Here is a 72,089-nt window from a genome sequence, read left to right as displayed (position 1 = left end):
CCCTGACAGGCCAAATGGCCTCATGCTAGGAGCTGGTTGTCACTTCTTCCTCCTTGTTCCCTTCCTGGCACTTGAGGCTGTAAAAGCTGAAATATAGTCCCCTCTTCCTTATCTCTTCCTGAACTCCCATGCCATCCAAGGACATGAGTTACACCTGAGCCCGGCCTGACACCCTAAGGCTGTCAAGGAGGATCTATGTTTCAGAGATAAGAAGCAGAGTGCCCGCCGCCTGAAGCTTGACTTTGGCCCTCATGTCAGCAGATGCCTACTTCTTTGTTCTTTGTTAATTCCCCCTTGACCCCTCCCTATTCCCTGGGACATATGCTTTAAAACAAGGCACCTCAGCTTAATAGACAGAGACCTTGATAGGTACACTCTACTTGGTCATCAGCTTCTCTTTTCTCTTCCAATCTCATTTCCTTACAGGTTTGCAGTCCCCCTCGCACCCACAAATAACTGAATCCCGCGGGACGGAATATATATATATATATATATATATATATATATATATATATCAAGAAGTTGGACTCCAGAAAACCAAACAACCCTATTAAAAATGGGATACAGAGCTAAACAAAGAATTCTCAACTGAGGAATGCTGAATGGCTGAGAAGCACCTTAAAAAAATGTTGAACATCGTTAATCATCAGAGAAATGCAAATCAAAACAACCCTGAGATTCTACCTCACACCAGTCAGAATGGCTAAGATCAAAAACTCATATGACAGCAGATGCTGGCAAGGATGTGGGAGAAAGAACATTCCTCCATTGCTGGTGGGATTGCAAGCTGGTACAATCACTCTGGAAATCAGCTTGTAGGTTCCTCAGAAAATTGGACACAGTTCTACTGGAAGATCCAGCAATTCTAGTCCTGGGCATATACTCAGAAGATGCTCCAACATGTAATAAGGATACATGCTCTATTATGTTCATAGCAGCCTTATTTATAATAGTCAGAAGCTGGAAAGAACCCAGATGTCCTTCAACAGAGGAATACATACAGAAAATGTTGTACATATACTCAATGGATTACTACTCAGCTATTAAACACAATGAATTTATGAAATTCTTAGGCAAATGGATGGATCTGGAGGATATCATCCTGAGTGAGGTAACCAAATCACAAAGGAACCCAAATGATATGTATTCACTGATAAATAGATATTAGCCCAGAAGTTCAGAATCCTTATTAGAAGGGGAAACAAAATATCCATGTAAGGAGTTACAGAGAAAAGTTTGGAGCAGAGACTGAAGGAATGATCATCCAGAGACTGCCCCACTTGGGGATCCATCCCATAAACAATCACCAAAAGCAGACACTATGTCAGATGCCAATAATAGCTTGTTGTCAGGAGCCTGATATAGCTGTCTCCTGAGAGGTTCTGCCAGTGCCTGGCAAACACAGAAGTAGATGCTCACAAGCATCCACTGGATGGAGCACAGGGTCCCCAGTGAAGGAGCTAGAGAAATTACCTGAGGAGCTGAAGGGGTTTGCAGCCCCATGGGAGGAACATTAATATGAACTAACCAGTACCTCCAGAACTCCTTTGGACTGAACTACCAATCAAAGAAAACACATGGTGGGACTGGTGGCTCTAGCTGCATATGTAGCAGAGGATGGCCTAGTCGGTCATCAATGGGAGGAGAGGCCCTAGGTCCTGTGAATGTTCTATGTCCCAGTTTAGGGAAATGTCACGGCCAGGAATGGGAGTGGGTGGGTTGGGGAACAGGGGGAGTGGGGAAGGGATAAGTGATTTTCTGAGGGGAAACTATGAAAGGGAATAACATTTAAAATATAATAAAAGAAAGTATCTTAAAAAAGCAAAGAAAATACCTATGGTTTGTTCAGATATAATTAAGGCATGTATATGACACCTGTTTTATCTAGTCTTAGAGAGCATCTTGGAAAAGAAGGAAAAGTGACTAGAGCTGGACATTGTGGGAAGAGAGGAACAACAATATTTTCTGGATTGGAGATGACCTCACTAACTCAGAGCACAAATGGATGCCTGATTTCAGTATTTCAGCAGAGGAAAAAAAAAAAAAGATTTGCTCAGGCAATTCCAGAATGTGGTAAGAAGATATTGTTCATTGATGTTTGATTGAGGAAAAATGGTCAATTTCTGTGAAGTGTATGTTCTCTGGTCAGTCCACTATGATCCAGGCAATGACAACATATCCATGAGTAGACAGGATACACAAACAGGACTTGATGTGATATTAAGACTAGAAGGAGACAGAAGTGAAGAGCTGAGTGGAGGGATGGATGTGAAGTCAAGAAAAAAGCTATATGCACATGAGGAATTTGAAAAACTGCAAAGCAAATGTCAAAAAATAGGAAAAGAAATCATAAAATAGCACTTTTATAGGGGAATAATCTTTTGTGAATATTTAACAAATGTGAGAGATGGGAAGGGAGAATTATTTGTGAATCCCACAGAAGTTTTTAGTAATCACTGATGATTGGAAGTAGTAGGAAAAAGTTGAGGGAATGAGTGAAGGAACTGATATTTGATAATTCCAGAATACAGAGTCTTGTGACCAGGGCTGTCTAAAACATGCTTTAAAACATAGACCAAATGCATTTATTTGACCATCTAAGAGAATTAGTAATAAGAGTTTGTATCATATTGCCAAACCTGACTAAGTGGTTTGCTTATGTTGCAATTACTTTGTAGAAGGAATGTGTAAGAGTTTCCAGATTTATTATTTAAACATGCTACTACCAGAACATGAACAGATCTGCTACTGTGAATTTGGAGGAGAAGATCTGTGACAGAAATGTGGACACTGCAGTCATTTAAGTCATTCTTATATTCTGAGGAAGAATTTCCTGTCAGCAATATGCAACACCATGCTAGGAGCTGACTTTTCAAGGATTTAAACACAAGTACAGAGGAAATCTGCTTAGTCCAGATAATAGATAGTAGGGTAGATTCCCTGAATAAATGATCTGAGATGCCTCTCTGTGTAGTTGTGATTGGAAAAAAAAATAAGTTCTATGAAACTTTTCACATCTCGTGATAGGAGATGTGAGCAATACAGAATATCTTCTGAAGAACACGAAAGGCAGTAAATGTATCTAGCCCAAGGAAGAGTCCTTGTCTGATGTAAACATGACAGATATCAGGTCAGGGTACATAAACTTTTTGGAGATGAGACTAGATGCAGGGTATGGGGGTAAAGCATTTGATTTTCTCTTGCTGAGCTTTAAAAAATTTATTCTGTAACCTTTTTATATTTGAAATATATAACCAATTTTGTATTTTACAGATAATAACATCAAAGGGACTTTGGAATTTTGAGGCAGTGGGGCTGTTCACACTAAAGTTCTCTTAGAACATATTTCAAATGCATTTTCACGAGATAGCTGTGAGCACATGCAGAATATGGGATGAGTATTCTGGTAAAATGTCTAGCAAGTCTCACTGAACTAAATAATTGGTTACTAGAGTAACTATTTGCACAACTAAAGGTGTTTTCCAACAGTAATGTGGTGGTGGAATGGGTGTTAAACCATGACTTTGAGGTTAGAAGCAATCCCTAATTAGAATTCTGTTTGTTCCCTGCCTAGTATCACTCAGGAGGTCACTTCTGTAGGTCCATGATCCCATAGACAAAGCAATCTATACCTTCTTTCTTTGTGTTTCATTATTTATGAGAAAAAATAAGTAAATCTCCTCTTTAAGTAATTTCTGTCAGTGGTTTTTGCAACCTCAGTTGGAGAAAAGAAACAAAAGTATAGACAGCTTGTTCAGAAGCAAATTTTATTTCAAACCTATCTCAGAAATTCTGTTCAGTAGTTACTTTCTTAATTCTGTGATTTAATAGATTCAGCCAAGAAACTTTTCCTTGATACATTAGACTTATGACATTTGACCCCAAGTTTTTTCCAGTTGTATTTTCAGACTAATGATGATTCATTTAAGTGTCCCTATAATTAATATTTATCATATCCACTGGACATGTTTTTATCATGCTACTACTACCTGTTTTATAAAGCTTAATAAGAATAAAATAAAATGAAATGGTCTGGAGTATACATATACGTAAACTTATATGTATGCATATATATGTGCATAATATATATATATATATATATATATATATATATATATATATATATATATATATGGATACTTGACTGACATTCACAGGGTTCTGGATTTCATTTCTAGTGCTAAAATACAATAAAATATAAAAATAAATTCATTTTTTCATAATTGAAGTTTCATGAAATTGAGTTTATTTATGTTTTTATTTTTACTGAAAATAGAGTCTTCTCTCATAGAATACAGCCTGACTGCACTTTCCATCCACTCTCTCCAGATCTTTCCATCTCCCCATCCCCCAGATCCATGTAGATTTTATTTCCTTTTCAGAAAACAGCAGGCATTCAATAAACAACAGCCAAATAGGACAAACAAGATACAATAAGAGAAGGCAAAACACCTCATATCTAGGCTGGAGAAGGCAAATCAATATAAGAAAAAGAGTCTCAATACAAGGCAAAAATGTCAGAGATACACCTCTTCCAGAAAAATACCAGACTAACAGCCATAATGTGTATGTAGAGTAAATTCTAGAAAACAGTCCAGTGAAGATAGTGTAGTATGTCATACACATAAGCCAATTATTTTAAACACATTTTACTTCTTATTCTTTGAAGTGCCTCTTTCACATCTTTATTCCTCAAACTATAAATCAGAGGGTTCAGCATGGGGATCACAAGTGTATAAAAAAGGGAAGTCACTTTATCTTGATCTAGGGAGTAGGAAGAACTTGGCCGGAAATACATGAAGAGCATAGTTCCTTGAAAAATTGCAACAGCAGTCAGGTGTGATGTACAGGTAGAGAAAGCTTTTACCCTCCCAGCAGCAGAGTTGATCTTCAAGACTGATGAGATGATGTAACAGTAGGAGATAAGAACTCCTGAGATGGTGCTCAGTTCAATGAAACCAAAAACGGTGAATATGACTAACACATTGACCTGTGTATCTGAACAAGACAGTACTAACACTGGGGGAATATCACAGAAAAAATGATTAATCTCATTAGACCCACAGAAACATAAGTGGAACGTCAATGTTGTATGTATCAAAGCATCTGCTAATGCCACAGAGTAAACACCAGTCAATAATTGGAAGCACACTTTCCTGGACATATCTACTGCATACAAAAGGGGGTTACTAATGGCCTTATATCGATCAAATGCCATCACTGCCAGCAGCACACACTCAGCATCTATAAATATACAGAAAGTGAAGAACTGCATAGCACAGCCAAGAAAAGGAATAGATGTATTCTTAGACAGTAGGTCTACAAGCATCTTAGGACCAACTGCAGTGGAATAGCAAAGATCAGAGAAAGACAGGTGGCTGAGAAAAAAGTACATTGGTGTGTGAAGCTGTGGATCCATTCTGATCAAAATGATCATTCCAATATTTGTCAGCAGATTAGTAAGATAAACAACTAGAAACATAATGAATAAAAACACTTTTACCTCAGGGTTATTGGTAATTCCCAAAAGGAGAAATTCTGTCAATGTGGAGCAGTTCCCCTTATCCATGACTCTTTGGTTTTGGTCTAAAAATTTATAAAAGAAACAATGTAATAATAGTTAAGTGTTCATTTTTACTGGACAAGCATAGAACAGTTTGAATTTAACTAAGCATAACATTATTTAGTCCTTCAATAAATTTTTATAAAGTTTGAAAACATTTTTTTAAAAAATTTTTAAATCAGTACAGTGAAGTTACAAAGGTGAAGTAAATGTTTATATAAAATTTGATCTGTATAACTTTGATTTTCTTTTTCAGTTATTATTAAGAAATATATTTAAATATATAAAACCTGGTTCCATATCTGATAGGCTATAGGTGATATTAAACAATATAATAATATTAATAATAATATTAATGATAATAGAAAATACCATATGCTGAATAAGGTTCTCAGTTGTTATAGGCTATTAGTCACTGCTTTTGCTTCAACAGCATTTGTCCTTAACAGATATCTAAGATTTAATATATAAAAATAATTATGGTATTATGTCATTATAAGTATGAAACATTGTTTACTGAAATGTCTGTCACTAATTACCGATATGTGCCACATCTGAATATCACTTACATGAGCACAAATGACAAAAACCAAATAAATAAGTAAAACTCAGAAGAAGAATTAGTTGTGACAGAAAACAGCAAACATTTCTGCTGTTTATTGATTTCTAAATTGGCCATTTTTAAGTTTTACCTTTTGTCATATTTTCATTATTTAAAACAAACTTTAAATTTAAATGTATTTTTGTCTTATTCTTCTTCTCTCCAAGTTCTTCCAGATACTCTCGCAACCACTATCCAACAAACTTTAATATCTTTCTCAAAAACATACAAAAACTCAACAAAATAAGAAAATTCCCAAATCAAGAAAACAATATAAAATTCCTTGTCCCTGGGTTGGAAAAAAAATGTGAAACCAGGTAAAGGCAAAGCAAGAAGCCTGCAGAGTCTATTACCTGTTGGTCATTACTGAACACGTGGCCAGTCCTGAAGTGGTTGATATACCCTGTGTCACTCTATTCACAAAAACTGATTTTTTTCTTTCCTTATAACAGAAATTAACAATTACAGTCCCCGACTTACTTAGTAGACTTACTTCTGTGTATTTATTGCAGGCAGCTGTTTATCCCTTTGGTTTATATAAGAACTCGAATTGGGCTGTGAAATGTGCATTTTTTACAACTTCAATGTTTTTTTTTTCTTGCATGTGGGTTTGGATAAACAAATATAAGAAACTTCACTGTGGAATGACCAGAATTATTTGACTAATTCTAGAGCAAATTTTAAATTGGCATGTGGCAACCACCTGATAAATAGTATGTCTTCCTATAGGAACAAACAACTTGCATTCTGCATTGATAAAAAACCAAACAAACATGTTTTGCTCTTAAAATTATCCCTACTAATAAAAATATAGAGACATTGAAAGAAGACTATCACTGACCATTAAATAAAACTTGTTTTTTTCTTTTTTTTTTCTGCCTAATAATGCAGGGTTAAACAATTGAGTTTTATTGATTTTAAAGAAAAGGAAATGGAATTTATTTTGTTTGAAAGCACTTCATTCAGAAACTTACCTGCGATGAGTGTCTTCCTCTCCTACCCTCTTGCACCTGAACAATAGCTAGATCCATTTATTTCAACCAGAGACTATTGGGACTTAACTCTCTTAAGGCTCTTCCTCTACTTTTTATCTTAATCATATGTAAGTAATTAGATGTCTGAGCATACCTTCCCTTTTAAATCAGGAAAGCTATACCAAAGTGGTCCATTTTCATCTTTATTACTGATTTCAACTTTTACCTTGATTAATGACAGGCATTGACTGGACTACTTTTACTAATGTGCCTTATGGTTATCATGAGATGATAGGATTCTAGTAAAAGTAGAAATCTAAAAAAGAAAAGAATCCTTTTTGATAGTGTTCATATTAATTTGTGTTTATTCTTTTTAAAAATATTTATTTATTTATTTATTTATTTATTTATTTATTTAATAAATGTGAGAACACTATTGCTGTTTTCAGACACACCAGAAGAGGGCATCTGATTCCATTATATATGGTTGTGAGCCACCATATGATTGCTGGTAATTGAATTCAGGACCTCTGGAAGAACAGTCAGTGCTCTTAACCACTGAACCATTTCTCCAGCCCTTGTGTTTATTCTATTGCTTTAATTTTTACTCTATTTTGTCAGTTTGGACAATATATTTCTGACCAAATAAAAAGTGTGATAATCTTATAAGATTACTATCAAGTCTATGTTTCAATTATTTCCATATCTGCATACATATCTTTGTGTGTCTTTACAATCTCTTTATCAAGTAGTATATTCTTTGATCCCTGTTATCCTAATACATATGTTAATATGCATTCTTATAATCCCTTGAAGAGATACCTGTGTGAGTAATTGTTCATTAAAGTTTATGTAAAATATTTTTATGTAAATTAACTAACAGATGTTCAGAAAAAACACAAATAAATACAGATTAAGTTTATTTTAAGTAATACATGAAAATTTAAAGGTCTCCTCATTTTTTATCTAAGCTCTGGTTGTTATTATTTCAGAACTTTGATAATTCAGATACACTAGAAACAACATGCCTAAATTGTTTCATTTAGTTTTTGAGATTAAGTGGTTAAATCTTCTCTCTCAACTTTTTCCCCCTGAAATATCCCACATATCACTCTCTTTTCTCTATCATATCCATGACCTTTTTTAAAAAATGTAATTTAAATTTTTTTAGTTATTCACTTTTCATCCTGCTCACTGCCCCCCTCTAGGTCAGCTCCTCCTAAAATCATTCCCCCATCCCTCTTCCCTTCTCCTGTGAGCAGGTGGGTGCCCTCCTTGATATCCCCATCATCCTGGCACTTCAAGTCTCTGCAGGTTAGGCATTACCTCTCCCTCTGAGGCCAGACAAGACAGCCCAGCTAGTAGAACATATCCCACACACAGACAACAGCTTTTGAGACAGCCTCCTGTTCCAGGTATTCAGGATCCACACAAACATCAAGCAGCATTATCTGTTACATATGAGTGGAGAGGCCTATGTCCATCCTTTGTATGTTATTTGGATGGTGGTTCATACTCTATGAGAGACTCACTGGTCCAGAATAGTTGACTCTGCTGGTCTTCAGCTGGAGTTTCTATTTCTTTTGGGACCACAATCCTTCCTCCTATTCTTGCATAGAGTCCTCCCAGCTCTATCCTTTGTTTGTCTGTGGGTGTCTATATCCGTCTGGGTCATCTGCTAGGTGGAGCCTCTAAGAGGACAACATACTCCTGTTTGCAGGCATAACAGAGTATCATTAATAGTGTTACAGATTGGTGCTAGCTCATTGTATGTGTCTCAAGTTGGGCCAGTTATTTGTTGGTTATTCCTTCAGTCTTTGCTCCCTCCTTCATGCCTGCATTTGGGTTGTAAGTTTTGTGGGTGGGTTGGTGTTACTATGGCTCCATTGGGATTCCTGTGTGTTAGATTCCATGGACCCAAACAAGCTAAACATGAAGGAAGGCCCAAGTGAGGAAGCTTACTCTCACAAAGAATGGGAAATAAAATAGTTATAAGAGACAGATGGTGAGGCTGGAAAGATGGTGCAGCTGGTAAGAGCACTGACTGCTCTTGCAATGTCCTGAGTTCAATTCCCAGCAACCACATGATGGTTCATGACCATCTCTAATGGGATCTATAGTTCCCTCTTCTGCTGTGTCTGAAGAAAGCAACAGTGTACTCACATACATAAAATAAATAAATAAATCTTTTTTAAAAAGGAGAAAAAGAAAGATGGTGAGGAAAGGAGGGGCATACAAAGAAAAATGGGGGATTTGGAATTTGGTTTGGGGAAGAACAGGAGAGATGGCTAGATAACCATGAAAATGAATGGAATTCTGCAACTGATGGGTGTGAGGAGGTGGGGAGATACTTCCAGGAGGAGACAGAGACCTGGGATATAGGAGGCACCCAAGAATCAATGGGGGTAAACTTAGATGTGACTCACTACATTGCGGGTATGGAACCTGAATGGGTCATTACCTGTAGCCAGACAGGAACCTTCAGTGAAGTGATAAAGATCTTTTTTAAATAACCCTTCCATGCAATTTATTCTGATCATATTTTCCATCTCCCAATTCTTCCCACAACTTCCATGCACTCACTATAGATAAACATAGAACATACTCTTTAATAAAATCAGGCAAACAAACAAACAAAAAATTTGGCAAACACAAAGGAATAAAAAAGGGAAAAATCATAAGAAATATACACAAATATACACAATCAAAAATAAAAATATAAAATTAGCAACCACTATATACAAGTAAAATTCTATTAAAATATTCCCACTAAACAATTTTACAAAAGTATCATTACATTTTATTTTCTGTTGGCACAGTAGGCCACAATAGTGTCTCCATTACCTATGGTGAACACTCAGACTTCACTGAAGAAAATTAATTTTATTCCCTTGAAATCACATATGAATTCCAGATAGCTTCTTAGTTTGAGTATTACTGATCTCTGGGACCTCATCTTGTTTTGAACCTGTGCAGTCCCTAGGTAAAGTGCAAGTTTCTGTGGCAGATTTTCATATATACATCAGACATTTATTCTCTAGAATATCCTGTTTCTAAGAGAAATCTTTCTACTATGGGTAGTAATATACTGCTTTGCTCCCTGAGCCATGAGAAATTTGATTATGATATCCAAGTTTGGGCAGAATGATCCAAATCCTTCAGTGTTACCTAGTAGTGGTTCTCTGTGCAAGTTCCCATCTACAGTATGTGAAAACTTTTCTAATGATGACTGAGTGAGGGATATATCTATGAAATTGGTAGGATGTCACTAGGAAATATTCTATTGCTATGTTCCTATAGTAGAATAATAGTATTTAGTTTTCCTCTAGGCCAACGTCCTATTCAGTCTACATAGTTTTGGACATGAATTACATCCTGTGGAGTGAAGTTAGATCCAATTAGAGTGGATGTCAACCATCACAACCTCTTGACACTGTTGTACCATTGTAGCATATAGAAAGATCAGAATTGAAGGTCTCAGGCTCTTTACTTGGTATAGTGATTATTTTTCTCCTTAAGAGTATGCAGAGTACCTCTTAGTATCATGAAAATTCCAGTACTAGGATCTAGTCAGTAGGGGTGAAGACACTAGTTAGGCACCAGCTCAATATCCTCATGTTCAATTAGATATAAATGTTGTCATAAATAAAAACAGAGGGTATTACCCTTAGTTTATGGCAAGAAACCAATAGCTTTGGCAATAGCCTGAGATTTTAGTCATTTTCAGGGAGGAGGTGTGTCACTGGGACTAGGTTTTGAGGTTTCGATAGTCCAGGTCAGACTATCTTTTTACCATATAATCTTTTTGCCATATGCTCGTAGATGAAATGTAAGCTCCCAGATACTGCTCCAATTCCATGCCTGCTTGCAGACTGCTTCCTGAAATAATGTTCATGAATTATACCTTAGAAATGGAAACAATCTTGCAATTATGTATAAGACATTTTGGTCATGAAATCTTTTGCACAATACTAAAATAGAAACTAAGATAAATCATATTCTCAAAATACTCTATATCCTATTGCAGAAATTCTAGCTCATCCGTAAATGTTGCTTCTGTATTCATAGGAACCAGAATTTGCAAAGAGATTAAATGCCTATCAGCAGAGGAAAGTACTGGTGTTTTAGGTTTACATGATGGAATATTATTTAACAGTTTAAAAATGTTATGAACTTTCTGCCAGGTGTACTGGAGGTCACACCAATTCTACAGATCCAGATAACACCCCATTATGTACCATATGAATACCAACTACCCTTAAAGCAAATTAAACAGCTGTAAACTGCAACCATACTCTGAGATCCATTATGCAACCCACAACTTCACCTGTTTTCCTAGAAGCCATGCCTGTACCAGCCATAAACTGCCCCACCTCACCCCCTGGGCTACATATTCAGGCCCAGAACTTCAGCAGAACACCTTGCATGTGATATAGATTCTTGTAAAACCTTTAATACATTTTTTATTTATACTTATGGCCAAAGTGCTCTGATTTGTGAGAGCAACATTCTACTTTAGCCTTGTCTTTAGAAATTCTAAGTCTTTACTGTTTGCATGTTAATTCCTTTATCCAGAAATGGAAGTCTATCTCATAATGTCATTGAATATGCTTTCTGATTTCATTTATTTAGCTCTTTATTTAAACACATTAACTCATTACTGTATATGTTTAGTTATGATCTAAATTTCTTGCGTGTTTTAGTCCTAAGTATTTTAGTTATTGCTACTGAATAATTTTGGATTTTCTTAGTTGAATCACAGTTGTAGCACTCTGTTGTGTTCTCTTTCTGATATTTTTTTCTTCAATATCTTCAATTCATTCTGTTTCTAATATGATGTGACATATATTTATGTATTTTATATAACACATATTATATGAATATAATGAAAATGGGTTTATATGGTTGGCTTAACTTAGAAAAGCTAGCTGAAAGTCTTCCATCTAAGGCCTAAGCTTTGAAATATTAAAAGTCTCTATTTAATTATTTGGGGAGCAAGTTGGTTAAGGAGTAACTCACACCATATTAATTTTCAACATTAATTAACATATACAGAATATTAATAATTAATTTTTATATCATCTCCTGCATCCAGGTGCTTGTGCTGGTCAACTCCTTTACCGACTTGCTTCCATTATGACCAGTAATGAGGAAACAAAGCCAAATAAATACTTCCCTCCCCTACTATTTTAGGTCATAGGTTTTTATCACAGTATTAGTAACCATAGCTAGAACAGAAATTTGAACCAGGATGGTGTAGTATTGTTGAGACAGACCTGACCTTGCTGTTGTTTTTGCAATGATTGTGGAATGACTTTGAAGACTACTGAAACTTTCGGGGGTGAGGGGAGCCATTGTGTGTTAAGACTTCAGTCAGCTGTGATATATGGGCTTAGACGATGAGAGTGATGAAATCAATGTAGATGATAAAGTACTCACTTCTGAAATTTCAGAAGTAAACAGACTGTACTGGGCCATCTGTGTGAAGAATCTGTGATATCTGGTCAACTGTAGCTGAATAATTGGATGTGACTGTCATGAGACTAGAACCACTAAAGTAAAACCTTTGTATTGCTGGAGCAATGAAAAAAAGTAAGCTAGTGTTGATTAAGAAAAGGCCCTCATTACTGAGATCAAATATTCTGCGAAGGTTTTACTCAGAATCTCTAGAGTAAGTTTAATCCAACAATATGGCCTCTTTACCAAGGGATCACATCCAAAGAAATGATCCAGCCAGAATTCAGACATGCCCTGAATTACAGCATGTTATGTTTGGAAAACAGAAATAAATTTAGTACACATTTTTAATCCCTAACAGTGAAGGTAATGTTAGTTTGTAGAAGCCATAAGCTAAGTTTGAAAGTGATGTCTAGTTGAGCGACAGGCAAAGTGAAAAATCAGAGCAAGATTTGACAGAATGAACATACAACCATCTTGAATGAGAACAGCACATGAAAGACAGGCTATTTAAGAATAACAAGAGGGAGGTAGCGTATGATTTGTATGTATGGCAGTTTTACTGGGATAGTTTTACAAAGACAGGTTACACCGAGCATGCTAGGAATGTCTAATGGCTGAGAAGCACCACTTAAAGAAACAACCATCCTCCAATAGACAGACCCTAAGAAATTGTAATAAGGGTGTTTCAAGGTGGTTGCAAGGATCTCACAAAGAAGTGACAAACAAAGTAGTCATGGTACGTGCACTTGGTGGTGGTGGGGGACTGGGTGAGAAATGAGTAAGGAGGGGAAAAGTTTGAGGATCAGATATTTGTGTGTGTGGGGGGGTCGGGGCATTTTTGGGACTAGCTGGCAGTCTGGAATGTAAGAGGCCGCAGGGATTCTATGGGAGTGACTATAACTGAGATTACTACCAGCATGGTATGTGGGAGAGGTCTTGGAGACAGAATGGAAACCAAAAGGGTAAGTCTGGGACATGGTGGAGTCCTGGCACAAAAGGCTTCTGGAAGTTTGTGTGAATCATGCTAGCTGAGACTCCTAGAAGCTGGGGATACAGAGACTGAAGTGGCCACCTCTTAGCCAGGAGGACTTCCAGTGGAGGGAGGGAGATGTCAACTCTGCCTTTATTTTTAAGTACTGTATGAAACAGTTTTTTTGTTTGTTTTTTGTTTTTGTTTGTTTGTTTTTGTTTTTGTTTTTGGTCAATGTAATAATATACCTGTAAAAAACAAGTACTTTGAAAGTAATGAACCACTTTGCTCACCATTTTTATTGGTTATTTATTTACATTTCAAATGTTATCCCACTTCCTGGTTTTTCCTCTGCAAACTACCTCTTCCATCCCCCTCCCCCTGCTGTATCTAAAAAACAAAGAAAAACAAACAAACAAAAACAAAAAACAAACAAGAAAGAGAGAGAGAGATTTTCCACCCACTTACCCACTCCCCTCTCACCGCCCTAGCATTCTCCTATGCTGGGACATCAAGACTTCACAGGACCAAGGACCTCCCCTCCCTCTGATGACAGATAAGGCAATTCACTTCTACATAAGCAACTGGAGTCATAGGTCCCTCCATGTGTATTATTTGGTTGGTGGTTTAGTCCGGGAACTCTCAGGGATCTGGTTGGTTGATATTGTTGTTCTTCCTATGGAATTGCAAACCCCTTCATCTCCTTCATTCCTTCACTTTACTCCTCTATTAATGTCCCTGTGCTCAGTCTGATGCTTGACTAGGAGAATCCATATCTGTATTGATCAGGCTCTGGCAGAGCCCCAGGAGACAGCCATACCAGGCTCCTGCCAGCAAGCACTTCTTGGCAACACTATTAAGACAGAACTGGCATGGTATTAGAAATATTGGAAGAGCAGGTGCTTTGTAGTAGACAAACAGGATTAAAAAAGCTTTCTCTAACTTTTCACATCAGATTTTTTTCTCATATAATAAAGTTGTTAAAGATGGAAATACAAGGTAATGTCTGGATATCCAGTATACATGGAGATCAGTTAATATGAATGTATATGTTTAAAAATAAGCAAACCCATCATCCTTAATAGCATATCCATAGTAGTGATTTCCAGCAAAATTAAAATGTTTTGTTCAAGAAAGTCCACTGATAAATGAAGAAATTCTTCTGTAACATTTGTAGAAGTGAGAGTATTGAGCAATTTCATGATTAAGAGGATATGAATTCAAAACTAGCTCTTTTTCTTAACGAAATAGATGGAAGTCAAAGAGGATAGCATTTCACCACTATTGAAGAAGAGGTGAATATTACTTATAGAAAATTTTGGTAATTTTTGATTGCCCACAATATTTCATTTTCTAATACATAAAAAGATGCTACAATTAGTAACATTTTAGGATATAGAAAATCTCCTTAAAAAAAACAACAACAGAAAACAAACAAAAAACATATTCCTAATGCACATTTGGAAAATAAGATAATCTCAATGCATCCACAAAGTTAATGCCAGATATTATGCAACAAAACACATTTAAATGATCTTTTCATCATGGAGAACCCCATGGGAGTAATAACAGTTAAGATGATCTGTGCATTAAGATATGAGAAATCAAAAAAAAAATCTATCAAGTGCTCAAGAGTCTGATTAGTCATAAAATAATTAAAATGAGTATGTTTAGAAGGGTGGTGAAGGTACATTCAGACAATTATGAAAAGCTGTGTAGGATTATTTCTCCAAATGTTTGAGATTATTTAAATGATAGGAGAGGTTGAGTGAAGCCTGCATGCTGGGAATGCCATTATGGACAGGGAAATGTCTATTTCATTAAGTGTCACTGTAATTCTCAATAAGTGTTTATCCCTTACCAATGGCAGCAGCATGTGTATAGTGTGAAGATGATAGCCAGGAATGCAGTTGTTGAATATTCCCCAGAAAATATTGATCCCAGAAGCTAATTATGATATAGAAAATTGTAAAGGCTTGGTCTCAAGAGAATTATGTCCCATCGGTAGCAGTTGAAAATAAAAGTGATCATCCAATTTGTTCTGGAATTACAGGTAAAGATGGAAAGACTCATTGGACTCAGGTAGGTGTATGAATGACTACTTGAAAGACTAGGAGAAGAAGAACACTGTAATTTATTTGAAACATGAACAACATAGTTGGCAAATGAAAGAGTACATGGCTCATTTGGTTATGTAGTTGCCTAAATCATGCAAACCAAAGAACAGAGACATACATTTTTAGATATTTGTAAATCTGAGTGCCTTTACTTGCTTGTAGAAGGTTGGTAAATGTAGATGATATTTTAGTATTTATTAAGGCAAATATTATTATCATACAATTTCCATTTCAATGCTGTACACCGATGATGTGTTATGGGAAATATTAATTTCTTATAATTTTATTCAAATAATAATAGATGATCAATGCTCTTAATAGCAATATGTAACAATTCAAGTCTATACAATATCAACCTCATTATTTTGGAATTATATAGTACAATCTACATTAGCTTTTTCATGAAACAACATACAAACTCAAAAGACACATAAATTCATATGTTAAGACAGGAAACAGGAATGTGACAGCCTTTTTTTCTTTCCACATCTTCCAAGAAAAGAATAGTCAATTTGTAAGCCAGAATAATCAGTTCATAATTGTTTTTGTGGTTCCTAATTCTGAGGTTTCATAAGTTGGACCCAGGTTATAAAAACAACACAACAGTTAAAAATTATGCACCACATAAGAGGAGTGGCTAAACTTTAAAATAAATCATTTTTCATTTTCTGTAAATGCTAGAAAATTAACATTGTCGCCGGGCGTGGTGGCACACGCCTTTAATCCCAGCACTCGGGAGGCAGAGGCAGGTGGATTTCTGAGTTTGAGGCCAGCCTGGTCTACAAAGTGAGTTCCAGGACAGCCAGGGCTACACAGAGAAACCCTGTCTCAAAAAACCAAAAAAAAAAAAAAAAAAAAAGAAAATTAACATTGTCAGAAAATGTTTCATCTATTATCTGAGAATTTGACTATGTTTCATAATTATTTTAAGCAAATAATATAGCAATTACAGTTAATATACTGAAAAGTAGAACTCTGGTCTTATTGTATAAAAGAAAAGGAATCCCTATATTGCTTTTCTGTTATTATACACTTTATATCTATTGTCATATTTGGATGAGCTTCCATCTCATTTAAATACATTTACTGATAATATGTAGCCAATATCTAAACAAGTAAGACAAATAATGAGTTATCACTACATTTGTAACTCAGTATGTGTTAAACTTTTATAATAAAAGCTTTTGTAAAATGTACAAATTCCCCTTACTTGGGCTACTTCTTCAGTTTAACTCATACCCTTAATAAACTATGTAATACTTGCATTATGTTTTGATCTATGTATAATAATTTCATCTATACAGGCAGAAAGTGCTATGCTATCACAGCACTGACAATTTTTATAATCATTTAGACCAAGAAGAAAGAAGAATGAATAAAGAGAAGTGTTTTTCATTTTCAGAATTTTTTCTTTAAGCAATTACTAGTACTCCTGCCATGAAAGTGTCTTCATTCACAGTGTTTCATGGCGCTAATGTCACCGATTTGCTGGGAAATCTATGAATGATCACACTAATTAGAATAGATAATCAATTTCACACTCTAAAATCAAGTTGTTGATGGTGTTTTTCTGCTATAATTTTGTGAATTGAACTGCCTTCAGTTTTCAATTCTGTAATTTTGTAAAAGGTTCAGACATTTAACTAATAGGCAAAATTTATTTTTAGAATGATTGTGTAAGTGATTGTGTATTATAAGCATATGTAATTTTATTTTTCCATGTTTTTTTTCAAATAACAGTGAAATCAAAGCTTTATATACACAAATTCATATCAAGTAAAGTACATATAAATTACATGCTAAAAGGATGCAATATAAAAGGTAGATTCATTTATCAATGACCATGAACAAGCATTCTTTGATATATGCTTATTTTAAAAAAAGGCAAATATAAGAGACAGAAGATATGTTCATCAGAAGCTTCTAGTGTTTTCAGGCATTTTCAGGCTATTTATAAACCCAGAGGCATTTTTTAACACTGGCTTGATCACTCTTATTTATAAGGACTTAGTGCTTGGAGTCTAGTAAGTTGAAATCAACAAATGATATTAAGAGACAGATGGTTTAATGAAATAGTTATCTCTAAGAAAATATACCAAAACAATACCATGGCTATTTCCATAATTTATTTAAATTTGATGTTATGATAAGAGATTAAACTATTATTATTTATTAATATGATGCACATGATACTTTGGTTCAATTTCTTGAAATGTTTATTTATTTTTTTTTTGGAGCTTCCTATTCTGCTTTTGTTGTTTCTTATGAATTGTTATCTGATAACGACTTTTAGGCTTTTCAATCCCACAGCCTCAGGATGATTGTAAAAATCACGTCAGAAATTATTTATACTGAACAATTATCAACTGCTGACTTTACATAGTTGTGGGAATTTTGGAGAGTGTGCCACTTTAAGTGTGGTTTGCTTCTAGACTGTTTTATGACTCCACAGAATATTTTCTATATAATAAGATTAGAATCTGTATATTGACTACAATCTTCTTGCCTAGATAAATTAGAACCCAGTCTACTTTTTAATGCTTTCTGCATCTATTCAGGCAAAGAAAAAAGAAGAATGGATGAAGGAAACTGCTCCTCCATCACTGAATTTATTCTACTGGGAATCACTGATGACCCTAGCATGAAAGTGGTTCTATTCACTTTATTTCTTATCATCTATCTCATTATTCTTGTGGCAAATATTGGAATTATTGTTTTGATCAGAATAGATCCTCAGCTTCACACACCAATGTACTTCTTCCTCAGTCATCTCTCTTTCTCAGACCTCTGTTATTCCACTGCTGTTGGACCAAAGATGCTGGTAGATTTACTGGCCAAATACAAATCTTTATCTTTTTTGGGCTGTGCATTGCAGTTTTTCTTTACCTGTATCTTTATAGATGCTGAGTGTGTGCTACTGGCAGTGATGGCCTTTGATAGGTACAAGGCCATCAGCAATCCCCTGATGTATGTTGTAGACATGTCCAGTAGATTTTGTTACCAACTTCTGTCTGGAGTTTATGTGTTAGCAATGATAGATACTCTGATGCAAACTATAATAACTTTTGGGCTGTGTTTCTGTAGGTCAAATGAGATTAATCATTTCTTCTGTGATCTTCCACCTATTCTGTTATTATCTTGCTCAGATATATATGTTAATGAATTAGCATTGTTTGTGTTTTCTGGGTTTGTTGAATTGTGCACTATTTCAGGACTTCTTGTTTCTTACAGTTATATTATTGCATCAGTCTTGAAGATCAGCTCTGATGAGGGCAGATTCAAAGCCTTCTCCACTTGTGCCTCCCACCTGACTGCAGTTGCAATTTTTCAGGGAACTCTGCTCTTTATGTATTTCCGGCCAAGTTCTTCATACTCCTTAGATCAAGATAAAACAACCTCATTGTTTTATACTCTGGTGATACCTATGCTCAACCCTCTGATTTACAGCCTGAGAAACAAGGATGTGAAAGAAGCCCTGAACAAACTGAGAAATAAAAGGTCATTTAAATAATTGTTTTATATTTGTATATGTGCAAGATATAGTAGGAGTGATTGTTGTAAAAATATACTGAATGAATCATAAAGAATCTGTGTCATCTAATTTACTTGATTAAAATATATATTTCTCTTAAATTTTACTGACAAGATAATGTTATTGATATACCAATAGTTCATGTTTCATTATTTATTGTTTCAGTTACAAAAATATTTTTTATTTAATTTTAATTTCACTATGCTTTCCTGAATTGTACTGGCTTTCTTTTCATATTATATTTCTTTTTATTGAATATCAAAAGAACCTCTAGACTCTTAAAAATGAATATTAAGTGAAAGACATAGATATTAACAACATATTCTAAACATAATTTTAAAGGAAATAATAAAATTGTACCGTTTTCTGCAGTAAAATGGATTTTTAGAATAATCTAGAGCAAAATGTTTATACCTAATGTCTATAATAAAAATTTGCTTGAATGAGAACATGTTAAGTTCATCTTTGACCTCCAGGGAAAACTGACAAGGGGTACAGAATTGGTGATTATTGACTGGGGCCTGTGAGAATGCTCCCTGCCATGACAACAAAGGACTATTTTGAAAAATCTCCTATGGGGTGACAGAAGGCAATTGAAAAAAAGAACGAAGGAGAAAGGGGAAAAAGAATCACACACACACACACACACACACACACACACACACACACACACGAGTGTTCTGGATGAATCAAACTTCACCAAGCTTGAACAAGCAAGATTTTTTCTTTTTCCCCATGCAGCTTATATACCGCAGCAAAATAATTCAAGCAGTATAGAAATTGCAGTGTGGTTATATTCTATTTTTTAAATGAATACCTATAAAAAACAAGTATATTTTTCCACTACTTTTGCATGAACAAACATTATGTAGTACAGGTTTTAACAAAAGAACAGATTATTCCCAAGAACCCACATAAATTTGTAACTAAGCAGTCTGTTATAGGTACCAAAATGTGAGCAAGCAAGATAATTTTCTCAGCCAATTTTTCATACTAGCAGATGAAAATTTGTGGTTACAAGGATAGGATCAATTATTTCATTAATTATCTTAAAAATAATCTTAGAATAATCTTAAAGAAATCACAAATTTGAACTTATATAAAATATTTATATTCTACTTTACCAATTATAATTTAATTCCTCAGAATGCACATCTAATCATCACCAAGTTTTATTAAATCATATCAGGACTCTGAGGGCAAAGTGGGTACAAGGAATTAATCATCAAATTAATCGCCAGTTCAGGCTCCAAAAGACTCAGTGTAACCAATGTTAGTTAGAGTGCCATTGTTCTTATTGCCTAACTTCATAAATTCCTTAGCTCAACGCTTAAGAGTGTTTTTAATTGGAATATTTGGGTTGTTGGTGTTTCTTCTTGAGTTCTTTATAAATTTTGGATATTAGCTCTCTGTCAGATGTAGGGTTAGTGAAGATCCTTTCCCTATCTATAGGCTGCTTTTTGTTCTATTGAGAATGTCCTTGAAGAAGCTTTGCAGTTTCATGAGGTCCCATTTATCAACTGTTGATCTAAGAGCCTGAGCCATTGGTGTTCTAATCAGGAAACTGTCTCCTATACTAATGCTTTTTAAAGCTATTTTCTACTTCTCATCTATAACATTTAGTGTATCTTGGTTTATGTTGAGATCCTCTTGGATTTGAGTTTTGTGTAGGATTATAAGAATAGATCTATTTTCATTCTTCTACATGTAGACATTCAGTTAGATCATCACAATTTGTTGAAGATGCTTTCTTTTTCTCCATTGTAAGGTTTTGTCTCCTTTCTCAAAACCAAGCGTACATAAATATGTGTACACTTCTCTAAATAAATACACAAATAGGCTTCTCAGGTCATTTCTTAAGGGAAATCAATGCATCATGCCATCGAGACTCAACAACTTTTGGCAGTAACTGTGGTTTAACCCTTGAAACCTCATTTTGTGGATGTGAAGTCAAGTTCTCCTAACAGGAGATTGTTTTCCAAAATATTAGGAAGATTTTTATCCCAACGCTTGGTACCAAACATGTGAGTACATTTTTAATGTGCACATCTTTGTCATAATTTTGAGTCTCCACATTCTCCCTAGTAGATCTCTTTAAGTTCTGGTTGTACCATCTTAGAGCTTTTACAGAATAATGCTGAAAACCTTTCCTCAAAGTAATTGCAAAGCTCAGAAGCCATCTGGTCAGTTTTGTCACTAACATAGCCACCTCTCAGTACAAATACTCTGTGACAGTTGAACAAATAAATCAATCTATATCCTAAAGGATATTTTGACACATCTTGTAAAAACTGTGTGTGCTGGAATTATCAAACATTACATTATCACTTACTCCATTAGCTTTCTCTTCCTTCCCATCTTTAGTGATTATTAAATGCTATGTTGGAAATTCTCTAACAATTTTTTTCCTTCTATTCACTAACTCTGTTAAATATTCACAAAATTAGTTCCCCTCTAAAATGTTTTTGCTTGATGCCATTTTCTTTTTCGACATTGTATTTGTAATTTTTAGAATTTATGAGCATACCATGCATTTTCATTGAATTTATACCCATTCTTCCCCTTAATTTTTTTTTTTCCGAGACAGGGTTTCTCTGTATAGCCCTGGCTGTCCTGGAACTCACTTTGTAGACCAGGCTGGCCTTGAACTCAGAAATCTGCCTACCTCTGCCTCCCAAGTGCTGGGTTTAAAGGCGTACACCATCACTGCCCGGCATTCTTTCAGACTTTATGTCCTCCTCTTTCTCAAACTTCATTAATACACAAACCCTTGTTTGTGTTGCCTGTCTATTCATAGGTATGTAGTCATCCTCTGGATCATGGTTGATTGAGCAGGGCCACAATGTTAATAAAACTGAATCCTTTCCTTCATCAGCCATAAACAAGCAAGGTCTCTTTAGACAGTGCTGGGAGTGCACAAGCACCTCTTTGATTTATTCTAGAATGCTGAATGCCTTGCTTGGTAAAGGGAACTACAATTGTTCTTACATTAAAAAAAAATCAATGGTGGTCTCATGACCAGAAAACATTGTTGCCCCAGTGTTTCCCAAACCTCTATTTCCAATCTGTCCTGCTCTTCTTCCAAGACTGAGATTGAAGAGAACAGATGTGTAATGGATGTCACAATATGGCTGAGCACTCCACATATACTCATCCTTGGCACTTTGACTAGTTGTGCATTTTGCATTATCTATTGAATGTGTGTGTGTGTGTGTGTGTGTGTGTGTGCATGCACATGCATGCGTGTATGCCTCTGATGAATTCTGAGAGTGAAATCCATACCTCTAGGTATGGAAATAATAAAATAGAGCTTTTTAAAATAATCATGAAGAAATATGATTCAAATGTTCAAATCAAAGCCTTCAATAGAGTGCCACAAATTAAAAAGTGCCTAATGATTGAGCAGCATTGAGGTCTGTGGTTGTTGTGTCAAATGATGGCACTGGCCAATTTAATGTTTGGTGAAAACTTCATTTCTATTTCATTAGGAGTCTCATTTAGTGGTTTTCATCATAATGGGCTAGAAAATCATACAGTTTTTTTTTTAAGAAAATAATACTCTAGGTGATAAATTTATCTGTTCCAAAATTATTTACAACCTTACACTGTTGCTTTAAAGTTTGGAAACTCAATATATAGAAAAGAAAACAAACCATAACATTCCTAATTAGGCTCCAATTTAAAATAGTATAAATTATTTAAAAATCGATACTAATTGAAAACTTTAAATCTTTTATTCTAAATTAAAATTCATTATAGATTCATAAATGTGATATATCCACATTTTACCATTTTTTTTAAATTTTTACCTAATTAAAAGAAATCAATGTTTGATTTCACTGAATTCTGAGATAGTCTTACAAAGGTGCACTTCCCACTGTATTTAGCCTCATTGCTTTCATGCCTATAATGAAATTGAATAACTTAAAATTTTTCCTTATTCTCCATGTTCAGTTAAATGCATAGAAGCTATTATTATACTTTCAGATAACTCATTCAGTGGTTTAAACAACAGGAAATATTATAGAAGAAATGGGCAATAAAATAATTGTTCAACAAAATACATGTGTCTATACATTTTCATTTCCTGGAAGATAGCAATTATATCAAGTCATTTTATTATATTGGCATTTTGAACTCTCATTATCTATTGAAGTGTATGGGAAGACACATAGGTGGGTTCCTCTGTATATGTGTGTTTGTGTAATACACTTAAGGTCTCATTACCAGTGTCTAATATTGACTTAAAATATCATGTTTTCCCCAATTTTGCTTTATTGTTTTTTTCCTATTTTATCTACAAAACAGAATATATAATGATATTGTAGAGCTACAATGTTCAATTCTTCAACAAAAATTACTTCTCTCATAATTATTTTTTAAGTATTATTTTCACAATGCTTCAATGGCATTATTATTATCATAGTAGCATTTAAGAAGAAAAAATGGTAGAAAGAAAAGGTTTTTGTCATTATGAAAGGCTGGTAATGGTAAAGGAGAGGAACAATGATTGATTAAGTCCAGTGTAGATGACCGGTGACCCCTGCATACACATGTGCCTAACTATTTACCAAATTTATTAAAGTTAGATTTGCTCATTCTCCAACTGGATTGGAGTAGTGTATCTTAACAGTCATATAATTACAAGCCCTGTGACAAGATCCTGTTCTTTCTCACCAACAAACATTTCTTTAGATCAAAGAGTCCTGATTTTCTATCTTTCTTTTTTAAGCATTTTTTTTTCTTTCATGGCCAGTAGATTGTTTTCAAATAAAATATTCTGATTTCACTTCCCAAACACAGTCTTCCCAGTACTTCCTCAAATCTCTTTCCATGTAGATCCACACCCTTTATGTCTTCCATCAGAACAGGCATCTAAGGATCAAAAATAAAATAAGATAAATCACAAACAAATCAGAATATAACAAAAGAATCAAACAATTAGAATGACAAATGAACTCATAATAAGCACAAAAAAACGCATTCAGAGTCATAGACACACATATCTGTATTTTCACAATTTTCACAGAAACACCATAATGAAGGCCATAATATAGAAATTATTTTTTCTGCTCATTGGGTATAGAGATTTTGTTCTAGATTATGATTAAAATCCTTTCTATTTCATAATAAAATAAAATTTTATTCTTTTATAAAAATATGCATGTTCTGAATGTATAATTGATGTCCACATTTTTCAATTGAATTTATGATTTATCTTTATCAATATAGAGGTACCTATGAGATTTAATACAAAGAAAAATATGTAAAAAGGCAACCACTGAAATTGTAGTAAGCTTAGTGTGATTAAAATTCAATGAAAAAAATAAATGTAATTATTTCACAACTGAAATGATCATGAAAATTTCTGCATCTAACTTCATGGCAAATAATGAGGTATGAAATATTGGAATGCCTATAATATTTTCTTATGATTAAAATTACATGAAATATTTATACTAATTACTTAAATTAGTTAGCACAACTTTCCTATGATTAATTATCATTGTATACAAATTGGCATCATTATTTGAACATGTATACATAACACAACTATTTACACCACCTTTTATTTTCTAGGTTTTGCAAGGCCTCTTTCCCATCCTTTTTTCTCAGGCTGTAAATCAGTGGGTTCAGCATGGGAATCACCAGAGTATAAAACAAGGAGATCATTTTGTCTTGATCTAGAGAATAAGAAGTACTTGGCTGGAAATATGTAAAAAGTAAGGTTCCCTGAAAAATTGCAACAGCAGTCAGATGCAAGGTGCAGGTGTAAAAAGCTTTAAACCTTCCCTTGGCAGAATGGATTTTCAAGACTGAAAAGATAATATAGCAATAGGAGAGAAGAACTCCTGAAATAGTGCTCAACTGAATAAATCCAAAAATAGTGAATATCATTAACTCATTGACCTGAGAATTTGAACAAGACAGTAACAGTATAGGAGGGATATCACTGAAGAAATGATTAATCTCATGTGACCCACAGAAACATAAGCGAAATGTTAATGTTGTGTGTATCAAAGCATCTGCCATTCCTTCAAGGTAAACACCAACCAGGAATTGGCAGCATACTCTATTGGACATATCTACGGCATATATCACGGAGTGGCTTATGGCTTTGTACCGATCAAAGGCCATTACTGCCAGTAACACACTCAACATCTATAAAGATACAGACAAAAAAGAATTTCAAGGCACAATCAACAAATGGGATGATTTTGTATTTGCTGAAAATGTCTATCAACATCTTGGGCCCAATTGCAGAGGAGTAGCAGAGGTCAGAGAAAATGAGGTAGCTGAGAAAGAAGTACATTGGTGTTTGAAGCTGTGGATTCATCTTGATCAAGATGATCATTCCAATATTAGTCATGAGAACAATAAGATAAATAGCTAAGAACACAGCAAGTATTAGCACTTTCATGTCAGGGTTATTGGTAATTCCCAAGAGAAGGAATTCAGGTAATGAAGAACAGTTTTCCTTGTCCATGATTCATTATTCTTTCCCTATCATGTTGTAAAATTCAAAGGAAAATTGATTAGATTTCATTTTCTGGTTATATCTACATATCATCTTTAAGACAAAAGATAAATTTGTTTAATTATATACATCTAAAACTAGTGAGGTACAAGTAGTATTGAAGAGACATTGTTATATAAAAATAAAGTTCTACTTTAGGAAGTTGAAGATGAAATTTGAATGGTTTTGTAATTCATGAGACCTCTGAATTGTCTGTGTCTCCATCATTCATATTAAAATGTGCTTTTGAATAAATTTAATCATGGTTGTTATATTGAAAATGGTACAAAGAAACTTTCAAATTAAGGAAAACAGAAGGTTTGTGAATTGATATATCTTTATCTACAAGAAGTGCAATCATTACATATTTAACAAATATAATCACCTGAGATACCAACAGTTATACTGAAAGACAGTAACTAAACAGAATTATGGTACCAGTTTTGGAGTATAATATTAGTTAAACCAAAATACAATTTGTTGATTTGTTTTCTTCTGTCATTATTTGAGGGTTTGACAAACTATTATCACCTCTCTGTGTAACTTGTTTGACTCCCTGTATGAATCCCTAGACAGCCAATAAGAATGAAATAGAAACAAGGATTTTTAATACATACATTTTACATTGTTAGATTTTTTAAATGATTTTATTGACCTAAAACACAAAATACAATAGATATTTCAAAGATTTATGACTGATTTTTCTTTTGTCTATGATGGTTATGAGTATACATGGGAAGTGCCTGTCCATATCTCTAGCTGACTATTCACCTAGCTGTCATTTACTTATCTAAATTTTAATGTGGGTAATTGGCTGTTAGAGATTCTAGATTTAAATATCATGGCATGTGGTGCATCTTAGATTGAAGCTTCATATTTTAATATTTCATATCTATTATTAGCTAAAAGCAATAAAAAATAGCCACTTGAATACCTGTTATATTTAATTTAGATATTATGTAATCATTACAAACTCACTAATATTGCTTTTCAAAGTAAAATAGCCTTTTTATTTATTTCCCTATTTTTCAGATGCTTAATTCATTATTCTACCTGAGATGAGAAAGTCCTTCCTACATTTTACTGGTGTCAGGAGTATATATTTTGCTAATTTATGTATTTTCTACTACTGACAACTGGGATTTATACACTTGAGCATCTGCCTTCACTCTTCTTCATTATTCAAATATGGATAATTAGATACATATTTCCACTGAGAATAACTGCACATGCTTCAGTAAAGTAAAACTTTTAATTCTTTACTCTTTACACCAATTGATCTTTGAAAACTTTCAAGAGAATTTAATTAACTATAATTATATTATAACTATAATTGTGTTATAACTATAGTAAACTATAATTTGCTATCATGAATTGCTTTCTGTGAATGAAACCGAACATCCAATGAACTCAAAATGGAACCTATTACTTTCTCCCCCTTTTTTTCTTTTATTTTCTTTTCCTTTTTTAAAATTTGATTTCTGAGACAGTCTTCTTAGTTTGTAATATGCAATAATGTTACTATATATATTTATCATTAATTCATATTTTATTATTGTCACCAATCACTATGGCAATTGAAATTCTTACTTTGTGGTTTTAGCTACTGAATTGACTGGACTTTCATTGTAACAGAGACCCAAATCCTACATCTAAGGCTTTGAAATATGTTTTTATTAGTACACTGGTGTTTGAGTATTTAAATTTTCAAAAGTTGACATTAGTGAAGTGTATAATTTAAAGCAAGGTAAAGAGTTTGATTATATATTTTTACATATGTATAAATAAAATAAGTAAATTGTATAAATAAAATAAGTAAATAAAACATAACAAAATATGTTTAAGGATAATTATTACATTAAATAATGTCAGGAAACAGTTATCATAACAGAGTTCTTCAACAAGTTATAACAATTGAGAGAGAGTAAGACTTTATGGAATGAATGGAAGAAGTTAATAATTACAGAAGATACCTTTTCATTTGATTCACTCCTTATAGCCTAACATCTCAGAATTCATTACTTTTAAAACAAATCAGAGATGTTAAGAGTTTATGTCCCTGAATAGCATATTTCCTCACTGATAATGAGTATCTCAATCCAAATATACCTCTCTCACACAAATAGGTGTTAAGTTTTTATTTTCCACTTTGAGACATCATGGTTTGTATTTCAGAACAACTTTAAAGCTTTATGAACTAAGTGCTGGTTAATTAGTTTCTTCTTTTCCATTATAGCATAAAATCAACTTTTTCACAAACATATTATTTCCATGAAATGCAAAGTTTCTGAATGTGTTAAAAATAACAGTGAGAGCTGAGTGAGGTGGTGCATACCTTTAACCCCAGCACCAAATGGGCAATGTTGGAAAACAGCTAGGGCCACATAGAAAGATGCTGTTTCCCTACCTACTTTCTCTGCTGACTGACTCCTCTAGAGCAAGCCTAGCTGTCATGAGCAGCCTCTTAGCCCACCACCTCTGGGCCAAGCTTCATAACATTTGTGGGTCCTGAAAAGGTAGACCTGCATATCCTGAAGTCCAATCTTATAATGATGATAAAGGTTTTTGTAAAGGAAATTAATGAACCCCTTAAAGAAATAAAGGAAAATACAATAAAAATTTAGAGATCTTTAATGAGAAAATAAATAAATCCCTCAGAGACATAAAGGAATATGAAATTAAACACATTAATGGAATGAATAAGACTGTGCAAAACCTGAAAGTAGACATAAAAGCAACAAAGAACAAGAACAAAATACACAAGCACCACCAAGAGAATGCAGCAGAAGGAAAAGTGGATCTCAGTCACAGAAGATAAAAAAGAAGAAATTAATAAGTGAGTAAAATAAAATGTTAAATATAAAATTTCCTGACACAAAACATCCAGGAAGTATGTCATAACATGAAATAACCTAACCTAAGAATAATAGAAATAGAGGAAGATAAAGAGTCCCAGATCCAAGGCCCAGAATATAGTCTCAACAAAATCATAAGAGAAAACTCTCCCAACCTAAAGAAAGAGATGCCTATAAACATACAAGTAGATTATAGAACACAAATTAGACTGAATCAGAAAAAAAAATCCTTCTACAACATAATAATTAAAATAGAAAACCTATAGAACAAAGAAAAATATTAAAAGCAGAAAGTGAGAAAAAGCAGGTAACACACAAAATCAGAACAATCAAAATTACACCTGGCTTCTCAACAGAGACACTAAAACTAGAAGGGCATGGACAGATATTTTGCAACCTCTAAAAACTTAGAGATGCCAACAATTGATGGAGACTATAAGATATTTCAGAAAAAAATGTGGAGGGTCTTGTGCCAGCAGGAACAGTGACAAACGAACCCCGCCTGACCAGAGGCTGGGATCCTTTCAGGTTGGGGCCACCCCTGCCTGTTGCGGCCCGACCCGCAGTCCACAACGTGAATGGTTCAACTGAGGATGGCAGTTTGAGCTGAAAATAGAGGAAGCTAGAAGGGGCAGGAGAAAGAATGAGGCCAAGACGATTCCATGTTCAAGGCCCCCCTTTACTAATTCCAACATTCAGTTATAAAGGAAGGGGGAGGGAACCCGATTTCCCACCAAGTAACTCGGGGTCCAGTAGCAGGAAGAACACGTGTGTGCCTCCAAGCAGCAAAGCGACAAGGTCCAACAGTGGGCGTGGCAGAACGAATGAGCAGGAAACTCCACCCTTGAGCAAGCAGGTTCCAGGGTGGGGGAAGGGAAACCACACCTGCCATCTTCCCTTTGAACCCAGAGGGGCCACTAAGGGCTCCAGAGTACTCTCCATGCTGCAGGACCTTGGGATCACCTCGAGATCACTGGTGAGTGGAATGCGACACCAGCTCCAAAGAATCTCAGAGGGTCTTGTGCCAGCAAGAATAGGGACAAAGGAACCCCGCCTGACCAGAGGCTCAGATCCATTCCGGTCTGGGCCAGCCCCACCATCTTTCCCATGAACCTGGCCTAGGACATAAAGGACCCAAGAGGACTCTCCATACAGCAGGACTCCTAGCACACCCAGGACCTAATGATCATGAGAGAGCACGTGGACAACTGAAGCAACGGAGCTTCTTGGTCAGAGTCCCTTCGGGCCTTCATACCCAGCCAGGAGGCAGCGCTGAGACCCAGACCCCTGGGTACCCTCCTTGCCAGAGGAGAGTTGGCCTACAGGGAGGGCTCTAACTCAGGAGCTAGACTCAGGAGGTGGACCAGGAAAGCTTGTCTGCAGACCACTGGGACTCAGGTGAGAGTTGGACTCCCACAGTGCTGACAGAGGCTAACAGAATCACAGGAGGAACAAGCCAGAGACAGCTAGAACATTAACACCAGAGAATACCAGATGGCGAAAGGCAAAGGTAAGAATCTTACTAACAGAAACCAAGAACACTGGGCATCATCAGAACCCAGTACGCCCACCACAATGACTCCTGGATACCCCAACACACTCGAAAAGCAATACTCAGATTTAAAATCATATCTCATGATGGTGGTAGAAGATTTTAAAAAGAGCATTAATAACTCACTTAAAAAATTACAGGAGAACATTGCTAAACAGGTAGAAGTCCTTAAAGAATTACAGGAGAACACCGATAAACAGGTAGAAGGTCTTAAGAATTGCAGGAAAACACTGATAAATAGGTAGAAGTCCTTAAAGAGGAAACAGAAAAATCCCTTAAAGAATTACAGTAAAGCACAACCAAACAGGTGATAGAATTGAACAAAACGTTCCAAGATCTAAAAATGGGAAGTAGAGACAAAAAAACAAAAACAAAAACAAAAACAAACAAACAAACAGAAACCCAACGGGAGACAACTCTGGAGTTGGAAAACCTAGGAAAGAAATCAGGAACCATATATGCAAGCATCAGCAACAGAATACAAGGGATGGAAAAGAGAATTCCAGGTGAAGAACATTCCATAGAGAAAGTGGACACAACAATCAAAGAAAATGCAAAATGCAAAAAGATCCTAACCTACTAACTACAGCCATGTTGTGGTGGCCCATGCCTTTAATCCCAGCATTTGGGAGGCAGAGGCAGGTAGATTTCTGAGTTCGAGGCCAGCCTGGTCTACAGAGTGAGTTCCAGGACAGCCAGGGCTGCATAGAGAAACCCTGTCTCAAAAACAAAAACAAAAACAAAAACAAAAACAAAAACAAACAAACAAAAAGTGCCAAACTCAAAACATCCTGGAAATCCAGGACAAAATGAGAAGACCAAACCTATGGATAATAGGAGTAGATGAGAATGAAGATTTTCAACTTAAAGGGCAAGAATATATCTTTAAGAAAATTTTAGAAGAAAACTTCCCAAACCTAAAGAAAGAGATGCCTATGAACATACAAGAAGCCTTCAGAACTCCAAATAGACTGGACCAGAAAAGAAATTCCTTCCAACACATAATAATCAGAACAACAAATACACTAAATAAAGACAGAATTTTAAAAGCAGTAAGGGAAAAAGTCAAATAACATATAAAGGCAGACCTATTTGAATTACACCAGATTTCTAGCCAGAGACTCTGAAAGCCAGAAGATTCTGGACAGATGTTATACAAATACTAAGAGAACACAAATGCCAGCCCAGGTTACTATACCCAACAAAACTCTCAATTACCATAGATGGAGAAACCAAAGTATTCCAGGGCAAAACCAAATTCATACAGTATCTTCCCATAAATCCAGCCCTTCAAAGGATAATAAAGGGAAAACACCAACACAAAGATGGAAACTACACCCTAGAAAAAGCAAGAAAGAAATCCTTAAACAAAACTAAAAGAAAACAGCAACAAGAAGAGATATTCCAACTTTAACAACAAAAATGACAGAAAGCAACAATTACTTTTCTTTTATTTCTCTTAACATCAATGGACTCAATTCTCCAATAAAAAGACATAGACTAATAGACTGGCTATACAAACAGGACCCAACATTTTGCTGCATAAAGAAAACCCACCGCAGGGACAAAGACAGACACTACCTCAGAGTGAAAGGCTGGAAAACAATTTTCCAAGAAAATAGTCTGAAGAAACAAGCTTGAGTAGCCATTCTAATATGGAACAAAATTGACTTTCAACCCAAAGTTATCAAAAAAGACAAGGAGAGGCACTTTATACTTATCAAAGGTAAAATCTACAAAGATGAAATCTCAATTCTAAATGTCTATGCTCCAAATGCAAGAGCAGCCACATTCATTAAAGAAACTTTAGTAAAGCTCAAAGCACATATTGCACCTCACACAATAATAGTGGGTGACTTCAACATCCCACTTTCACCAATGGACAGATCCTGGAAACAGAAACTAAACACAGACACATGGACACTAACAGAAGTTATGAAGCAAATGGATTTAACAGATATCTACAGAACATTTTATACTAAAACAAAAGGATATACCTTCTTCTCAGCACCTCATGGTACCTCCTCCAATATTAACCATATAACCAGTCACAAAATAGTCCTTAACAGATACAAAATTATAGAAATTATCCCATGCATCCTATTAAATCACCACAGACTAAGGCTAATCTTCAATAACAGCATAAATAATAGAAACTCAACATTCACGTGGAAAATGAAGAACTCTCTACTCAATGATACCTTGGTTAAGGAAAAAATAAAGAAAGAAATTAAAGACCTTTTAGAGTTTAATGAAAAAAGAAGCCACAGCATACCCAAACCTAAGGAACACAAGGAAAGCAGTCCTAAGGGTAAAACTTATAGCCCTGAGTGTGTCCAAAAAGAAACTAGAGACAGCATATTTAGTAGTCTGACAGCACTCCTAGAAGCTCTAGAACAAAAGGAAGCAAATTCACCGAAAAGGAGTAGACTGCAGGAAATAATCAAACTCAGGCCTAAATCAACCTAGTGGAAACAAAAAGAACTATTCAAAGAATCAACCAAAACAGGAGCTGGTTCTTTGAGAAAATCAACAAGATAAATAAACCCTTAGCCAGACTAACTAGAGGATACAGGGACAGTATTCTAATTTACAAAATCAGAAATGAAAGAGGAGACAAAACAACAGAACCCAAGGAATTCCAAAACTTCATCAGATCCTACTACAAAAGGGTATACTCAACAAAACTAGAAAACCTGGATGAAATGGACAACTTCCTAGACAGATACCAGATACCAAAGTTAAATCAGGATCAGATTAACGATCTTAACAGTCCCATTTCCCCTTAAGAAATAGAAACAGTCATTAATAGTCTGTTAAAAAAAAAAAAAAGCCCAGGGCCTGATGGGTTTAGTGCAGAGTTCTATCAGACATTCAAAGAAGACCTAATTCCAACTCTACTCAAACTATTCCACAACATAGAAACAGAAGGTACTCTAGCCAATTCATTCCATGAAGCCACAATTACTCTGATACCTAAGCCACACAAAGATCCAAGAAAGAAAGAGAACTTCAGACCAATTTCCCTAATGAATATCGATGCAAAAATACTCAATAAATTTCTCGCAAACTGAATGCAAGAACACATCAAAATGATCATCCATCTTGACCAAGTAGGCTTCATTCCAGTGATGCAATGATGGTTTAATATACAGAAATCCATCAATGTAATTCACTATATAAAGAAACTCAAAGACAAAAACCACATGATCATCTCGTTAGATGCTGAGAAAGCATTTGACAAAATCCAACACCCCTTCATGATAAAAGTCATGGAAAAATCAGGAATTTAATGCCCATACCTAAACATAATGAAATCAATATACAGCAAGCCAGTAGTCAACATCAAAGTAGATTTAGAGAAGTTGGAAGCAATTCCACTAAAATCCGGAAATAGACAAGGCTGACCACTTCCTCCCTACCTATTCAATATAGTACTTGAAGTCCTAGCCAGAGCAATTCGACAACAAAATGAGGTCAAGGGGATACAAATTTGAAAGGAAGAAGTCAAAATACCACTATTTGCAGATGATATGTTAATGCATATAAGCAACCCTAAAAATTCCACCAGAGAACTCTTTTTTTTAAATTTTTAATATTTTTTATTATATATTTTCCTCAATTACATTTCCAATGCTATCCCAAAAGTCCCCCATAGCGCCCCCCCCCACTTCCCTACCCACCCATTCCCATTCTTTTGGCCCTGGCATTCCCCTATATTGGGGCATATAAAGTTTGCAAGTCCAATGGGCCTCTCTTTCCAGTGATGGCCGACTAGGCCATCTTTCGATACATATGCAGCTAGAGACAAGAGCTCCGGGGTACTGGTTAGTTCATCATGTTGTTCCAACTATAGGGTTGCAGATCCCTTTAGCTCCTTGGGTACTTTCTCTAGCTTCTCCATTGGGAGCCCTGTGATACATCCAATAGCTGACTGTGAGCATCCACTCCTGTGTTTGCTAGGCCCCTGCATAGTCTCACAAAAGACTATTTTTGGGTCTTTTCAGAGAACTCTTAAACCTGATAAACAAGTTCAGTGCAGTAGCTGGATATAAAATTAAACAAATCAGTGGCCTTTCTCTACACAAAGGATAAACAGGATGAGAGAGAAATTAGGAAAACAATACCCTTCACAATAGTCACAAAAAATATAAAATACCTTGGTGTGACTCTAACTAAAGAAGTGAAAGATCTGTATAACAAGAACTTCAAGTCTCTGAAGAAAGAAATTGAAGAACATCTCAGAAGATGGAAAGATTTCCCATGTTCATGGCTTGGAAGGATTAATATAATAAACATGGTTATACTGCTGAAAGCAATCTACAGATTCAATGCAATCCTCATCAAAATTCCAACTCAATTTTTCACTGAGTTAGAAAGGGCAATTTGAAAATTCATCTGGAAAAATAAAAAACCTAGGATAGCAAAACCTATTCTCAACAATAAAAGAACCTCTGGTGGAATCGCCATGCCTGACCTCAAGATGTACTACAAAGCAATTGTGATAAAAAAAAAAAAAATGCATGGTACTGGTACAGCGACAGACAGGTAGATCAATGGAACAGAATTGAAGGCCCAGAAATGAACCCACACACCTATGGTTACTTGATCTTTGACAAGGGAGCTAAAACCATCCAGTGGAAAAAAGATAGCATTTTCAACAAATGGTGCTGGCTAAACTGGCGGTTATAATGTAGAAGAATGTGAATTGATACTTTCTTATCTCCATGTAAAAAGCTCAAGTCTAAGTGGATCAAAGAACTCCACATGAAACCAGAGATACTGTAATTTATAGAGAAGAAAGTGGGGAAAAGCCTTGAAGATATGGGCACAGGGGAAATATTTGTAAAAAGAACAGCAATAAATACCATCATTTCAGAAGAGCTTTGTGTTCACCCTCACCTGTGACCACACAATGATTAGAAATAAAAACAGGACAAAGAGTGGGGCTACTAAAATTCCAAATATAGCTAATACTTCAACATCTCTGAATTTTCTTCTTGTACAAATGATGAATAACAATCCCTATATGATTTTGAGGTTACACACATACTTTCCAGTAGCTATCACAGGCAGTAATGACAAAAACTTTTTTTCCTGATTTTGTAAGTACTTATCCACATGTACTAATGAATTACTAAAACACTATGAAGCACTAAAAATGAGCTCTAGCACATGATAGGTCTGCAATGTGTAAGTCATTACCATAAGTGATGTAAAATAGTTTGAGATCTCAATTGTTTTTTTTTTCTATGTTTCAAAACTGTCATTATGACTGGGTGTCATCAGGATGTCACAGTGGCTCACTCAGTACTTAATTAACCCTGCTACTAAGCCATTTGAAAATTGGCCAGTTTTTTTCTGAATAAACTCTTAGAGTCTCCGGCATTTAGAAGAAAAATAATTTTACAAAATCTAACGCTCAAGCTGTAGTGTACCATTTCTGCTTGTAATCGCTGGAGTCTACAGTGAGTGAGGTTTGAACACTTTGTTTCTTTTACCCACTGTGTTGGAGTTAAGTGAACTCCAGGCATTTAAACTGAAGGGAAAGGTATTCTTGTTAATTCTTGAGTCCTGATGAAATCATTCCTAGGTGTTTGCTGTCCCAGCTTAGGGCTTCCTTTCCTCGCACAGGTCACTCAGTGCAAGCTGCCTTACTCTGTTGGTTGCATCATTCCTTTCAGGTTTAAGGTTTGTTTATGTTTAGATTCTTCTAATATTAAATCTTATGTAAAAATGTATGATGTACTACAAACTTTATGCATAACAAAACTAAGTTATAGCCTATTGTAACCTATAAAACACTTCTTGTAAATGATCTAATTTATTTTTCCATTAATGTACAGTTTCTTAATGTAAATTTAAAAGATATTTGTTGTGCCCTGCTCTTTAAATATTCCTTTAATGTTTATTTGCATGAAAGACTCTTGGGTTCTATTTGTTTGCACTATGTAGCTGTAAGCTGGGTTTGGGTGTCTACCTTTTCTGTAATTTCTAACTTTTTAAATTTGTTAATATTCTAAATAAGTGTTAGAATCATGATTTTTATACCCTACTTTCCAAATAAATTCTCTCTTTACAAAAAAAAAAAAAAAAAAAAAAGAACAGCAATGCAGCAATGGCTTGTTCTGTAAGATTGAGGATTGACAAATGGGACCTCATAAAATTCAATGCTTCTATAGGGCAATAGATACTGTCAATAAGACAAAAAGGTCACCAACACATTGGGTAAGATTTTTTACCAATCCTAAATCTGATAGTGGACTAATATCTAATATATACAAGAAGCTCAAGAAGCTGAACTCCTGAAATTCAAATAACCCCATTAAAAATGGGGTACAGAGCTGAACAAAGAATTCTCAACTGAGGAATACCTAAGGGCTGAGAAGCACTTGAAAAAATGTTCAACATCCTTAATCATCAGGGAAATGCAAATCAAAACAACCCTGAGATTCCATCTCACACCAGACAGAATAGCTAAGATCAAAGATTCAGGTGACAGCAGATGCTGGCGAGGATGTGGAGGAAGAGGAACACTTTTCCATTGCTGGTGGGATTGCAAACTTGTATAAGCACTCTGGAAATCAGTCTGGCAGTTCCTCAAAAAACTGGTCTTAGTTCTATTGGAAGACCCAGCAATACCTCACCTGGGTATATACCCAGAAGATGTTCCAACTGGTAATAAGGACATATGCTCCACTATGTTCATAGCAGCCCTATTTATAATAGCCAGAATCTGGAAAGAACCCAGATGTCCCGCAACAAAGGAATAGATACATAAAATTTGGTACATTTACATAATGGAATACTACTCAGCTGTTAGAAACAATAAATTTATGAAATTCTTAGGCAAATGGATGTATCTGAAGAATATCATCCTGAGTGAAGTAATCCAATCAAAAAATAAATCACTTGATATGCACTCAGTGATAAGTGGATATTAACCCAGAAACCTAGAATACCCACGATACAATTTGCAAAACACAAGAAAATCAAAAAGAAGGAAGACCAATGCATGGATACTTCATTCCTCCCTAGAATAAGGAACAAAATACCCATGGAAGGAATTATAGAGACAAAGTTTGGAGCTAAGACAAAAGGATGGACCATCCAGAGAATGCCCTCCCTGGTTCCATCGCATAATCAGCCACCAAACACAGATACTATTGCATATGCCCGCAAGATTTTGTTGAAAGTACCCTGATCTAGCTGTCTCATGTGAGGCTATGCCAGTGCCTGGCAAATACAGAAGTTGATGCTCATAGTCATCTATAGGTTGGAACACAGTACCCCAATGGAGGAGCTAGAGGAAGTACCCAAGGAGCTAAAGGAGTCTGCAACCCTCTAGGTGGAACTACAATATGAACTAATCAGTATCCCCACAGCTCATTTCTTAGCTACATATGTAGCAGAAGATGGCCTACTTGGCCATCATTGGGAAGAGAGGCCCCTTGGTCTTGCAAACTTTATATGCCCCAGTACAGGGGAACGCCAGGGTCAAGAAGTGGGACTGAGTGGTTAGAGGAGCAGCATGGGGGGGGGATGTATAGGGGACTTTTAGGATAGCATTTGAAATGTAAATGAAGAAAATATATAATAAAAAATTAAAAAAAAAGAAAAATGCAAGCTCAAACAATAACTATCCATATATCTAGCCATACAGAAAATACTTGAAGGAATACTCCAATCCAAGAATGATAGTTGCAATCAAGGAAACACAGGAAATGTGTAATTTGATACCAGCAAAACAAGGGAAACACCACACACACATACCCACACAACCAAACCCACACACCAACAAGATTAAAATGACAGAAAATAATAATCACTGGTCATTAATATCCCTTAACACCAATGGACTCAACTACCCAATAAAAAGACACAGACTAACAGAACTGATCAGAAAAAATATTTTATGCTGCATACAAGAAACAAATTCCAGTAGTAAAGATAAAACTTGTCTCAGTGAAAAGGGATGGAAAAAAGTTTTCCAAGCAAAGGAAACCAAAAAGCAAGTTAGAGGAAACATACTAATATCTAATAAAATAGACTTTCAACCAAAATTAATCAAAAGATAATGGGGAGGACACTTCATACTCCTCAAAGAATAAATCTCTAAAGGTTATTTCTTACTTAAGAACATCTATTTCCCAAACACAAGGGTAGCCACATTTGTAAAAGAAACATTGCTAACATTTAAAATCATACATTGAACCTCACACATTAATGGGGGGAGACTTCAACACCCCACTATTATCAATTGACAGGTTACACAGACAAAAGTCTAAGCAGAGAAATAACAAAACAAGCAGAAATTATTAAAGAAATGGACCCAACATACATCTTTAGAATATTACACCTAAACAGAGTAGAATATACCATTTTTTCAGCACTTCATGGATCCTTCTCTAAAACTGACCAAAAAAATCAGTCACAAAGCAAGCTTAAACAGATACAAGAGAACTAAAATAATGTCTTGTGTCCTATCAGACTACCATTGAATAACAACAACAGAAACACAAGAAAGCCTAGACACTCATGGGAATTGATCAATTCTCTACTTACTGATATCTGGGTCAGAGAAGAAATAATATTAATGGTTTTCTAGAATTCAATGAAAATGCAGGCACAATATATCCATCTTAGAGTTTTGCTGCTGTGAACAGAAATCATGACCAAGGCAACTCTTATAAGAACATTTAATTGGAGCTGGCTTAGAGGTTCAGAGGTCCAGTCCATTATCATCAAGGTGGGAGCATGGCAGTGTCCAGGCAGGCATGGTGCAGGAGGAACTGAGAATTCTACATTTTTATAGGTAAGCTGTTAGCATAATTCTGGCTTTCAGGGAGCTAGGATGAGGGTCTTAAATCCCACACCCACAGTGACACACCTTCTTCAACAAGGCCACATTTATTACAACAGGCCCACACTCTGCCAAGCATACGCAGATACAAACCAACACATTTTACTCCTTGGCCCCATAGGCTTATCCAACCACAGAAGTCTATGAGGCCATACCTAAACATAGCATAATTCAAAATACATAAAAGCAGCAAGAGAGAAAGGTCAAGTAACATATAAAGGCAGGCCTATTAGAATTAAACCAGACTTTTCACCAGAGACTATGAAAGCCAGAAGAGCCTGGACAGATGTTCTACAGACACTAAGAGAACACAAATGCCAGCCCAGGCTACTATACCTGGCCAAATTCTCAATTACCATAGATGGAGAAACCAAAGTATTCCACAACAAAACCAAATTCACACATTACCTTTCCACGAATCCAGCCCTTCAAAGGATAATAACAGAAAAAAACCAATACAAGGAAGGAAATCACGCCCTAGAAAAAGCAAGAAAGTAATCCCTCAACAAACCAAAAAGAAGACAGCCACAAGAACAGAATGCCAACTCTAACAACAAAAATAAAAGGAAGCAACAATTACTTTTCCTTAATATTTCTTAATATCAATGGACTCAATTCCCCAGTAAAAAGACATAGACTAATAAACTGGCTACACAAACAGGACCCAACATTCTCCTGCTTACAGGAAACCCATCTCAGGGAAAAAGACAGACACTACCTCAGAGTAAAAGGCTGGAAAAACATTTTCCAAGCAAATGGCCTGAAGAAACAAGCTGGAGTAGCCATTCTAATATCGAATAAAATCGACTTCCAACCCAAAGTTATCAAAAAAGACAAGGATGGACACTTCATACTCATCAAAGGTAAAATCCTCCAAGAGGAATTATCAATTCTGAATATCTAGGCTCCAAATGCAAGGGCAGCCACATTCATTAAAGACACTTTAGTAAAGCTCAAAGCACACATTGCACCTCACACAATATGAGTGGGCGACTTCAACACACCATTTTCATCAATGGACAGATCGTGGAAACAGAAAATAAACAGGGACACAGTGAAACTAACAGAAGTTATGAGACAAATGGACTTAACAGATATCTACAGAACATTTTATCCTAAAACAAAAGGATATACCTTCTTATCAGCACCTCACGGGACCTTCTACAAAATTGACCATATAATTGGTCACAAAACAGGCCTCAACAGATACAAAAATATTGAAATTGTCCCATGCATCCTATCAGACCACCATAGACTAAGAATGATCTTCAATAACAACATAAATAATGGAAAGCCAACATTCGCATGGAAACTGAAAAACACTCTTCTCAATGATACCTTGGTCAAGGAAGGAATAAAGAAAGAAATTAAAGACTTTTTAGAGTTTAATGAAAATGAAGCCACAACATACCCAAACCTATGGGATACAATGAAAGCATTTCTAAGAGGGAAACTCATAGCTCTGAGTGCCTACAAAAAGAAACTGGACAAAGCACACACTAGCAGCTTGACAACACATCTAAAAGCTCTAGAAAAAAAAAGAAGAAAATTCATCCAAGAGGGGTAGACGGCAGGAAATAATCAAACTCAGGAGTGAAATCAAACAAGTGGAAACAAGAAGAACTATTCAAACAATTAACCTAACGCGGAGTTGGTTCTTTGAGAAAATCAACAAGATAGATAAACCCTTAGCTAGATTCACTAGAGGGCACAGGGACAACATCCTAATTAACAAAATCAGAAATGAAAAGGGAGACATAACAACAGATCCTGAAGAAATCCAAAACACCATCAGATCTTTCTACAAAAGGCTGTACTCAACAAAATTGGAAAACCTGGACGAAATGGACAAATTTTTAGACAGATACCAGGTAGCAAAGTTAAATCAGGATCAAGTTAACGATCTAAACAGTCCCATATCCCCTAAAGAAATAGAAGCAGTCATTAATAGTCTCCCAGTCCAAAAAAGCCCAGGACCAGATGGGTTTAGTGCAGAGTTCTATCAGACCTTCAAAGAAGATATAATTCCAGTTCTGCACAAACTATTCCACAAAATTGAAGTAGAAGGAACTCTACCCAACTCATTCTATGAAACCACAATTACTCTGATACCTAAACCACAGAAAGAACCAACAAAGATAGAGAACTTCAGACCAATTTCCCTTATGAATATAGATGCAAAAATCCTCAATAAAATTCTTGCTAACCGAATCCAAGAACACATTAAAGCAATCATCCATCCTGACCAAGTAGGTTTTATTCCAGGGATGCAGGAATGGTTTAATATACCGAAATCCATCAACGTAATCCATTATATAAACAAACTCAAAGACAAAAACCACATGATCACCTCTTTAGATGCGGAAAAAGCATTCGACAAGATCCAACACCCATTCAGGATAAAAGACTTGGAAAGATCAGGAATCAAAGGCCCATACCTAACCATGATAAAATCAATCTACAACAAACCAGTAGCCAACATCAAAGTAAATGGTGAGAAGCTTGAAGCAATCCCTCTAAAATCAGGGACTAGACAAGGCTGTCCACTTTCTCCATACCTATTCAACATTGTACTTGAAGTCCTAGCCAGAGCAATATGACAACTAAAGGAGATCAAGGGGATACAAATTGGAAAAGATGAAGTAAAAATATCACTTTTTGCAGATGATATGATAGTATATATAAGTGACCCTAAAAATTCCACCAGAGAACTAAACCTGATAAACAGCTTCGGTGAAGTAGCTGGATAAAAATTAACTCAAACAAGTCAATGGCCTTTCTCTACACAAAGAATAAACAGGCTGAGAAAGAAATTAGGGAAACAACACCCTTCTCAATAGTCACAAATAATATAAAATATCTTGGCATGAATCTAACTAAGGAAGTGAAAGATCTGTATGATAAAAACTTCAAGTCTCTGAAGAAGGAAATTAAAGAAGATCTCAGAAGATGGAAAGATTTCCCATGCTCATGGATTGGCAGGATAAACGTTGTAAAGATGGCTATCTTGCCAAAAGCAATCTACAAATTCAATGCAATCCCCATCAAAATTCCAACTCAATTCTTCAACGAATTAGAAAGAGCAATCTGCAAATTCATCTGGAATAACAAAAAACCTAGGATAGCAAAAACTCTTCTCAAGGATAAAAGAACCTCTGGTGGAATCACCATGCCTGAACTAAAGTTTTACTACAGAGCAATTGTGATAAAAAAAACTGCATGGTACTGGTACAGTGACAGACAAATAGACCAAAGGAATAGAATTGAAGACCCAGAAATGAACCGACACAGCTACAGTCACTTGATCTTTGACAAGGGAGCTAAAACCATCCAGTGGAAGAAAGACAGCATTTTCAACAAATGGTGCTGGCACAACTGGTTGTTATCATGTAGAAGAATGCGAATTGATCCATTTCTATCTCCTTGTACTATGGTCAAATCTAAGTGGATCAAGGAACTTCACATAAAACCAGAGACACTGAAACTTATAGAGGAGAAAGTGGGGAAAAGCCTTCAAGATATGGGCACAGGGGAAAAATTCCTGAACAGAACAGCAATGGCTTGTGCTGTAAGATCAAGAATCGATAAATGGGAGGTCATAAAGTTGCAAAGCTTCTGCAAGGCAAAAGACACCATCAATAAGACAAAAAGACCACCAACAGATGGGAAAGGATCTTTCCCAAGGATTTAGGACCCTATCCTTTATCAGATAAGGGACTAATATCCAATATATATAAAGAACTCCCTATCTATTCAATATAGTACTGAAAGTTCTAGCCAGAACATCAAAACAACAAAAGGAGATAAATGGGAAACATTTTCCAAAAGAAGAAGTCATAGTATAGATGTTTGCGAATGATATTATAGTAAAAATAAGCCACCCCAAAAATTCTACCTGAGAACTTCTACAGTTAAAAAACAGCTTCATCAAAGTGGCTGGATTAAAAAAAAATAACTTAGTGAAATCAGTAACCCTCCTTTATACAAATGATAAATTGGCTGGGAAAGAAATTACAATGACTTTTATAATAATCACAAAAAGTACAAAATATCTTGGTGTTAGTCTAACCAAGAAAGTGACAGGTCTATATAACAATAACTTCAAGCCTGTAAAGAAAGACAATGAAGAAGATATTAGAAGGTGAAAAACCTCCCAAGCTCATGGGTACGCAGGATTAAGATATTGAAAATAGTTATCTTACCAAAAGCTGTCTATAAACTCAATTCAATTTCTATCAAAATTCCAACCAATTTTTTTTTAAATAAAACTTGAACAAGAAATTCTCAACTTCATATGGAAAAATAAAAAAAATAAAAATAAAAAAATATCCAAAACCATCCTGAACAGATAAAGAACTTCTGGGGAATCACTATCCCTGATCTCAAGCTGTATCACAGAGCAATGGTGATAAAGCTGCATAGAATTGGTACAGAAATAAACACATTGATCAATGGAACAGAAGTAAATGCATAAATTGACAAAGAAGTCATCTCAAAGTTTAATTGAGATTGCAGACCTCCTGGGCAGAAAACAAGGGATCATATAAAATCTTGTGCAGATCTTAAGAAAAATTCATTATGCTAATTATGCTGACTTTTGTTAAGGACAAATAGTTTCTATTGAATTGGATTTAATAAAATAATGATGGGAAAAAATAAAATAAAATAGGAAAAAGAAATGGTGCTGGTCTTACTGGATGTCTACATGTAGAAGAATACAAATACATACATATTTCTCACCCTGCACAAACCTCAAGTCCAAGAGGATTAGGTACCTCAACATAAAACCAGATACACTAAATATCATAAAAGAAATACCCTTGAATGCATTGGTACAGGAGAAAAAAATCCTGAATAAATAAATAAATAGCTCAGGCTCTAATATAAAAAAAATGCTAAATGGGAATGGGTGGGTACGGAAGTGGGGGGGAGGGAATGGGGGACTTTTGGGATAGCATTGGAAATGTAATTTAGGGAAATACGTAATAAAAAAAAGACTGGACTGTAAAAAAAGATTAAAGATTAAAAAAAAAGAAAAAAAAGAAAATGAGATGTGGGCTTACTTACTGGTGATGATCTATGTATTACACTGTGTGGTCAGAATCAAGATATGTGTCTCTTTAATGTATTTGCATACTCATTGAAAATTCAAATTCCATCACCATTTATTATCAATTGTAGCTTTTGGTTTTGATTTGCCAGAAAAGTTTACTTATGTAAAGCAAGAAAAAAGCATAACAAAGAAGGAGGCCTCCCTACACTAATAAATATGAAAAAAACCCTAAAAAAAATGCAAAGATTCTGTAAGGCAAAAGACAGAACAGTAGTCTCCATATTGGAAAAAGATCTTCTCCAAACCTACATCTGACAGGAGGTTAATATCCAAAATTAATAAAGAAATAATTGAGGGGAAGGGAGCGCCATCTTGGCTCCGGGACTCCGCCGAACTTAGGAACTTAGTCTGCACAGGTGAGAGTGTGCACCACAGAGGCAGACAGCTTCTGGGACAGGCGGGAGCCACAGAGCCGCTGAGGCAGCACCCTCTTGGGGCCGCAGACATCCAGCACCCTCCCAGTCAGAGGAGAGTGGTCAGCCCTGCACGGGAGCCCTCCGCTTCAGGGGCAGGGAGCACCATCTTGGCTCTGGAACTCCACCGAACTTAGGAACTTAGTCTGCACAGGTGAGAGTGTGCCACAGAGGCAGACAGCTTCTGGGACAGGCGGGAGCCACAGAGCCGCTGAGGCAGCACCCTTTTGGGGCCACAGACATCCAGCACCCTCCCAGCCTGAGGACAGTGGTCAGCCCTGCACGGGAGCCCTGTGACTCAGGGGCAGGGAGCGCCATCTTGGCTCCAGGACTCCGCAGAACTTAGGAATTTAGTCTGCACAGGTGAGAGTGTGCACCACAGAAGCTGACAGCATCTGTGACCTGCCAAAGCAACACAGCATCTGGGAATGGTCCTGTTTTGGGCCTTCTTCTTCGGCCAGGAGGAGGTCCAAACACCAGATTTCTGTGCACCTTCCCTGTAAGAGGAGAGCTTGCCAGCAGAGAGTACTCTAACCACTGAAACTCAGAGGAGAGAGCCTGTCTCCCAGGTCTGCTGATAGACGGTAATCAGAATCACCAGAAGAACAATCTCTAAACAGAGACAACTATAACAACTAACTCCAGAGATTACCAGATGGCGAAAGGTAAACATAAGAATCTTACTAACGAAAACCAAGACCACTCACCATCATCAGAACCCAGCACTCTCAATTCGCCCAGTCCAGGACACCCCAACACACCCGAAAAGCTAGACCTGGATTTAAAAGCATATCATATGAGGATGGTAGAGGACATCAAGAAGGTCTTTAATAACTCACTTAAAGAAATACAGAAGAACACTGCTAAACAAGTAGAAGACATTAACGAGGAAGCACAAAAATCCCTTCAAGATTTGCAGGAAAACATAACCAAAGAGGTAGAAGACATTAAAGAGGAAACACAAAAATCCCTTAAAGAACTGCAGGAAAACACAACCAAACAGGTGATGGAATTGAATAAAACCATCCAAGACCTAAAAAGGGAAGTAGACACAACAAAGAAAACCCAAAGTGAGGCAACGGTGGAGATAGAAACCCTAGGAAAGAAATCTGGAACGATAGATTCGAGCATCAGCAACAGAATACAAGAGATGGAAGAGAGAATCTCAGGTGCAGAAGATTCCATAGAGAACATCGGCACAACAATCAAAGAAAATGGAAAATGCAAAAAGATCCTAACACAAAATATCCAGGAAATCCAGGACATAATGAGAAGACCAAACCTATGGATAATAGGAGTGGATGAGAATGAAGATTTTCAACACAAAGGACCAGCAAACATCTTCAACAAAATTATAGAAGAAAACCTCCCAAATCTAAAGAAAGAGATGCCCATGAAAATTCAAGAAGCCTAAAGAACTCCAAATAGACTGGACCAGAAAAGAAATACCTCCAGACACATAATAATCAGAACAACAAATGCACTAAATAAAGATAGAATACTAAAAGCAGCAAGAGAGAAAGGCCAAGTAACATATAAAGGCAAGCCTATCAGAATTACACCAGATTTTTCACCAGAGACTATGAAAGCCAGAAGATCCTGGAGAGATGTTATACAGACACTAAAAGAACACAAATTCCAGCCCAGGCTACTATACCCAGCCAAACTCTCAATTAACATAGATGGAGAAACCAAAGTATTCCACAACAAAACCAAATTCAAACATTATCTTTCCACGAATCCAGCCCTTCAAAGGATAATAACAGAAAACAACCAATACAAGGACAGGAACCACGCCATAGAAAAACAAGAGGGTAATCCCTCAACAAACCTAAAAGAAGACAGCCACAAGAACAGAATGCCAACTCTAACAACAAAAATAAAAGGAAGCAACAATTACTTTTCCTTAATATCTCTTAATATCAATGAACTCAACTCCCCAATAAAAAGACATAGACTAACAAACCAGCTACACAAACAAGACCCAACATTTTGCTGCTTACAGGAAACTCAACTCGGAGAAAAAGATAGACACTACCTCAGAATGAAAGTCTGGAAAACAATTTTCCAAAGAAATGGTATGAAAAAACAAGCTGGAGTAACCATTCTAATATCTGATAAGATTGACTTCCAACCCAAAGTCATCAAAAAAGACAGCGAGGGGCACTTCATATTCATCAAAGGTAAAATCCTCCAAGAGGAACTATCAATTCTGAATATCTATGCTCCAAATACAAAGGCAGCCACATTCATTAAAGGAACTTTAGTAAAGCTCAAAGCAAACATTGCACCTCACACAATAATAGTGGGAGACTTCAACACACCACTTTCACCAATGGACAGATCATGGAAACAGAAACTAAACAGGGACACAGTGAAACTAACAGAAGTTATGAAACAAATGGATCTGACAGATATCTACAGAACATTCTATCCTAAAACAAAAGGATATACCTTCTTCTCAGCAACTCATGGTACCTTCTCCAAAATTGACCACATAATTGGTCACAAAACAGGCCTCAACAGATACAAAAATATTGAAATTATCCCATGCATCCTATCAGATCACCATGGACTAAGGCTGATCTTAAATAACAAAATAAATAATAGAAAGCCAACATTTACGTGGAAACTAAACAACACTCTTCTCAATGATACCTTGGTCAAGGAAGGAATAAAGAAAGAAAATAAGGACTTTTTAGAGTTCAATGAAAATGAAGCCACAACATACCCAAACTTATGGGACACAATGAAAGCATTTCTAAGAGGAAAACTCATACCTCTGATTGCCTCAAAAAAGAAACTAGAGAGAGCACACATTAGCAGCTTGACAACACACCTAAAAGCGCTAGAACAAAAGGAAGCAAATTCACCAAAGAGGAGTAGACTGCAGGAAATAATCAAACTCAGGGGCGAAATCAACCAAGTGGAAACAAGAAGAACTATTCAAAGAATCAACCAATCAAGGAGCTGGTTCTTTGAGAAAATCAACAGATAGATAAACCCTTAGCCAGACTCACTAGAGGGCACAGGGAAACCATTCTAATTAACAAAATCAGAAATGAAAAAGGAGACATAACAACAGATCCTGAGGACATCCAAAATAGCATCAGATCCTTCTACAAAAGGCTATACTCAACAAAACTGGAAAACCTGGATTTAATGGACAAATGTCTAGACAGATAACAGGTACCAAAGTTGAATCAAGATCAGGTTAATGATCTAAACAGCCCTATATCCACCAAAGAAATAGAAGCAGTCGTTAATAGTTTCCCAAACAAAAAAAAGCCCAGGACCAGATGGGTTTAGTGCAGAGTTCTATCAGACCTTCAAAGAAGATCTATTCCCAATTCTTCACAAACTATTCCACAAAAAAGAAACAGAAGGTACTCTACCCAACTCATTCTATGAAGCCACAACTACTCTGATACCTAAACCACAAAAAGACCCCACAAAGATAGAGAACTTCAGACCAATATCCGTTATGAATATGGATGCAAATATCTCAATAAAGTTCTTGCTAACCGAATCCAAGAACAGATCAAAAAATCATCTATACTGACCAAATAGGTTTCATCTCAGGGATGCAGGGATGGTTCAATATACGGAAATCCATCAATGTAATCCACTATATAAACAAACTCAAAGACAAAAAACACATGATCATCTCGTTAGATGCTGAGAAAGTATTTGACAAAATGCAACACCCATTCATGATAAAAGTCTTGGAAAGATCAGGAATTCAAAGCCCATACCTAAACATGATAAATGCAATCTACAGCAAACCAGTAGCCAACATCAAAGTAAATGGAAAGAAGCTTGAAGCAATCCCACTAAAATCAGGGACTAGACAAGGTTGTTCACTCTCTCCCTAGCTATTCAACATTGTACTTGAAGTCCTAGCCAGAGCAATTAGACAACAAATGATCAAGGGGATACAAATTGGAAAGGAAGATGTCAAAATATCACTTTTTGCAGATGATATGATAGTATATATAAGTGACCCTAAAAATTCCACCAGAGAACTCCTAAACCTGATAAACAGCTTCAGTGAAGTAGCTGGATATAAAATTAACTCAAACAAATCAATGGCCTTTGTCTACACAAAGAATAAACAGGCTGAGAAAGAACTTAGGGAAACAACACCCTTCTCAATAGTCACAAATAATATAAAATATCTTGGAGTGACTCTAACTAAGGAAGTGAAAAGTCTGTATAATAAAAACTTCAAGTCTCTGAAGAAAGAAATTATAGAAGATCTCAGAAGATGGAAAGATCTCCCATGCTCATGGATTGGCAGGATCAACATTATAAAAATGGCTATCTTGCCCAAAGCAATCTACAGATTCAATGCAATCCCCATCAAAATCCCAACTCAATTCTTCAATGAATTAGAAAGTGCAATCTGCAAATTCATCTGGAATAATAAAAAACCTAGGATAGCAAAAACTCTTCTCAAGGATAAAAGAAACTCTGGTGGAATCACCATGCCGGACCTAAAGCTTTACTACAGAGCAATTGTGATAAAAACTGCATGGTACTGGTATAGTGACAGACAAGTAGACCAATGGAATAGAATTGAAGACACAATAATGAACACACACATATGGTCACTTGATCTTCGACAAGGGAGCTAAAACCATCCAGTGGAAGAAAGACAGCATTTTCAACAAATGGTGCTGGCACAACTGGTTGTTATCATGTTGAAGAATGTGAATCGATCCATTCCTATCTCCTTGTACTATGGTCAAATCTAAGTGGATCAAGGAACTTCACATAAAACCAGAGACACTGAAACTTATAGAGGAGAAAGTGGGGAAAAGCCTTGAAGATATGCGCACAGGGGAAAATTTCCTGAATAGAACAGCAACGGCTTGTGCTGTAAGATGATCAAGAATTGACAATTGGGACCTCATGAAACTGCAAAGCTTCTGCAAGGCAAATGACACCCTCAATAAGACAAAAAAAAAAAAAAAAAAAAAAAAAAAAAAAAAAAAAAAAACCACCAACACAGTGGGAAAGGATCTTTACCTATCCTAAATCAGATAAGGGACTAATCTCCAATATATATAAAGAACTCAAGAAGGTGGACTCCAGAAAATCAAATAACCCCATTAAAAAATGGGGCTCAGAACTGAACAAAGAATTCTCACCTGAGGAATACCGAATGGCAGAGAAGCACCTGAAAAAATGTTCAACATCCTGAATCATCAGGGAAATGCAAATCAAAACAACACTGAGATTCTACCTCACACCAGTCAGAATGGCTAAGATCAAAAATTCAGGTGACAGCAGATGCTGGCGAGGATGTGGAGAAAGAGGAACACTCCTCCATTGTTGGTGGGATTGTAGGCTTGTACAACCACTCTGGAAATCAGTCTGGCGGTTCCTCAGAAAATTGGACATAGTACTACCGGAGGATCCAGCAATACCTCTCCTGGGCATATATCCAGAAGATGTCCCAACCGGTAAGAAGGACACATGCTCCACTACGTTCATAGCAGCCCTATTTATAATAGCCAGAAGCTGGAAAGAACCCAGATGCCCCTCAACAGAGGAATGGATACAGAAATTATTTTACATTTACACAATGGAGTACTACTCAGCTATTAAAAAGAATGAATTTATGAAATTCCTAGCCAAATGGATGGACTTGGAGGGCATCATCTTGAGTGAGGTAACACAATCACAAAGGAACTCACACAATATATATTCACTGATAAGTGGATATTAGCCCAAAACTTAGGATACCCAAGATATAAGATACAATTTGCTAAACGCATGAAACTCAAGAAGAATGAAGACCAAAGTGTGGACACTATGCCCCTTCTTAGAATTGGGAACAAAACACCCATGGAAGGAGTTACAGAGACAAAGTTTGGAGCTGTGATGAAAGGGTGGACCATCTAGAGACTGCCATATCCAGGGATCCATCCCATAATCAACTTCCAAATGCTGACACCATTGCATGCACTAGCAAGATTTTGCTGAAAGGCCCCAGATATAGCTGTCTCTTGTGAGACTATGCCGGGGCCTAGCAAACACAGAAGTGGATGAGCACAGTCAGCTATTTGATGGATTACAGGGCTCCCAATGGAGAAGCTAGAGAAAGTACCCAAGGAGTTAAAGGGATCTGTAACCCTATAGGGGGAACAACATGATGAACTAACCAGTACCCCGGAACTCTTGTCTCTAGCTGCATATGTATTGAAAGATGGCCTAGTCGGCCATCACTGGAAAGAGAGGCCCATTGGACTTGCAAACTTTATATGCCCCAATACAGGGGAATGCCAGGGCCAAAAGAATGGGAATGGGTGGGTAGGGAAGTGGGGAGGGGTATGGGGGACTTTTGGGATAGCATTGGAAATGTAACTGAGGAAAATACGTAATAAAAATATTAAAAATTAATAAAAAAAGAAATCATTAAGTTAAACACCAACAATCCAAATAATTCAACTTAAAAATGGGGTACAAAACTAAACAGAATTCTCAACAGAATTTCAAATGCCAGAGAACCATTTAAGAAACGTTCAAAGTCCTTATTCATCAGGGAAATGCAAATCAAAATAACTCTGAGATTGCATCTTACACCTCTCAGAATAGCCATGCAAATCAAAATAACTCTGAGATTGCATCTTACACCTCTCAGAATAGCCAAGTTCAAAATCTCAAGTGATAACACATACTGGTGAGCGTATGAAGCAAGTGGAACACTCCTCCAATGTGAATGGAAGTACAAACATGTAGAACCACTCTGGAAATCATTTGGGTGGTTTTTCAGAAAACTGGGAATAGTTCTACCTCAAGACCATGATATACTACTCCTGAGCATAAACCAAAAGATGCTCTATCATCCCCAAAAGACACTTGATCAACTATGTTCATAGCAACTTTAGTTTTAAGAACCAGAAGCTGGAAACAACCTACATGTTCCTCAACTGAAGAATGGATAAAGAAAATGTGGTACAACACCACAATCGAATACTATTCAACTATGAAAAGTAAAAACATCATGAATTTGCAGGTTAAAGAATTGATCTTAAGAATATCAGCCGGGCATGGTGGCGCACGCCTTTAATCCCAGCACTCGGGAGGCAGAGGCAGGCGGATTTTTGAGTTCGAGGCCAGCCTGGTCTACAGAGTGAGTTTCAGGACAGCCAGAGCTACACAGAGAAACCCTGTCTCGAAAAGAAAAGAAAAAAGAAAAGAAAAGAAAAAAAAGAATATCATCCTTTGTGAGGTAACCTTGTTCCAAGAGGAAATTCCTGGTATGTATTCACTTAAAAATGGCTATTAGCCATAGCACCCAGGATACCCATGCTACACTCCACAGATCCAAGGAGGCTGGACAAGAAAGATGGCTCAAGAGGGGATGTTTGAGTATCACTTGAAAGGGGGTATGGAATGGTCAAGGCAGAAGGAGGGAGGGAAATGGATGGTTGAGAGGATTGATAGGATGGGAGTCAGCAGGTTCAGCTTGGGTGCCGGGAGGGGCAGAGGGAATTGCCATGGTTGCATGGCCATGAGAATGAATGGAGATCTGGAACTAATGGGAGTGGGGATGTAGGGGGCATGTCCAGGATGAGGAGACCTGGGATAGGGAGAGCACACAAAAATCAATGGGGGTATTCGTAGCTGTTACTCACAGCACTGAGGATATGGAGAATTTGAAAGCTACTCGCTGTAGCTACTCAGGAACCCCAGTGGAGGAATAAGGACATGAACCCACTCACAAAACTTTCAACCAAAAACTTATCCTGTGTACAAGAAAGTCAGGCATTGGGGATGGAACAGAGACTGAAGGAACAGCCAACTAATAACCAATAACTTGAGACCCATCCCATGGGCAAGCATCAATCTCTGGTATTATTAATTATATTCTGTTTTTCTTGCAGATAGGAGTCTAGTGTGGCTGTCCTCTGAGATACTCCACCCATGAGCTAACTCAGACAGATGCAGACAACCACAGCCAAAGAGTGGATGGAATTTGGGGAATCTTATGGAAGAAAAGGAGGAAGGATTGTAGCCCCTAAGAAGATAGGAACTCCACAGGAAGATCAACACAATCAACTATCCTGGACCCTTGGGAATCTCAGAGACTGAATCACCAACCAAAGAACATACAAGGGCTGGATGTAAGTATCTCTGTACATATGTATCAGATATGCAGCTTGGCCCTCATGTGCATTCTAAGCAATTGTAGTGGGGGCTATCCCAAAAGGTGTTGCCTGTATGTCATTTATGTTCTTCTAGCTAGGATGACTAGTCTAGCCTTAGTGGGAGAGGATGCACCTTGCCTCATGGAGATTTGGTGTACCAATGTGGGGAGGTAGCCAGTGGGACCTCAATCCTCTCAGAGGAAAAGGGGGGGATTGCAGGAGAGGGTCACCAGGAGGTTGACAATAAGCAGAATGTAAAGTGAATAAGCAATAGTAGTAGTAGTAGTAGTAGTAGTAGTAGTAGTAGTAGTAGTAGTAGTAGTAGAAAATAGTAAATTTGTGGAGAAATATATAACAAGCACAACACTCTGAAAATTTTTACTTGTAATCAGGTAGGAAGAATAGGTTTTAAAGAATTTAATCCTTTCTTAAGCAGAGCTGATATTTAAGATTAATAAATAAGTAAATAATAGATGAATTAGAAGATACTATTTATTCATCATTTTAATATTTGAATAAGACAGCAATGCAAAAAGGGGTATTAGAGAAGAAAATTCTAATCTCACTATGCCCACAGGAATGTAAACAAAAATACAATGTACATCAAAGTCACTGTCATTTTACTTGGTAAACTCAAAATATGAGCTTGGCAATCACTCATTAATATGTACAGTAGAGTATAATTTCTTGGTGACCACACAAGCCATTGTCTCAAGAATTGACACAATTTATAAATCACTCGCAATTATCCTAGAGCTGATATATCCATTCAACAGAGTAGTGATATAAAGAAAATTAACATACAAGAACCTGTAACCTTCCTATACAAATAACAAACATACAGAAGAAGAAATCCGAAAATAAATTCCACCCAAATTGCCTTCAAAGAAACTATTGAATAAACCTAACCAGACAATGGAAATATACTTATGGATTGGTAGGATAAATGCTGTGAATATAATCATCATTCCAAAAACTACTTAGAGATTTTTCACAATCTATTCCAAAATTACAACTCATTGTTTTATGTAAATTAAAAATATCATAAATATCATTTTGAAACAAATAACAGCAATAACAACATTAATAATAATAACATAAAAAACCCAGGATAGAAAAAAAAAACCTGAACAATAAAAGCTAGCAGTATTACCATCCCAGAATTCAAGTTACTTTACAGAGCTATTGTACTAAAAACAGCATGATACTGGCATAAGACAGATGCAATGATCAATGGAAGAAAATTGAGAACCAGGCTGTAAGTTGACAAACCTATGGCCATCTGAATCTTCACAAAGAATCCAAAAATACTGGGAAAAAAGCAGCACCTAAAACAAAATGGTATGGGTCAAACAGGATGTCTGCATGTAAAGAACTGAAGCTAGATTCTTGTCTCTCATCCTTCACAAAACTCAACATCAAATGTATCAAGGACCTTGATGTAAGATTTGATACCCTTGATCAGCTAGAGAAGAAAGTAGGGAATAGCCTTGAATTTACAGGACTCTGTTCAGAGTCCTGGTAACACAGACACTAAGACAAACAACTGACACATAGGACAATGTAACTAGAATGCCTCTGTACTGCAAAAGTGCCATAATTCATATATAGAAGTTGCCTGATGAAAAAATCTTTTATCATATTCATATGCTTGATAAGTATTGTCAAAAAATACACAAAACTAAACAAGTAAACATTAAGAAAGTATAGGGATATATATTTCAACCTACTTAAATACTCATTCAAACTTCCCTCTAGCCCACCACCAACCAGACATAGTGGGAAAAAATTTTATTAGGATACAGGGGAAGTGGACCTGTTTAGAAGTAGTTCTTTGGAGCATTTCCAATCTTTGTTGTCCAGTCCACTAGCAAACACCAAACATGAATTAGCAGTTGCAGACCAGTTCACTGGGCAGACAACACACTTGAACCAACAAGGGCAATTTAATCCAGATGGAACTGTGACACTCACAAAACCAGCCCAAGTCTTGCAGAAGCAACCAGAAGCCACAGGTATCTCACAAGTTCTTTACTGAGTTTCACTCTATGAGGCCACCACAAAGGAAGCTCAACAATGCAATATAAGATGACTAATACATGCATGTTGTCAGCAAAGACTAAAGAGGAGGAGCAAGGCAAATCAATGTGTGAGCGCCCACTGCCTTTGGGGTTATATTTGCATTCTTTCTAAACATACCACATACTTTCAGATGTCTACTACAGAAAAACATCCTTTCACCTATGTCTTCTTCAGCAAAACTTTCTTTCACATGTCTGCTTTAGCAAAACATTTTTACATTTACCCGTGAGCTCCTGCAAAATGTCATTTGACATAATTGACTTACCAAAGAAAGCAGAGGTTTCCACTTCAAGAAAACTAACAGCACAGTTGTAAAATAAAGCACAAACCTAAGTAAAGTGTTTTCAAAAACTAATATAAATGGATGAGGAATAGTTAAAAATGTTCAACATATTTTGTTGTGGGAAATATTAAAAAAAGAACCCACAAAATCTCCACTTTGAGATATCATCTGTCTCAGGTCAGAATAACTAAGATCTAAGAGTCAAATGACTACCAAGGTTAAGCTGGATGTGAAGCTAAAAGAGTCTTTATCTACAGCATGTGGGAGGGAAAATTGATAGACCACCATGGAAGTCAATGTGGAAGCTTCTCAAATACATGAAAACAGATATATCTCCACATCCACCTATAAGAGTCTTTGGCATATACCGAAAGACCTGTTCATTCTATTTTGAAGACAGTTCTTGATCAAAGTTTCTTGTTGCTCTGTTAATAGTAGGCAGTAAATTAAAATATCATATATATCTATTAAATTATCAATAAATAATGAAAATATGGTAGACTTACACAATGCAATATTATTCAGTTATTTAAAAATTAATTTTACAGGGAATTGGATAGAGTTAGAACCAATCATCTTGAGTGAGGTGACCCAAACACCAAAAAATTCTGCATATTATCATTGAATCTTCAGGTGTTTGTATTTTATTTATAATACAATCTGAAGTCAGAGAATTAATAAGTTGTCATATTTTTCTTGCAAGGAGATGGAATAAGGTATTATAAAGGGCTAAATAGAAATCATAGATTAGAAGTGTTTAATTGGTATGAAGGATGGGAACACATGTAAAGAAGAGAAGATGGGAAGGACTAACTAACATGAAAAACCTTTGAAAAAGCCTTATGGAAATCCATTGCTACAGAAGCTTCCTGAAATTTAAGCATATACTGAAATATAGCAGAAATTTTATATGCAGTTTCTGCCCCCACTGTATTCCATTTAGCTCCTGAGTAAATGACACAGAGACATCAGATTTTATTAACAAGCTACTAGCACTATTCTTTGCAGGTTCTGAGCTAGTCCTATGTGACTAGTCTATTAATAACCAGATAAATGACCTATTAATTGCCAACTGATTATTGCTCTGTTCCATGTGTCCTCAGGGCAAGTTTCTCTTGGTCATAAGCTCATGTTCCATTTGCATGATCCGTCCTGCCTCATGGCTCACTCATTCATCTCCTCTCTTCTGTCTTTCTCCTGATGTCACTACCTGAGATGCCCTCATTCAATTCAAAATTATGCCTATCTCTCCTTCCCAGTCACAGGTTCCAGACTTTATTTACAAATCAGAGATCATTTGGGAGTATTCTTTGTAGAAGATTGATCAATTGAATGCCCATGTCCAAACTATAACATGATCTTAAGGCACATACTCTGCATCTGAATACACAGAGCAGAACACCAAGCCCAACACAAACACATATACAAATGAGTTTCAATTGAGTTACCAGACAATGGAGGAGGGATGTAATTCCATAGGTAGACACTATGTTCTAATATATAAAAACACAAATATGAGGAATCAGTTATCACTTTGGGAGTTAGTAGCTTCTAGTGTTACATACACTTCAGTCATCACAGATTATTGACAATACTCTTTTTTTTAATTTTTAATATTTTTATTACATATTTTCCTCAATTACATTTCCAATGCTATCCCAAAAGTCCCCCATACCCCCCCCCCACTTCCCTACCCACCCATTCCCATTCTTTTGGCCCTGGCATTCCCCTGTATTGGGGCATATAAAGTTTGCAAGTCCAATGGGCCTCTCTTTCCAGTGATGGCCAACTAGGCCATCTTTCGATACATATGCAGCTAGAGACAAGAGCTCCGGGGTACTGGTTAGTTCATCATGTATTGACAATACTCTTAGCCACTCTGCACAACTTTACCTCTCTAATAGCCGCACATATTTTTGTCTCAGATCATGCTTAAATGAGGTTGGTATTCACTGAGAAGTCTCATCCTCCTGGCTCGCATTAATGATGCAAGAAAGTGTGCAAAATATAAGAGGAGGAATGTAATCATGAATCTCATCCAGCTGGAAGCCATACAAGCTGCAACAATGACTTGCCTGAGAAATTATGTTCACTCATGCCATCATGTCCTTAATGCTATGGAAGTAACCATTTGCTTTCTGATTGTATTTCAGTTCTGCTTCAAGGGCTGGAACTTATCTATGGCAGTATTAAAGAGACCCCATAATATGTGTATAGTTTTTAAGTCTTAGTGGAGATCTCACTATATTATTTTCTAAATGAAAATAATGCTAAAATTCCACCTAATGAATAATTGATGAATTCATACCTAAGATGTCTTTCAACCCTCACCAGAGAAGCTTGCCCAGAGAAGCACCAGAGAAATTGCCACAGAAGGTGGCAATTAAGACACAAACCTTTAACAGGTCAACATGCATACAATAAAAGTTTGTAGAGTTTCCAATCCTAATGGGACACACAAATCATACTCCTCTCCCTCAGGACTCAGACATCATTGCCAGGAGGAGGGAAAAATGTTGTGAGAGCCAAAGGTATTGGATAATGACACCACAAAACACAGTTTTATTTTTCTATACACAACAGGGCAGTTGCAAATATGAATGTGTCCCAATGAATATAAAAGCATGCACACCTTTGCAGGAACTCAAAACCAAGATCCAAATCCAAGTGTAGAGAGGAGAAGACCAGTAGGAAAACTATTAACTGAATCTGTGTTTTTTTGTTGTTGTTGTTTGTTTTTGTTTTGTTTCATTTTATTTTTCATCATGGTGTAACACTTAGTAGATCAACTACAGCCCAGAGAATCCAAGTTTATTTGTGAAACAAAAACTAGATTTCATGTTTGGGGAGGGGTGGAAGAAATCTGGCAGTTGGGTGGGTAAGGAGTAGAGGATAGTTCAAAATACATTGTATGAAATTCTTCAATCATTACTGAAAATAATGCTTCAGAGTATCTTCAGTATGCAGACCTACTGATTAGATGATTGTCAGATGGCCTCTGGTTCCATCTAGTGTCAAAAAGTGGTGTACTTGGGATTTGTCTTTTTAAGTTCCTGGAATGAAAAGCTTATGCATTAAAAATAAGGCTGCTATGAATATAGTGGAGCATGTACCCATGTTAAATGTTGGAGCATCTTTTGGATATATGCCCAGGAGTAGTTTAACTGGGTATTCTCTTTCTCCACATCCTCCCCAGCATCTGCTGTCACCAGAATTTTTGATCTTAGCTATTCTGACTGGTGTGAGGTGGAATCTCAGGGTTGTTTTGATTTGCATTTCCCTGATGACTAAAGATGTTGAACAATTCTTTAAGTGCTTCTCAGCCATTCGAGATTCCTCAGTTGAAAATTCTTTAGCTCTGGACTCCATTTTTAATAGGGTTATTTGGGTTTCTAGAGTCTAACTTCTTGATTTCTTTGTATAAATTGGATCAAATATATACCCTCTATCAGATGTAGGATTGGTAAAGATCTTTTCACAATCTGTGGATTCCTGTTTTGTCCTATTGGCAAGGTCCTTTGCTTTACAGAAGCTTTTCAATTTTATGAGGTCCCATTTGTCCATTTTTGATATTAGAGTATGAACCATTGGTGCTCTGTTTCGGAAAATTTCCCTTGTGCCAATGTGTTTGAGGTTCTTTCCCACTTTCTCTTCTATTATATTCAGTGTATCTGGTTTATATGGAGGCCCTTGATCCACTTGGACTTGAGCTTTGTACAAGGAGATAGAAATTGATCAATTTGAAATGCAAGAAGAAAGAAGACCACCCCAAAGTGTGGATGCTACAGTACTACTCAGAAGGGTGAAGAAAATAATCTCTGGATGTAGACGGAGTGAGAGAACTTGGAGGGAGAAAGGAGGTGTAGGAATAAAGGGGGGCCAGTTCAGATACCGAACGAAATGGGGGAGAAGTACAGAGGGTCATTTGAAAGGAAGTGTGTGGTAGTCGGGGACAGGGGAACTGGAAGTAGCCACTAGAAAATACCAGATGCCAGGGACCCATGAAGTTCCCAGGACCCAACATCGAGGATATTAGCTGAAACAACAAAGGGGGGATGGAACCTTTAGAGACTATATCCAGTGGATAGTCACAGACCCCATTTGAGGAATGGGGCCACCCACCCACCTCAAAAATTTTAACCCAGAATTCCTACTGTTAAAAGGAACTGCAGGTATAGAGTAGAACAGAGACTGAAGGAAAAGTCATCCAGAGATTGACCCACCTAAGGATCCATCCGATCTGCAGACACCAAACCGAGATACTACTGTTGATGCCAAGAAGCTCTTGCTGACAGGAGTCTGGTATAGCTGTCCTTTGACAGGCTCTTCCAGAGCCAGACCAATACAGATGCGAATGCACTCAGCCACACATTGGACTGAGAGCAGGGACCCCAATAGAGAAGTTAGGGCAAGGACTGAAGGCGCTGAAGGGGATTGTAACCCCATAGGACGAACAACAACATCAACCAACCAACCAGACCCCCCCCCCCCCAGCAGAGCTCTTAAGGACTAAACCACCAACCAAAGAGAACAAGGAGTGATCCATGGCTAACAGCTGGATATGTAGTAGAGGACTGCCTTATATGGCATCACTGGGAGGGGAGCCCTTTGGCCCTGTGGAGGATAGATGACCCAGTGTAGGGGAATGCTAGGGCACTGAGGTGAGAGTAGGTGGGTGAGTGGGGGAGCACCCTCCTAGAGGCAGGAGGAGGGGGATGGGATAGGAAGTTTGGTGGAGAGTAAACTGGGAAGAGGGAAAACATTTGAAATGTAAATAAATAAAAAACCAATAAACTTCAAATAAAGGTTAAAAAGAAGAAAAAAGCTTATTTGTATGTTTCTTCTCACATATAGATTTACCTGTTGTCAGTCACAGTTCTTATCTATTTGATGTCAGTAATTGTCCTTGTTTTCTAATTGTCTATAAGTACTTGGATCTCTCTGCATTTCTAATAAGCTACTCAATTATTCAAGAGTTGGGTTATCATTGTTTTCTATAAATAGGAAGATTAACAAAACTGATCAATATTTTTATCCTATAGAGTATGAGTAATTTGATTCTAAATATTTATACTTTTAATTTAAATTCATAAAATTTTAACACAAGTATCATATTCAGAAAATATGTAAAGAGTAAATTATGAAACATTCAAGCCATTTGAATTAAGTGATTCAGTACATATTAAAGTTTGCTAAACTTGTAGATGTTCATTTACATGTAGAGTTAATTACTAATCTGTTTCTTCAGTTACAATAGTAGGTTAGTATATGCATTTAGACAGAAAAATTTCACTTAAAATGATCACCGACAAGGAATCCGATTGGAGCTGCAGATATCAGAGATCTTCAATGGTTACGATTTGCAGGATGACTCTGAGCTATAGGATTCTTGCTGTGAGAAATCATGACACTGAGGTTTGACAGACTGGAAGTCTTTTAGTACAATTAGCTAACTATTGAAATGCAATTGTTCTCATGAAACGATAAAGGACAATATAAATCAGCTAATTAAACTGACATGTTTAGTGTCTCTGCTATGAAATGTTTTTATGTCACTTCCCTCTTCCCAAAACCATCTGTTCTTAGTAATGTTTACATAAAAGCTTCTGAATATGCTCTCAATGGAAAAATAGCAATTCTGAACATAGAGTATTGATGTTCTCAGTAACATTATTACATTTCCTTATGGCATTTGAAATGTTTTAGTTACAAATCTTTACATCTTAAATATTTTAGTAAATACAAAGAACTTTTATTTAGGAAAGATATGCTTTGTAAGATTCCAAGAAATTAAAATTAACCCCAGGATCAGAGATAACATGTTAAACCATGCTTGTCTATCATGTTTGAGTACCTAAAATTAGCTCCCAGTTTAAAAGAAAACAAAGAAAGAAAAGGAAACAATCCAAATATTACTGAGACTGATAATTACCTCTATAAATAATTAACACTGACAGTACTTTTCAGTAATTACCTATGTGTTTATGGGAACACAAACCCCAGTGGTAGTGATCCCATTTGGGATCCCCAGGATCCCTTGGAGAGATAGAGTTGGGATCTCAGTTATCTCATCTCCAATGGTATGCGAATGTAATAAAAGCCCTTCATTCTTCTTTGATATTATTCATTTAATCAATTTGAAAACAGTCCTGTCCTTGGTAAGTCATTTTTCTCAGAGTTAAAAGGACATCCCTTACATAAAAATTAGGTTTTGTGTGTCTGAGGTAAATAAAAATATTTAATCATGACTAAAGTGGAAGAAAAAGATAAAGTTATTTGGTTTGCACAAATAAATTGTTCCCACTTTTCATATTATTGCACAATAATCAGTAACATCTTTATGTAAGTACACTATTTTGTTATAGATATGAAATTACCTATGCTGCCTGTCTGAAATTTTGAAATATTTTATGTTATAATTGAACATTATTTATTTTAAGGATGAGATGATTTTTTTTTTAATTTCCTTTATATTTAGATTTAGTTACTTAAGATTCTCTGTCTTCTGCCTTCTTTTTCTGTTACTATAATTACCATGAGGCATTTTTTATCCCAAGTTCCCAGAAGTGGCTGCTATTCTTTTCTAGGAAATGAGAAAACCTTTCTCTACTCCGCCCATCTCAATGTGACCTCACTAGGTAGTCTTGGCAACCCTGATGTTTGTTTCCCTCCCACTACTTCTTATCTTTGACTAATAACAAACACATTGCTGTCTATATCATGGCTGTCAGCTCCTAGGTTAACACCTTTGTATGTTATTCTAAGCAACTACCTGACAAGTAGGAGAGAAAAGAAGGTAATTTATGCAAAGCTGATAATACAACATACAATTGTGAGGTCATCACTATTTTTATCTCCATTTTGTTTCAATTTTCCCTTTAACCAAATTTTTTCTATTTCTTTACTTTTCATCTATAAGATAAAGTTGATAATGATTGTAAGTTTTACATATGTTCTTAAGTTGTTTTAGTGACAAATCAATAAGCTACAAGAAAAATATTTGGAGCTTTACATTATACATGAGAAGCCCTCTACAGATAGCTACTGTTTGTGGGGCAGGGGGAGGGTATAGGGGACTTTTGGGATAGCATTTGAATTGTAAATGAAGAAACTATCTAATATTTTTAAAATATTTTTTAAAAAATAAAATAAACTAAAAAATAATCATAATTAAATTATTATTTTCTGCATGTTTTTCTGTCTAAAAAGTGATGTGTGAGGAAGACATCTAGAAAGTGGAGGAACCAAGAGATTATAGATAGGTGACAAGTGAATGATGTACAGACAAATATATAAATACATAAATAATTCTATAAGTAAACACAGTACCATAAGATGTGTTACTGTTGCCTTATAGATTATACTGTATATTGTTTCATAAAGTTGCATAACATGAATATAACCAAAACAGATTTCATTTCATTTCATGCTAACTAAAAGGTAATGTCTTGGTTAATATCTTAATAATTTAAAAGCTAACAGAAGATGAAAAATACTTTCCACTATCCTGAATGTAGTATAACTTTACACTCTCCATTGATAGCTTGTTCTCTGATAATGAACCTTCTTATCACTGGTGTGCACATAATGTGAGGGATGTCTTAATTATTAAATATAAAAGGCATCATCCTAATTATTGACACTAACTTGTCACTCATTAATCTAGTGAATAAATATCAGAAAGTGGTATGTTTTCCTCTATGAGGCTTTCGGATAATGTTAATATAGGCAATGAATACTTCACTCAATTCTTTTACATTTTCCTAAATAATTTTCAAGATGGAGTACAGATTTCCTTTACTGCAAAATTAAATTACATGAAATCATTCAATAAATAATTGTCTACCATTTAAATACCCCCAAAGCACAAAAACATTGCTTGTCAGACTTCTCAGATACAATAACTTGTTTCATGCTATGATAAAATTGCCAGTTTTTTGTTTGTTACTTGTATTTATTTGTGAGAGTGACAGATAACTTAAAATCATTAGAAATTAATTTATGATCAAAAGTTGCAACATTTTTTTCAGTCAGCTAATTAACATTTAGTGGGTAATGCTTTTAACTAGGCATATGTTACCAATGATGCTTATCACCTGACAAACATAATCTGCTTTTTTTAATATATGGAAAACACTTAGAAAATTTTCCTAAGTTTTCTCCTACTGAAATACACTCAGATCATGGTTCCTAAAAATTGACTTAATTTCACTAATAATGCTTCTGTTTTTCAGTTGGTAAATATAAGTAGTTACCTATTATGTGTTTTGTTATATACCTACATCCACATTTATGAAACATAACTCATGTGTCTTAGAATTACTACTCCTTAATGAATTACCACATCCAAAACATCTTGGGAACAATTTATTTGGCGTATACTTCCACATTAATGTTTATCACCAAAGGAAATTGAGGACAGGGACTTAAAAAAAACACGCACATGGAGGCAGGAGCAGGTGCAGAGACCATGGAGGAGTACTAAATACTGGCTTGTCCCTCGTGGCTAGACAGTTTTCTTATAGAACTCAGGACAAATGTTTTAGAGATATACTTATACACAATCAGTTGGGCCTTTCCACATAAATCACTAATGAAGTCATTGCCTCAGAGTCTTGTCCACAGCCCAATGTTATGGAGAAATTTTCTAATTTGAGAATTCCTTCTACTCTCTATTGAGGCTACTTGTGTCACCTTGACAAAAGAAATCAGCCAGCACATCATAAATTTAGCTTTTAAATCTTGTGATTTGGAGAACAAAAAGAAAGGGAATTAAACTTTTCTAAAATTCTTCTTGGAAAAAAGACCCTCAAGGTATCAAATTAAATTCATACACTTTTTCTTTTAACATAGTCAGTGTTTCCAACCATTGATTTCTTCATTCTTATCAAGATACTATAAATTTATGAACAAAATGCAAGCAAAATCATGCATTGTTTAAACATAGTACAAAAAAAAAATGCCAACCATCCAATGTCAGAAAGAGACATGCATCAAATATACAAGGCCATCTTTAGTTCCTGGCATCCACAAAAATCTGAAATATATCTCTCAATATTGTTTCTTTACTAGCCTGTTTTAAATCATTAATAACCTTATTCTGTATTAGGTCACTCTTTCCACCTGTACCTTATTTTTAAGACTTTGATTTCTCAAAAAGGTAAAAACTACATGATCATGGAATTTACAAGTGGAAACTACACCTTGGTCACCGAATTTATCCTGTTAGGATTTCCAACACGGCCCGAACTCCAAATCATCTTGTTCCTTGTGTTTCTGACGTTATATGGCATGATTTTGATAGGAAATATTGGCTTGATGTTGTTAATTAGGACGGACCCACACCTTCAAACTCCTATGTACTTTTTCCTCAGCAACCTCTCCTTTGTAGACCTTTGTTATTCCTCAGTCATTGTTCCCAACATGCTTGTCAATTTCCTCTCAGCAAAGAAATCTATCTCTTACCTCGGCTGTGCGCTGCAGTTTTATTTCTTCTGCACATTTGCAGACACTGAATCCTTTATCTTGGCTGCTATGGCCTATGATCGCTATGTTGCCATCTGCAATCCTTTGTTGTACACAGTTGCAATGTCCAGGAGTCTCTGCATATGGTTAATTGTGCTGTCCTATGTTGGTGGCAACATGAGTTCTTTAGTTCACACATCTTTTGCCTTTATTCTGAAATATTGTGACAAAAATATAATTAATCATTTCTTCTGTGACCTCCCTCCTCTGCTGAAGCTTTCCTGTACAGACACATCCATTAACGAGTGGCTACTTTCCACTTATGGGAGTTCTGTTGAGATTATCTGCTTCTTCATCATCATCATCTCCTACTTTTTCATCCTTCTCTCAGTCTTGAAGATTCGCTCTACAAGTGGGAGAAAGAAAACCTTCTCCACGTGTGCCTCTCACCTGACCTCCGTGGCCATCTATCAGGGCACACTTCTCTTCATTTATTCTCGGCCTAGCTCCCTCTACTCCCCCAATACTGATAAAATAATCTCAGTGTTCTACACTATTATCATCCCAGTGCTAAACCCATTGATTTACAGTTTGAGAAATAAAGACGTAAAAGATGCTGCCAAAAAAGCTCTAAGGTCTAAAATACAATCCCCATGACAATAAAACCTTCAAGATTCATCTAATTCCAGCTACAAATACCTATGTGAGAACACGAGCAGCAGATATATAAATATTCAACCTATACAACCATTCAAACATTTGTTCAATAACATAGTCAAATGCATTTCATAATCCCAACTCATGGTACACTTTAAGGTATTAAAAGGGTATCTAGGTGTGATATGGTACATCACAGTAATTCAAAGGTTCAGGAGGCAGGGGTAGAGGCAGAGGCAGAGAGGCAGAGAGGCAGAGAGGCAGAGAGGCAGAGAGGCAGAGAGGCAGAGAGGCAGAGAGGCAGAGAGGCAGAGAGGCAGAGAGGCAGAGAGGCAGAGAGGCAGAGAGGCAGAGAGGCAGAGAGGCAGAGAGGCAGAGAGGCAGAGAGGCAGAGAGGCAGAGAGGCAGAGAGGCAGAGGCAGAGGCAGAGGCGAGAGGGAGGCAGAGAGGCAGAGAGGCAGAGAAGCAGAGAGGCAGATGTATGTATATTCAAGAGGCATTTAACTATTACAAATTATTTTCATGACTTAAAAAATGCCAATACTAAGTTGGACATTTTAAAATAAATTGTATTAGTTTAATGAAAAAATTTAAAGAATGTTCAGATTACTGGTGAAAAATTATAGGTATAAAAAGTTAAAATGATATCATCTTAATAAATGGTTATAAGGTTCTGTGAAATTTTTCTAACCATTTTGACGAACATTTTTGATAGATTAGTTGTTGAAGGAATGATTATTTGCACAACAAAGATAATATGTTCAATGAGAGCCCTAGTTATAATCATAATCCAGCAAAAAAGCTGAGTGATTTTCAAGTAAGTTAAGAGTCAGAGAAAAAGTCCCTTTTCATTGACATTTTTTTTTTCAAAATCCAGCAAGTTCAGCCAATGCATTAATTGTAAAAAATGAAGTGGAATTAGATGTGCTCACTAAAATCATGATCACAATAGGATGATAAAAAGTGTTCTGGAATTAGGTTGTGGTCACAGTTCTATATTGCCATATGGACATTCTAAAAAGCATAGGGATTTTAAAAATGTTCATTTTAATGGGCAAACAATTTTTGAGGGCTGGAGAGATGGACTTTTCCCCTCCTGCAGAGGAACTCATGGTTTCTAGCACCCACATGGCAACAGACAACCTCCTGCAACTTTGGTTGTGGGAGATCCAATGGTTTTTTCTGGCTTCTGTTGGCAACAGAAAATCATGTGGAAAAAACATGCTTGTACACATAAAATAAAAATAAATAAATGTTTGGGTAATCCCATTGTGTTCTGGTTGAATGCTTTGTATTATTCAAATGCTGATTTCTATACCAGCAGAGAGCTGAGGACAGACCAGACTTTGGTATTGTCATATTGATGAAGAATCACCTTTCTTATTGTTTTGTAAATATTCCTCTCCATCACTTCTTGATTAGTTAATACAGAGTTGATCAGCCAATTATCTGGGCACAAGAAAGTAGGATGGGATTGCAGATTCTAATGAGGGTGAGAGTGTCCTAGGGAGACTATAAAGAGAGAGAGAGGAGAGGAAGGACCACACGGAGAAGAAGTTGTGGAGAAACCAGGTGGAGTGAACAGCCTTACAGGGTTAGAAAAGTTCAGAATCTGGCCAGTTTAGATTTGCAGCTTGTTGATAAAAAAACAAGGCCTCTGTGTGAGTTATTCAAGAGATAGATTGGGTTAGAAATGCTCTGCAGTTATTATGAAATAAATGGGGTTGGGGAAAAACTCTAGAGAATTACTGTTATAAATAACTACTTTTTAAAAAGAATAGTGGTATTTCTAAATGAGATAACAAAGCAAATATTTTAATACTTAAAACAACATGTACAAGAAAAGAGGTGTTGTGGGTGATTAATTGAAGGCATTTAATGTTTGACCTATTGGATTTCTACTTTGGAGAAGAAGAGTGGGGATTTCTCATATATTACATCATATCACACGCATATACACACTCACACACACATACACACACACTGAAATTGTACTTACTGAGATAGAATGATTAATATAAATAATAACGACTTCAAGCTACAGCTTTGCTAAAGATGATGATGTATTTACAGAGAAGAAACTAATACAGAAAAAGAAACTAATTAATGATACCAAAGCCTAAGGGAAAGGATTTCACAACCTTCTGTTGCAAATGGCACAGCATAATAAACTATCACCATCACAGTGTTCACGTACCCAAGAGCTACTCTGTTCAGGTGGGTTCCTACATCACTACATTTTCAGAAACAGGGTAAACAAAGGCATTTTTAATATTGCCTATTTAGAAATAGATTGTTCATTGATGTTTTCACCACCTGTTCAATTTAAAATATTACTAAATCCAATGAATGAAAATAATTTTTTAAACAGAATTGTGAGCCTTACAAAATGTCACAGTGCCAGCAGAACAGCATTTTAACGATTTTATTCTAATCTTGTGTATAAGAAAGCCCCACTCATTTTAATTTTAAGCTTGCATGTATGGACTTATATGATGTAAGCATTAAGTGAACACTGTTGGCCTATTGTGTCACATATAATGTGTGCAGCATGAATGCATTATGAAATAGTGTCCATATTATTTCCACAACCTATAATATATGTGAGAAATAAAGGGTGTTCTACCTGATAAATATGATGTTTCCATCCAGCAGTTAAAATGAATGTTTAATTCTTTTATATTATAGACTGAAAGAAAGAATAGATGTAGGAAATTTGCCTTGAATGAATTCATTTTTGCAGGAGTTGCCAATAACCCTGAGATGAAAGGGATACTTTGTCATGTTTCTAGTCATGTATCTTATTAATCTTCTGCAGAAAGTTGGCATGATCATTTTAATGAGAGTGGATTCCCAACTCCACACATCCAAGTACTTTTACTTGAGCCATCTCTCTTTCTCTGATTTCTACTCTTTCATTGCAATTGTTCCCAAAGTGTCAGTGGGCATATTTGGCTAGAACAAATAAATTTGATTAAGGGGCTGTGCTCTGTAGTTCTTCACTTCCTGCACCTTTGCAGATTGAGTATGTAGTACTGGCAGTGATGGCCTTGTTAGATACCAGGCCATCAGCCACTCTTGCTCTACATACCACACATGTCCAACACTGAGGGTACCTCACTGCTGATCTTTACCTGGTGAGAACTTTGGATGCTTTGAAACATTTTCCCTTGGCTTTCCACTTATGAATCTCTGAGTCCAATGAGATCAACCATTTCTTCTGTAATTTATGTGTACTTTACCTTCTCTCCTGCTCAGATACTCAATGTTTAATACTAATGGTTTCTTTGTGCTGAGCCCCCTTGCAAGGGTCCTTATCTGTTACTGTTATACCATCTAATCTGTCTTGGAAATGCACTATTCTGAGTGGAGGTTCAATTATTTCTGTCTGTACCTTATGCTTGATTGCATTTGCCAATTTTCAAGTAACTTTAATCTTCATCTATTATATCAAATTTCTTTTTTCTTTCATTTTTGTTTATTGTTAATTATTCATTTACATTCTATTATGAACCCAGCTTCCCTTTCCTCCTTTTTGCCATGTCCCCCGATTCTACCTCTTTTCCTCTAACACTCTCTTTCCCTTTCTCCTCACAAAATGGGAGACCTCTCATGGATATCAATCAGCTTTGGCATATCAAGTTTCAGTAAGACTAGGCATATACTCTTATATTGAGGCTAGACAAATCAGCCCAGCTAGGAGAAAGGAATTCAGAGGCAGATAATGCAGTCAGACACAGCCTCTGCTCCCACTTAAGAAGTCCCATATGAAGTACCAGCTGCACATCTGTTACATATATGCAGAGAGCCTAGGTCCGTAGCATGCATGCATTCTGGTTGGCAGTTAAGTCTTTATGAATCTCTCTGAACCCAGGTAAGTTGATTCTGTAGGTTTTCTTGTGATGTCCTTAACATCTCTGGCTCCTTCAATCCATATTCATCCTTTGCCACAGGAATATCCAAGCTCTACTTACTGTTAGGTGGTAGGTCTCTGCATCAGTTTTCATCAGTCTAGGTGAATCCTCTCTGAAGACAGTTATGTTTACTACTGTCCTGGCACATCAAGTCACTGCAGAACTAGGCAAATCCTCTATCACTGAGGTCAGAAAAGGGAGCATAATTAAATACTATTAAACTAAGTTATTGAATTAAAAATGGGGTACAGAACTAATAGAGAATTCTCAACAGAGAGATCTCCAATGTCTAAAAAGACTCCAGCCATGCCCACTGTCCTTAGTCACAAGGAAAATTGAAATCAAAACTAATCTGAGATTCCACCTTATATCTGTCAGAATGGATAACATCAAAAACTAAAGCAACAGAACATGCTGTCAAAGATGTAGAACAAGGGGAACTCACTCTCCCATTGCTGGTGGGAATACAAACTTGTACAAACACTAGCAATCAATTTTGTGGTTTTTCAAAAAAATGGGAATATGTCTACTTCAACACCAAGCTGTAACACTCCTTGGGGTGGCATATTACTCAGATATTAAACACAAGGACATCATGAAAATTGCCAGCAAATGGATGGAACTAGAAAACATTATTCTGAGTGATGTAACCCAGACGCCCCCCCTCCCTCCCAATACATACCTGGTATGTATTCACTTATAAGTGGATGTTAGTCATAAAGTACAGAACTATGATTCACAGACCCAAAGAAGCTAAATAGCAAGGAGGCCCCAAGGGAGTAATCTCACTTAAAAGGCAAAAAATAGTTATCAGAATCAAATGGAAAGAGGAGCTGGCTGGGAAACAGGATGGTTAGGAGAACACAGGTGGGGGGTGTAGAGATCAGGTGTAGGCAGAGGGAAAGAGGTCTAGGAGCTAGGAGAGTGAAGGGAAATCAGTGACAGCTGGTGGGGGGAGCTCTCTAGGATGTGCCAGAGACCTGGGATGGGGAATGCTCCAGACAGTGTATGAGAGTGACTCTTCTGTTTAAGGTTTTAAACATTTCTATTGATTCTTTGTGAGTTTCACATCATGCACCTCAGTCCCACTTATCTCCCCATCACTCCATGTCTATCATCTGCCCTTGCAAGCCTCCAAAAAAGTAACTAAAAGCACACAAACACAACAAAACAACAAAACATCTCATTGTAGAACCTGTAGGTATCAGTGTGTCCTACAGAATACTCCTCAGTCCACACATCTTCATTTGCAAATGTTCATTGCAATGAGTCATTGGTCTGGTTTGAGATCTCTGGCTTCTGCCACACTTTCCATATTGGGTCCTCACCTGGACTCCTTCCTGTTATGCTGCTTTGCCCTGCATCATGGGGATCCTCCAGCTTCAGATAAGCAGGACTGGCTCTTTCATGTTCTCTAACAGTTCACGTACATTGTAGATTTTGGTGTGGGCAAACTCAAATTCCTAGGTCGTATATACACTGATCAGACTTTTGGCTGTCCTATATCCACATCACCAGGTCAAGTTCTTCAGCACTGCTCTACCTAGATCACCTGATATAATCTAAGAGCCGGAAGAAGAGTCATCTCTCCCACTCTCATGACCTTGGGGGAGGTTCATCTATGTCCAAGACTTCATAGTCAGCTCTAGTGTGCTGCTCAGTCGAGGCATGGGACCCACTCTTCCAAGTGCTGGGGCAGGCAAGGGGCTGGGCCATCGCTCTTGGTCCTGAAACCTTAGAACTGACTCACCTGTGCCCTCTCCACCATGTCCAACAGTACTCTATTGCCCAGGCAAGATACAGGTTCCATTCTACACAGTGCTGAAGTTGGTGGAAAGCAAGATCAACTTATTAACACTTATTATATTGTACCATTTCTCACTACTGTTTCAGGTGGCAAATGTTGAGGAAGATGTTAGGAATCACCCCTGTGTTCATGCCCTCCCATGTCAGATAGCTCTCCCTTGCTCTTGCCCTGCAACAAGGGCTCATTCTCTTGTGCTGCCACTGCAGGGCCAGCTTATCTGAGTGCTTCAATTTGTGAGTGTCATAGTCAGCTTATTGACTTATAGACAATTCAGCCAGGCTCTCTAACAAAGGCTTGCATAATCATCAGCCACCAAGGCTAAGTGGCATCATATAAGAGCAGTCTATGCCAGGCTCACTTTTTTTTTTCTGTCTCTGTGTCTCTGTCTCTCTCTGTCTCTCTCTGTCTCTCTCTGTCTCTCTCTGTCTCTCTCTGTCTCTCTCTGTCTCTCTCTGTCTCTGTCTCTCTCTGTCTCTCTCTGTCTCTCTCTGTCTCTCTCTGTCTCTCTCTCTCTCTCTCTCTCTCTCTCTCTCTCTCTCTCTCTCTCTCTCTCTGTTTCTCTCTTTCTGTCTCTCACTGTTCCCATGTGTTCCCAGCTGGCCTCTCTTTTGCACTCTCTTTTTCTCTCTCTCTTCTTCTCCTTCTCCCTTCTTCTCCTTCTCCCCTCTTTCTCTGCTTCTACCATTTCTACACACTAAATCTTTATGCCAGGTGGGTGGCATGCCCTGATTCTCAGGGGAAAACCTTGGCATGAGTATGCCAGGTATTCCCTTATATTTCACAACACAGATCACCCATTATTGTGACCTTGGGGCCTCAGGTTTCATAGAGAAATTGGTGATGGCATCATCACCAAAAGCCAGATATGTGGTAGAGCCAGCTCTCAAGTTTTTCTTATTCCCTTGATCAATGATGTCTCTATTTAAACTCTTGTAATTCCCATGGTGAGCCCACTGATTTGCAGCCTGATGAACAAGGTTGTAAATGCGATTTTGAAGAAAGGTTAAAAGCAAAAAGGAGGTTTAAAATGTGTACTCAGTATGTCCACCACATTTCTGGCATTCACATGTAGTTTTAGGTATTAATTATATTCTCCAGGCTGACTTTGAAGTTTCACGTTTTTCAATCACCTATATCTGAGATTACAGGACTAACTCTGTTTTTGCACTGTGTTTTATTAAATTGGATTTTA

The 72,089-nt window shown here is 36.4% G+C and overlaps 3 protein-coding genes and 1 pseudogene across 3 annotated transcripts; 2 read left to right on the top strand and 2 right to left on the bottom strand.

Annotated features, from left to right (window-relative positions):
* Positions 1-4,633: 4,633 nt before the first annotated feature.
* On the bottom strand, positions 4,634-5,572 carry LOC110289831 (olfactory receptor 5W2-like). Its single transcript, XM_021156227.1, has one exon. It carries the CDS (start codon positions 5,567-5,569, stop codon positions 4,634-4,636), a length of 936 nt encoding a protein of 311 aa, XP_021011886.1. The 5' UTR covers positions 5,570-5,572.
* A 12,685-nt stretch (positions 5,573-18,257) lies between these two features.
* LOC110290043 (olfactory receptor 5W2-like) lies at positions 18,258-19,196 on the top strand. The gene has a single exon (XM_021156518.2). It carries the CDS (start codon positions 18,261-18,263, stop codon positions 19,194-19,196), a length of 936 nt encoding a protein of 311 aa, XP_021012177.1. The 5' UTR covers positions 18,258-18,260.
* Positions 19,197-24,770: 5,574 nt separating this feature from the next.
* LOC110290074 (olfactory receptor 5W2-like) lies at positions 24,771-25,704 on the bottom strand (annotated as a pseudogene).
* Positions 25,705-64,225: 38,521 nt separating this feature from the next.
* Positions 64,226-65,176, top strand: Or5i1 (olfactory receptor family 5 subfamily I member 1). The gene has a single exon (XM_021156987.1). The coding sequence runs from the start codon at positions 64,226-64,228 to the stop codon at positions 65,174-65,176; it is 951 nt and encodes a 316-aa protein (XP_021012646.1).
* Positions 65,177-72,089: the final 6,913 nt, after the last annotated feature.

Source organism: Mus caroli, unplaced genomic scaffold (assembly GCF_978045245.1).
Source record: "Mus caroli unplaced genomic scaffold, Mus_caroli_1 scaffold_2, whole genome shotgun sequence".
NCBI classification, from domain to species: Eukaryota; Metazoa; Chordata; class Mammalia; order Rodentia; family Muridae; genus Mus; species Mus caroli.
Note: the sequence above shows the minus strand (reverse complement) of the source record. Positions and strands in the feature narration are given on the sequence as shown.

Bases quoted from the DNA above. Each gene is read 5' to 3' on its own strand.
- Or5i1 (XM_021156987.1), top strand. From the start codon at position 64,226: ATGATCATGGAATTTACAAGTGGAAACTACACCTTGGTCACCGAATTT.
- LOC110289831 (XM_021156227.1), bottom strand. From the start codon at position 5,569: ATGGATAAGGGGAACTGCTCCACATTGACAGAATTTCTCCTTTTGGGA.
- LOC110290043 (XM_021156518.2), top strand. From the start codon at position 18,261: ATGGATGAAGGAAACTGCTCCTCCATCACTGAATTTATTCTACTGGGA.